The 72,089-nt window shown below is 37.6% G+C and overlaps 1 long non-coding RNA gene across 1 annotated transcript; it reads right to left on the bottom strand.

Annotated features, from left to right (window-relative positions):
- Positions 1 to 59,631: 59,631 nt before the first annotated feature.
- On the bottom strand, positions 59,632 to 62,699 carry LOC148240216 (uncharacterized). Its single transcript, XR_015816258.1, has 3 exons — positions 62,144 to 62,699; positions 61,888 to 62,015; positions 59,632 to 61,669 (listed from the first exon to the last, which is right to left on the bottom strand). It is a non-coding gene; the product is annotated as an uncharacterized LOC148240216 (long non-coding RNA).
- Between the last annotated feature and the right edge of the window lie 9,390 nt (positions 62,700 to 72,089).

Below are 72,089 nucleotides of genomic sequence, written 5' to 3'. Positions count from 1 at the left end.
ACTTGCTATCTATGTTGAGGCTTTAACGAATGCTCAATTGGCCGAAGAATTTTGTGCTACTATACTAGTATATCCACCATGCTAGGGTGTATAATCAATAGAAGAGAAAGCAACTTGATCGATGTCATGCTAACAAATGATCTAGAGTGGCCTCTATTGTAGTAGCTTTTCTGCCTCCACCTCCACCTCTGCCCCAAGGTAATACTTCTAATCCTACTTAGGCATATTAACACTGCGACAGAAATCATAGCAACCACCCTTGTTACAAGTGGAACAATACTTGCTATAGGTGCAGAGGTACACAATATTTTGTGAAGAACTACCATCAGGAGCCAAAGGACATTGCCAGACCTGTAGCTAAAGGAAGATCTTTTCATCTCGATATGCTCAATGCCATATTGACACCAGCCATCATTGAGGGTATGCTTTCTTTATATGATTCTATGGTTCGTGCTTTAATTGAAACTGGTGCTACTCATTTCTTTGTATCATGTAAGATTTTTTGATATTTGTTAGCAAAACCTGACACCTTAGAGCAATCCTTAATTGTAGAAACTCCTTCCAAATCCATCCTAGAAGCTCATGCTGTATACAAGTCGTGCAAGTTTGATATTTCAAGATTAAAGTTAGCCATAGATCTCATATTTTTAGACTTTTAGGGCTTTGACGTGATATTAGACATGAATAATAAGTTGGAAGCCCATTGTGCTATCATAGACTGCTATGACAAAATGGTGACTCTTCACCTCCTTAAGAGGAAACTCTTTCATGAACATGTTGTATGAACCTTTATTTTGTAATTAAAATAGGTATTTTGAATAATACTTACTTTTTATTCTATAGAATATGTATTAAAATCTTAAATAAAATAATTATTTTCTACTGTCTATTGTGCATATAGGACATCGTAGATTTTCAAAATGCCATACAATTGATTCTAATTACTTGTGACTATCGGGATGTTTTTTCGGAGGAGCTTCTAGGTATGCCATCTAGGCAGGAGATTAAGTTATCCATTGACCTACTTCAAGGCTCCTTACCATATGGGTCATGCAAAACTCGGGGAACTGAACCGTCAATTGAGAGCACTGTGACTTAAGAATTTGATTAAACGTAGTAGTTTCCCTTGGGGTGCCCATGTGTTTTTTATCAAGAAGGATGAGACCCTTAGGATGTACATTGACTACCGAGAGTTAAACCAGGTGATTATAAAGAACAAATTTCCTCTACCTTGTATTGTGACCTATTTGAGAAGCTCGAGCACTTAATTGTCTTTTCCAAGATTAATCTCCAATCTACTTATCATTAGTTAAGGGTTAGAGCTAAAGACATTTCTAAGATGGCATTCCAATGAAGGTATGGCCATTATGAGTTCCATGTTATGTCTATTGGACTCACTAATGCTCCTACAGTCTTTATGAATCTTATAAAAAGAATCTTCAAGATTGTATTTCTGGTGATGGTATTTCTGTGGATCCCTCTAAGGTTGAAGCTATAATAAATTAGAGTTGACCAAATGATGCTTTTGAAGTGCGTATCTTCTTAGGTTTAGCTCGATATACTGTCAATTTGTTGAAAGTTTCTCGAACATCGCTGCCCCACTAACCAAACTCACCAGGAAAGGTGCTAAGTTTCTTTGGAACCCAAAGTGTGAAGAATGTTTCCTTGAACTCAAGCCCCCTTTGATCTCTACTGTGGTGGTAGTTGCTCCTGACAATACCAGTGGATTTCAAGTTTACTATGATACATCGCACCTTGGTTTGAGATATGTGTTTATGTAACATGGTAGAGCGGTAGCCTATGGTTCAAGGCAGTTAAAACCCTAGTAAGAGAAAAAGAGAAAGAAAGGAGAATGGTGAGGGAGAAAAATCGAGCTTTCAATAAGGAATCTACTATTTCTTTTGACATCTTAAGTAGTATTTTTAGATAAGCTAATTTAATATGATTGTGATTTTGTCTGTTTTGTATGCCTCTATATTAAGATGAGTCAAATTGTTCTTGTTTTCAAGTATGCTATGTAAATTGCAGACACTTGATGAATTTGCATGTAATAAATATGATATTTAATCAGTAAAAGTAAAAAGTATAAAAGAAAAGAAAAAGAGAAAATTGGAATGAAGCTTGTATGGGCCGAAGTGTATCTGTATTGAAATGCATATTGCATCAAGTGTCTCGTTAGCCTTTTTATCTCTTAAAGGTATCTGTTCCCCTTACCCTTTAGGGTGTTTTTTTTCCCCTCCCTTATCTTATCCTGAAAGACATAAGAGGACCACTCCTAGGGGATGACAGCGTGCCCTCTAACAAGAGTGGTGTCACACTATCTGTAGGAGTCATTTGTGACTAAGTAATATCTTAACTATAGATATCTGTTAGGGTCACTATGGCTAGTACGACCATGGTCGTACTATGGTTTGGCCAGTTTAAAATGGGCCTGATCAAATTACCGCATCTGTATCTGATATGGTCATTCCAATTGGGTAGTTGAAAATCTGCCCTCAGAGGTAGAAGTTGTAACGACTTCATGAAGCATGACAAGAAAATCTGAGCATTTCATGATTTATTTGATTTTCTCTATTACCTAGCATGATGTATGTTAGATTGTCTATATTAACGTATCATTTTTTTAACAAATAAATTGTTTTCCATAATGTGAGATAGATAAGCGAGGAAGTTAAATGGTAAGATAACATAACTAATTTTTGAAATCTCAAAATGTTAATTTAATATTATTTTTCTTACTGAGTATATGGAACTCACGCTTTCCATGCCACCCCCAGATGAGGAAGAAAATGAGGAACCGCCGGCTGACCAACCCTTGGACTATGAGGATCCTGTGGATCCATAAGTCTGAGTGCATGACTATTCTCGCACTCTAATGAGTCAAATAACATAGTGAAAGAAGTAGCCATTATATTTATTTTGTATTTTGCAACCACAGCTGGCCTTAGTATATTGATTTATTGGAACTCATATGAATTTGTAAGAGATTTGTAATGATTTTATTCCGCAGCATAAATTTTATCATGCACTTGTTATTTTAAATCTGTATCTGACACCTATTTGCCTTAAATAGCACTTAGGATGTCACAACAAAACTCATAGGTTTTGGGATCGTTTATAAGTACCTGATGACCCCAAATTCAAATTGGATATTCTGAAGGAAGCTCATGCCTCCAAGTTGGCCATCCACCTTTGTAGTACTAAAATGTATCGAGATTTGAGGCTTTATTTTCGGTGGCCAGGTATGAAACATGACATTAATGATTTTTTTTCCAGGTGCCTTATTTGTCAACAGGGTTACTATTGGTCTTCTACAGTGCCTTCCCGCCCAGGAATGGCAATGGGAGCATGTGATTATGGGTTTTGCCATGGGGTTACTAGGGATTAGATCTGTGCACAATGCAATTTGAGTCATAGTTGACAGACTGACCAAGTCGGGCCATTTCCTATAGTAAAGACCACTGGTTCTATCAGCAAATTGTTTGGGTTGTATGTATGGAATTGTCACACTCCATGATATCCTAGCTTTTGTGCTGTCAAACAGAGATCCTTGTTTCACCTCTCAATTTTGGACAAGCTTCCAGGAAGCCCTTGGTACTAGTGTTTCTTTTAACACTGCTTATTATCCCCAAACCAATAACCAATCTGAAACAACTATCCAGACGTTTGGGGATATGCTAAGGGCTTGTGTATTAGACTTTGGTAGTAGTTGGGAAAGGTGTTTACCACTAGTGTAATTTGCATGCAACAATAGTTATCATTCTAGTATTGGGATGACCCCCTACTGTGAAATCCCAAATACTAATTAAGGCATAAAGGTGCCAGATAGAGAAATAGATTATAAGTGCATAGTAGTTAAATGTATGTAGCGGAGCAATTTATTACAAATCCCTTACAAAATATACGAGTTCCCAATTACATATATATCTGAGGCAAGAAGAAGCAACCAAGTACAAAAAATCAAAATATAAAAAGGGCTACTTCTATCATTATGCAAAAGGACTCATCATAGTGCGGGACAAGTCATGCACAAATAAAAGTTTTTGGATCCATGGGATCCTCAAAGACTTCAAGGGGTAGGTCAGCAATCAATTCCTCACTATCTTTCTCATCTAGAAGGGGGCATGGAAAGGGGTAAGTTCCTTATACTCAGTAAGGAAAACAATATTTAAATAAGATCATAAGATTTTAAGGGTAATTAAATGTATTATCATTACTTACCATCAAGAGTCATGTAAGGGTCCTTGATTAAATTATAGAAATAATTTATTTTATTAAAAAAATCATTGAACCCATCATATCATAATCATATCATATCAATCAAATATATCATGCTGAAAATAGAAAAAATCAAAGAAATCATGGTATGCATTCTTTTTCATGTTATTCTTCACGAAGTCATTATGCCATCCATCTACTAAGGGCAATACAGATTTCTGACTACCAATGTGGAATGACCAATTCATTTCGTTTTTAACAGTAGTTTGCAACTTGCTAAACTAACAACACATTTACGCCTTGTGACACCATGACACGATCTATGACCATGGCCGTGCCAACCACAGTGGTCCTACATGTTAACTATGGTCATGGCCATACTTCACCAAAGGTTTAACACCCTGCCTGTTGTTGTGCTTAATTAATTTAGAAAACCCTATTAGGCCGCATTGAACTTATTTAATTTACTCCACATATTATTTATCGTAAAACATGAATCTTGCTGATTTTTAATTATTTTCATTTAATTTTAATTTAATTGTATTTATATTTTTTATTTTATTTTAGTAAAGAATTTGAAAATTTGAAAAAAAAATCGGTGAAATGGGAAAAAATTCCTGCGGGGAAGGAAAGCTACCTGCGAGGATGCTTGTGCATTGTGCGCGTGCACACGCATGAATAGCATACGCGAGATGTGCACACAATGTGCACGTCCACTCGCATGCGCAGCGGGGGGTCAGACCTTGTGCACGTCCTGTCGCGCATAGGTGGGCATCTGTGTGTCACCTCGCACACACGAATCCAGTGGTTCCAAATTTTTATAAATAGGTCTTCTCTTCCCATTCTTCTCCACACTTCCATTCTTCCATTTTTCAAGACTTAGTGAGAGAAATAGAGAGAGAGTGGTTTAGAGAGAGAAGGAGGGAAAGAAAAAAAGAATGGTGAGGAGGAAATATCAAGGTTTTGGTGAGGAATGTAGTATTTCTTTCGACGGCTTAAGGAGTATTTTTTAGAAAAAAAATTATTAAAATATGATAATTATGACTTTGCATGTTTTGCATGCTTGTAAGTTTGTAGGTCTTATAAGTTGAATTGTTCCTATTTTCAAGCATGCTATGTGATTTATAAACACTTGATGTTTTGCATGTAATAAAACTAATATAAATTTGGTATTTTTATTTGGAAAGATCAAAGAAACAAAAAAAAAAAGAAAAAGTGGAATGAAGCATGAATGGTCCAAAGTATGCATCTGCACTGGTATGCATAATGCAATAAGTGTCTCGTTAGCCTTTTTATCTCTGAGGGTTATTTGTTCCCCTAGCCCCATATGGTGTATCTATTTTTTTCTCTCCCATCTGGTCTGAAAAGATATAAGAGGACCGCTCCTTGTGGATGGCGGCGTACCCTTTGATGAGAGTGGTGACGCAAATATTTGTTAGGGGTCACCATTGGCTAAGTAGTGTCGTGATTGTAGATATCTGATAGGACCACTATGGTTGGTACGACCGTGGTCGTAGATTGTACCATGGTTTAGCTAGCCAAAATTATTCCTGAGCAAATTGCCATTATTTGTATCTGATTTGGTTAGTTCACATAGGTAGTTGAAAATTTATATCTTCCTTCAAAGATGGAAGTTGTAACGACTTCATGAAGCATGATACAAAAATTTGAGCATTTCATGATTTATTTAATTCTCTCTATTATCTGGTTTGATGTGTGTCTGTTTTGATTATGTTAACATACTATTTTCTTAATAAATAAATTATTTTCATAATGTAAGATAGGTCTACAAAGTAGCTAAATGGTAAGTATTTTTGTTAAAATAATTTACCTTTGAAACCTCATAATGCTACTTAAATACTATATTTTTTACTGAGTATATAGAACTCACTCCTTCTATGTGCCCCCTCAGATGAGGAAGAAAATGAGGAACTACAGGCTGACCTAACCTTAAAAGTCTATGATGATCCCGTCGATCCATAAACCTTGAGTGCATGATTGTTCCTTCACTCTGATTAGTCTAATAGCATAGTGAAAGAAGTGGCCTTCTTTTGTGTTTTGATTTTATAATTGTAGCCACTTCTGGCCTCAGTTATATGTATGTAATTAGAACTCACATATATTTGTAAGGGATTTGTATTAATTGGTTCCCCTACATAGACTTTTATCATGCACTTGTTTTTTTGTTTCTCTATCTGACACCCATTTACCTTGATTAACACTTGGAATATCACAGATTATATCAAAGTAGAATTACGGAGAGCAAATTCCATTAGAAGTACATAAGAAGAATAAGTTCTCTTATCAAAAAAAAAATTTAGACCACCAACTTATGTCTTCCTTTCTTTTACAGGAATGATGCGAGGAAGACCAGCCGTAGAGCATACTGAGTGACTTGAAGTTCTGGATCACCGAACCAAGACCGAATTTATCGAACCATTATGAGCCATCCAAGGATTGACTGCAGTCGTAGGATAAAATCAAACCAACCCATGTCCACCACCTGCCCCCGACAACCGAACAGCTGAGGGGTCCATTTCCCACAATATAATAGAGTTTAGGAAGCTTAACCTATGACATCCCAGGTGCACATTAAGGCAAATGAGTATCAGATATAGATTCAGAATAACAAGTGCGCAATATGATTTATACAGCGGAATCAAACCTTAACAAATTCCTTACAAATATAGATATATAATGTTCCAAATACATACATCATTGAGCCCAGGAGTGGCTACAAAATATAAAATATAAGGGCCACTTCTTTCACTACGCTATTTGAATTCATCAGAGTGCGGAAACAGACATGCACTCAGACTTTTAGATCCACGGGATCCTCATAGACTTCCAAGGGTTGGTCTGCCTATGGTTCCTCATTTTCTTCCCCATCTGGGGAGGAATGGAAAGAGTGAGTTCCATATGCTCAGTAACGAAAATAATATTAAATTAACATTGTAAGATTTCAAAAGTTTATTATTTTATCTCACAATTTAGCTTCCTTTTTCACCTAACTCATCATTAGGAAAAACCATTTATTTGCATATCAAAATAGTACGTTACCATAGAAAACTAATTGTACATATATCATGTCAAATAATAGAGAAAATCAAATAAATCATGAAATGCACATATTTTTTGTGTCATACTTTGCGAAGTCAATACAAACTTCCATCTTTGAGGGCAAATACATATACAAATTTTCAACTGCCCAAGTGGAATGACCAGATTAGATACAAAGATGACAATTTGGTCATGCCCACTTTCGACTGGCCAAACCATGGTACGATCTATGACCGCGGTCGTACCAACTATAGTGGTTCTAATAGATAGTCTATAGTCACGACATTACTTAGTCACGGGTGACCCCTACAGATAGTGCAATATCACTTTCATAATAGAGCATGCTATCATCCACTGGGAGCAGTCCTCTTACGTCTTTTCAGATAAGATAGGTGAGGGGAAACAGGTACCTTGAAGGGTAAGGGGAACATATACTCCTCAGAGATAAAAATCCTAACGAGACACTTAATGCAATATGCATGTCAATACAGATACACTTCGGACCATACAGGCTTCATTCAACTTTTCTATTTTTCTTTTTCTTTTATTTTACTTTTATTATCAGGGACTACATATTACATTTATTATATACAAATTCATCAAGTGTTAGTAAATCACACAACAATCTTGAAAATCAGAACAATTCGACTCATTTGAATACATAGACCTGTAAAATAGGCAAAATAACTATCATATTAAATTTGCTTATCTAAAAATACTCCTTAAGACGTCGAAAGTAATACTAGATTCCTTACCGAAAATTTAATGTCTCTTTCTTCACCATTTTTTCTTTCTTTCTCTTCTTCTCTCACTATTTACTATCTCTCTCTCTCTCCCCCTCTAAACCTTTGCAAAATAGAAGAAATGGAAGTGTGGAGAGGAAGGGAAGGGGGTGGGCAATTTATAGAATTTCAGAACTATTGGATTCGTGTCAAGTGGCAAAATCTAGTGAAGAGAGAGGAGAAAAAGATTTTTAGCACAAAAAACGAGGGAGAAAAATTTCCTCCAGCAGCGGCGATGTGCCGCCCAAGGCAGTGGTGGAGCACTTCACGAAGTGGCAGAGCCTAATCGGTGCGTTGCAGGCCAAGTAGGCTTTCTCCCATTTTGCCATTTTTTTATTTTTTTCTAAATTTTTCTTTTGAAATAAAATAAAATAATTTAAAATAAATTAATAATAAAACTAATAAAATAAATAAGGAAAATTAAAAATAAAAATAGATAAAATCATGGATCTCGAGAACATCATAAATTAATTTAAATTTAAGATGGCCAAAAATCCGAGTAAATAGAGTTTCCAAAGCATTTTGGCATAGTGATATTCAAGGTGTTACATAACCCGCCATATTTTGAAGGTAGCCATGACCCTTTAGTAGCCGAAGCCTGGATCCTATAGATAGAGAAGCTTTTCCTTGTCCTAGATCTGACTGAGGAATAGAAAGTTCCCCTAGTAGTTTTTATGCTAAATCGGTGAAGCCGAACACTAGTGGCGACTCAAGAAGGAGGTCCTGCCTATCTCTACCACTTGGGAAGTTTTCATGGATGCATTCTTTGATAACTTCATCCCTTCCTATGTCCGAGAAAAGAAGGAGGAGGAATTTTAGGACTTTCGCTAAGAAAATCTAACGGTTGCCTAGTATGTAGCCCGTTTTGTCTAACTATCTAGATTTGCCCATCTAATGGTCACTCCTAAAAGCCAAAAAGGCAGGAAGTTTCTAAAAAGCCTTCGTGCCGACATCTATGACCGGGTCGCAATGCTAAAACCTAGCTTGTATGCAGAGATGCTAAACCATGCCCAGTTAGCTGAAGACATCATCTCGGTCAAGCACCAATGCATTACCCGAGTCTGTACCCAACAACAACCCTAATAGCTTAAGAGGAGATTGCCTAATCCAGTAATTAGCCACCTCGATAAATGAATTAGAATTACTCTTCCCCCTGCCTTTCCTCCACCTACAGTTCAACCTATCAAACCTAACCAACTTTGTTAGCATTGTGATCGCTCGTATGGGGACCTTCCCTATCAGCGTATCAATCACGCATGCTATCAGTGCAGAAGCACCCAATATCTTATAAAAGACTGCCCCGAGTGACCAAAAGATGTGGCTAGGCCTGTACCACTGGGTTGCATGTACCACCTAGATGAAACCAATGCTATCCCCACTCCTGTTCTGATCGAAGGTATGTTTTCTCTCCATGATACTTCTACCAAGGCTTTGATTGATATAGGTGCTACTCACTCTTTTATTTTCGAAGTATTTGTTGGTAATCTTAATTTTAGGCCAAAACCTTTAACTAAAGCATTAACGGTAGAAACTCTTTATAAGGGATTATTAGAAGCTCATTGTGTATAAAAAGATTGTAAAATAAAAACTTCAAGGATAGAAGTATTTATGAATCTAATGTTGTTAGACTTTGCGAGATTTAATGTGATATTAGGAATGGACTAGTTAGAGAAGTACACAGTAATAATTGATTATGAAAGTAAAATTATAACTTTATAGTCCCCAAAAAAGGAATAACATTATTGTTATTATTTTTTCTAACAATTGAATGAACAAGAATATGGGTGCTGATCCTACTATGTGTTCCATACCAATTGTTTACAACTATCTAGATGTCTTTCCCATCGAACTTCTTTGTCTGCCTCGCCCACAAGAAGTAGAGTTCTTAATTAAGTTGCTACCCAAAACCCAACCAATTTCAAAGCCCGCCTATCGTATGAGTCGAGCTGAGCTAACAGAGCTGGAATATTAGCTTTCTAAACTTATTACCCAGAACTTTATCTGCCCTAGCCATTCTCCTTGGGGTGCTCCAGTGTTGTTCATGAAAAAGAAAGATGATTCTCTCAGACTCTATATGGATTACTGGGAACTCAATCGAGTGACAGTTAAAAGTAAATACCCCTTACCTAGGATCGATGACCTCTTTGATCAACTACAAGGAGCCACGGTCTTCTCTAAGATTGACCTCAGGACGGGATACCACCAACTGAGAGTCAAAGAAGAAGATATTCTGAAGATTATTTTTTGATGTAGGTATGGTTTGTATGAGTTGAGGGTAATACCATTCCGATAATGCTCCTATAGCCTTCATGGACCTCATGAATAGAATTTTTCGGCATCCACTAGACCACTATGTCATCCTATTTATTGATGACATCTTAGTGTACTCCAAGAGTCTAGAGGAATATGCAGTGCACTCGACTAAAATGTTAGAGACCCTTCATTAGAACCAACTGTATGCTAAACTTAGCAAATGCTCCTTCTGGTTGGATCGAGTTTCCTTTCTCAGTCATGTAATTTCAACTGAAGGAGTTTCCATGGATTCTTCCAAGGTTAAAACAGTAATCAATTAGAATCTGCCCACCAATGTGGCCGAGGTACCTAGTTTCCTTCATTTGGTAGGATACTACTGATGATTTATCGACGAATTTACTAAGATTGCTGCTCCATTGACTCGACTCACCTAGAAGGGCGTACCATTTGTTTGAAACTATGAATGAAATGAGAGCTTCATAGAATTGAAGCGTCGTCTTACCTCTACTTCAGTGTTGATCCTCCCTAACAATATAGAAAGGTTTTAGGTCTATTGCGACGCATCTCATATATGCTTGGCATGTTTCTTGATACAGCATGGTAGAGTAGTCGCTTATAGGTATCGACAGCTAAAGCCTCATGAGTGGAACTACCTTATCCATGACCTGGAGTTGGTAGCCATTATTGTTTCCCTGAAAACATGGCATCACTACCTATTTGGGAAGACTTTTGAGATTTACACCTTATCACAAAAGTTTGAAGTATATCTTCTCACTGAGGGAGCTAAATATGAGATAAAGACATTGGATGGATCTCCTAAAGAATTATAACTACAAGATCGTCTATCACCCTAGTAGAGAAAATGTAGTATCTGAGGCACTAAATTGAAAAGAGTCCATAATGCTGGCTCAAACCATGCCCTCTAATTGGAAATTTATGGATGCTATGCAATCTATCTGCCTTAGCACCTATCTTACTCAGATCCGAGCCCTACCAGATCTCTTCATGAAAATCTAGGAAGCTAAGTCCACGGACCCAGAACTCACCAAGAATCTAGATAAGTTCACTTATGACAAATCTACTAATTTTAAGATTTTAGATAATGGATTGTTTAGATTTTAGAACCGACTTTAGGTCCCTGTCACTGTTAGGGCGGATGTTCTCAAGACCGCCTATACTTCCAAGCTATTTGTCTATCCTGGGAGTACTAAGATGTACCAGGACTTGAAGTGTCAATACTAATAACTAGGAATGAAGAAGGATATAGTCGACTACATCTCCCAATATCTTACTTGTTAGAGGGTTAAGGTAGAAAATTAGAGACTTGGTGGTTTGTTACAAGGTCTTCTGATTCTTGAATGGAAATTGGAGCAAGTAGCTATGGATTTTGGCATAGGATTGCCCAAAACCTATTTTGGTCAAAATGCTATCTGGGTCATCATTGACAAGGTCAGTCCACTCACTTTTTGCCTATTAAAACCACTTATTCCACTAGTAAATTAGCCCACCTATATGTTGATGAGATTGTTCGACTTCATCATGTTCCCTCATCTATTGTGTTCGCCTGTGATCCCTTATTTACCTCCCACTTTTCAGAAAACTTTCAAGAAGCTCTGAGGTCTTCATTGTATTTCAGTACTGCTTATCATCCTCAAACGGATGCTTAGTTAAAATGCACGATCCAGACATTGGAAGACATGTTGCATGCTTGCATCCTTAACTTTGGCGATAACTTACATGAGTACCTTCCCCTATGTGAATTTGCCTACAATAATCCTCGAGGACTTGGCCACTACCTAGAGCTGCTAGAAAAGCTATGCCGATAATAGCAGGTAACCCTTGAATTTGTCGTGGGAGACAAGGTTTTCCTCAAGGTTTTCCCCTACAAGGGAAAAATGCAGTTTGGGAAAGGAGGAGCGTTAAGCCCTTGATACGTGGGACCTTTTTGGATCATCAAGCGTGTTGGACCCATGGCGTATAGCCTTGCTCTATCCCAAGAGTTTATGGGTCTAGATAATGTCTTTTATATCTCAATGCTAAAGAGGTATCACCCTGACCCTTCTCATACTATTCCTCACGATGAGGTGCAGGTACAAGGCCACATGACTTATAAAGAGGTTCCTGTGGAGATTCTTGGGTGGACCAGCAAGATCTTACGCAATAAGACGATTCCCATGGTGAAGGTGCGATGGCAACATCATACCTCAGAAGAAACAACATGGGAGTTGGAAAGCGAGATGAGGGAGAAGTATCCAGACCTATTCGAAAAAAATTTAGGGACTAAATGTTTTATGGTGGGGGGGATGTAAGACCCCATTTGTCACTGTTCTTAATTAATTTGGAAAACCCTATTTATTCATGACTTTAGGCCACATTAAACTCATTTAATTTACTTTGCATATTGTTTATCATAGAACGTGAATCTTGCTAATTTGTAATTATTTTGATTTTATTTAATATTATTTTATTTTAATTATTTTCATTTAATTTTAATTTAATTGCATTTAAATTTTTTTTTTATTTTAGTAAAAACTTGGCAAATTAAAAAAAATGGCAAAACAGGAATAAATTCCCAAGGGGAAAGAAAGCTGCTTACGTGGGATGACTGTGCACTTTGCGCGTATGCACGCACGCACAACAAATGTGGGATGTACTCACAGCACAAACGTCCCATCCACGCTCGCGACGCAAGGTCAGACCCTACACGCATCCTGTCATGCAGTGGTAGGCCATCTATGTGTCTCCTCGCGCATGGACAGGCACCGCACAATGTACACGCGCCGTCCGCACAGCAAGCCTGCGGGAAAAGCCCCTGTGCACCTGGGGCTTGCGCGCAGTAGGCCTACTTGTGCAGTGCCGAGCGTGACTAGGCCCTGTTCACGTGGCATGTGGCCTTTGCACTTGCAAGCTAGTTTGCACCACGCTGGGCGGGCCACTGTCACCTCAAGCAATGCCATCGTTTCCTTAGACGGTGCACTGCCGCTGTTGGCAGAGGAGGCCTTCCTCCCTCGATTTTCATGTTGAAAATCTCTTTTCCTCTCTCTCTTCAGTTTATTTCACCACTTTGCGCGAATCCAATGGTTCTAAATTTTTATAAATAGGTCTTCCCTTCCCATTCTTCTCAACACTTCCATTATTCCATTTTTAAAGACTTAAAAGAGAGAAAGAGATAGAGTGATTTAGAGAGAGAAAGAGAGAAAGAAAAGAAGAATGGTGAAGGAGGAAATATCAAGGTTTCGGTAACAAATTTAGTATTTTTTTTTATGTCCTAAGGATTATTTTTAGATAAAGAAAATTACTAAATTATGATAATTATGACTTTGCCTATTTTGCATGCTTGTGTGTTTATAGGTCTTATAAGTTAAACTATTATTATTTTCAAGCATGCTATGTGATTTATAAACACTTGATGTTTTGTATATAATAAAATTAATATGAACTCTGTATTCTTATCTAGAAAGATAAAAGAAACAAAAAAAAGCAGAATGACGCATGAATGGTCCGAAGTATATATCAGTACTGACATGCATAATGATCAAATGTCTCATTAGACTTTTTATCTCTGAGGAGTAGATAGTTCCCTTAACCCCATCTGGTGTATCTATTTCTCCCTCCCCCATTTAGTTTGAAAAGACATAAGAGGACAGCTATCTGTCGATGACGGCGTACCCTCTGACGAGAGTAGTAACACAAATATTTGTTAGGGGTCACTTTTGGCTAAATATTGTCGTGACTGTAGATATTTGATAGGACAACTATGGTTGGTACGGCCATGGTCATAGATCGTACCGTGGTTTGGCCAGCCAGAATTGTGCCTGAGCAAATTGCCGTATCTGTATCTGATCTGGTCATTCCACTTAGGTAGCTGTAAAACTGTATCTGCCCTTAGAGATGAAAGTTGTAACGATTTCGCGAAGCATGACATGAAAGTCTGAGAATTTCATGATTTATTTGATTTTCTCCATTATCTAGCATGATGTATTTTTGGTTGTCTATATTAACGTACCATTTTCTTAACAAATAAATGATTTTTCATAATGTTACATAGGTAGATGAGTAGGTTAAATGGTACTCTTTTAAGTCAAAATAATTAATTTTTGAAATCTTACGATGTTAATTCAATACTATTTTCTTTACTGAGCATATGAAACTCACTCTTTCCATGCCCCCACCAAGATGAGGAAGAAAGTAAAGAACTGCAGGTTGACCTACAATTGGAACTTTATGAGGATCCTATGGATCTACAAGTCTGAGTGCATGACTGTTCCCGCACTCTGATGAGTCCAATAAAATAGTGCAAGAAGTGGCCTTTATGTTTTGTTTAATATGTTGTAGCCACTTCTGGCCTCAGTGTATATACGTATTGGAACTCATATGTATTTGTAAGGGATTTGTAATAATTTTGTTTCGCTACATAAATTTTATCATGCACTCATTATTCTAAATCTATATTTGATACCCATTTGCCTTAATTAGCTCTTGTGATGTCACAGTCCCTAAACATTAAACCCTAAACCATAAATCTTAAATGAAAAACCCTAAGTAACACTAAGCTCTAAAACACAATCCCAAAACCCTAAACCTTGAACCCTAAATTGGGCCTAAATGCCTAAGCTCTAAAACCTATGTGTTAATCTATAACATTATTCCCAAAAACTTAAGGCCTTAATTCTAAATCCTGAACCCTAAACTCTAAACTTTAAATCCTACATCCTAAACCTCATAAGCTCTAAGCCTTAAACCAACATGCCAAACCTTAAACCATAAACCTTAAATACTAAATTCCTGAACCCTAAACCTTAAACCCTAAATAACATTAAATTGTAAATGATAAGCCTTAAACACTAAACCCTAAACCTTAAACCCTTAAATCTAAACCCTCAACCCTAATCTCTAAGCCCAAAGCCTAAGACCTACACCCTAAACCCTAATCCCCAAACTAGGGCCTTAAGCCCTAAACCATAGGACATAAGCCCTAAGACCTAAATCGTAAACCCCAAGTCGTAAATATTAAACCCTAAACCCCTAAAACCCATGGTAACTAAACCCATAAAATAACCCTAAACCCTAAACTTTGAAACCTAAACCCTAAAACTAAAATCCTAAACCCTAAACCCCAAACCCCAAATAACTTAAGCCCCGATCCTATATCGTAATCCCTAAGTTCTAAGGCTAAATCCTTAAGTCCTAAGCCCTAAACCCTGAACCATAAAACCAAAATAACTAATCTTTTAAACCTTAAACCCATAAAAACTTAGTCCTGACCCTAAATTGTAAGCATTAAGCCTTAAGGCAAAATCCCTAAACCATAAAACCAAAATAACTAATCCTCTAAAACAGTAAACAAAAAATAACTAATCCTTTAAAACCCTAACTTGTAAAACCCCGCCCATCAATTTGCTTAATTAATTTGAAAAATCCTATTTATTCGGTCCTTTAGGCCGCATTGAACTCGTTTAATTTACTCTATATGTTATTTATCGTAAATCATGAATCTTTTCAATTTTTAATTATTTTAATTTTATTTAAATTCAAAAAAATGGCAAAACAAGAAAAATCTCGCAGGAAAAATCTTGCGGGGAAGGATGGTAGCCCGTCTAGGATGTCTGCGCACTCTGCGCGCACACACATGCGCACAATAAACACAAGACATACGCATAGCACGAACGTCCCATCCGCACGCGCAGCCTGAGGTTAGACCCTACAAACAACTTGTCATGTGCAGGAGGGCTATTTGTGCGTCACCTCACCTGCAGACAAGCACCGCACACTGTTTGCGAGCCATCCTCACAGCAGGTCTGCGTGGATAGGCCCCTGTGCACCTGGGGCTTGACTGCAGTAGGATTGCACACGCGGCTCCTAGAGCGTAAAAGCCCTGCGCGCGTGCAAGCTTACCATTGCTCGCGCAGTTGGAGGCCTGTGTGCCTACAGGTTAGCCTGTAGCACGTTGGGCGGGCCACTCCCACCTCAAGCAGTGAGCGATAGTCACCTCAGGCGGCGCGCCACTGCCACTAATGGGGGAGGCCTTTCTCCCTCTTTTTTAGTGTCGAGAATCTTTTCTTTGTCTCTCTTCACTAGATTTTTCCACTTTGTGCGAATTTAGTAGTTTCAAGTTTTTATAAACAGGTATTCCCTTCCCACTCTTGCCCACACTTCCATTCTTTCATTTTTCAAGACTTAGAGAGAGAGAAAAAAATAGAGAGTGATTTAGAGAGAGGAGGGAAATAAAAGAAGAACGGTAAAGGAGAAAATATCAAAGTTTTAATAAGGAATTTAGTATTTCTTTCAACGTTTTAAGGAGTATTTTTAGAAAAATTATTAAATTATGATAATTATGACTTTGTCCGTTTTGCATGCTTGTGTGTTTGTAGGTCTTATAAGTTGAAGTGTCCTTGTTTTCATGCATTTTATGTGATTTATAGACGCTTAATGTTTAAATGTAATAAAAATTAATATGAACTCGGTATTTTTATTTGGAAAGCTAAAAGAAACAAAAAAAGAGAAAAAGTGGAATGAAGAATGAATTGTCTAAAGTATGTATTTGTATTGACATGCACAATACATTAAATGTCTCGTAAGGCTTTTTATCTCTAAAGGGTATATGTTTCCCTAGCTCCATTTGGGGTATCTTTGTCCCCCTCCACCATCTGATCTGGAAAGACATAACAAGACCGATCCTTGTGGATGAGGACGTACCCTCTGACGAGAGTGGTGACGTGAATATCTACTAGGGATCACCTTTGGGTAAATACTGTTGTGACTATTGAATATCTGATAGGACCACTATTGTCAATACCACCATTGTCATAGATCGTACCATGATTTTTTAACATTTCATGATTTATTTGATTTTCTTTATTATCTGACATGATATATGTTTGTTTGATTATATTAACATACTATTTTTCTAATGAATAAATTATTTTTATAATGTAAAATAGGTCTATGAAATAGCTAAATGGTAAGTATTTATGCTAGAAAAATTCACTTTTAAAACCTTACGATGTTATTTAAATATTATTTTTCTTACCGAGTATATGGAACTCACTCTTTCCATACTCCTCTAGATGAGGAAGAAAATGTGGAACCGTAGGCTGACCTACCCTTGGAAGTCTATGAGGATCCCATGGATCCACAAAACTTGAGTGCATGATTGTTCCCATACTCTGATGAATCCAATAGCATAGTGAAAGAAGTGGCCTTATTTTATGTTTTGATTTTGTAATTGTAGCCACTTCTGGCCTTAGTATATGTATATAATTAGAACTCATATATATTTATAAGGAATTTGTATTAATTGGTTCTGCTAGATAAACTTTTATCATGCACTCATTCTTTTGTTTCTGTATCTGATACCCATTTGCCTTGAATAGCACTTGGGATGTCACAGATGGTATCAGAGCAGGTTTACGCTAAACAAATCCCTTACACTTATGCTTAAGTAAAAAGACCCTTAAAAGTACCTAGGAAGAATAAGTTCTCTTATAAAAAAATTTAGACCACTAACTAATGTCTTCCTTTCTTTTGTAGGAATGACATGAGGAAGACCATCCGTAGAGCATACTAAGCGATCTAAAGCCTGGGATCGCCCGACCAGGGCTGAATTTTCAGAGCTATTATGAGCCATCCAATGATTGACTATAGCCGTAGAACAAAATCAAGCCAATCCTTGTCCACCTCCTACCCCCAAATATCGAACAACTGAGAGGTCCATTTTCCACAACATAGCATAGTTTAAGAAACACAACCCACCATATTTTGAAGGTGGCCCTGACCCCTTAGTAGCTGAAGCCTGGATCCTACAAATGGAGAAGCTTTTCTCTATCCTAGATATGACTTAAGGAATAAAAAGTTCCCCTAGCAGCTTTTATGCTAAACAGTAAAGTTGAACATTGGTGATGACTCAAAAAGGAGATCTTACCTACCCCTACCATCTAGAAAGTTTACATGGATGCATTATTTGATAACTTATTCCCTGCCTATGTTCGAGAAAAGAAGGAGGAGGAATTTTAGGACCTCTACCAAGAAAATCTAACGGTTTCCTAGTATGCAACCTATTTTGTCCAACTATCTAGGTTTGCCCCACTAATGGTCATTCCTAAAAGCTGAAAAAATTAGGAAGTTTGTAAAAGACCTTCGTGTCGACATCTATGATCGAGTTACGACGCTGAGACCCAGCTCATATGCGAAGGTACTAGAACATGCCCAGTTGGCTAAAGACCTCATCTTAGCCAAGCACCAACACATTGCCCGAGTTCGTACCCCACAACAACCATAACAACTTAGGAGGAGATTGTTTTATCTAGTAAGTAGCCACCACAATAAATGAACTAGAGTTGCCTTTCCCCCTACCTTGCCTCTACCTACAGTTTAACCTGCTTGACCTAACCAACCCTGTCAATATTGTGGTCACTCGCATGGTGACATTCCCTATCGACGTATCAATCATGCTTACTATCAGTGTGGAAGCACCAAATTTCTTATAAAAGAATGCCCCCAGCGACCGAAAGACATGGCTAGGCCTCTATCTCAGGGTCGTATGTACCACCTAGATGAACCCAGTGTTCTCCCCTCCTGTTCTCATCAAGGGTATGCTTTTTATCTATGATACTTATGCCAAGGCTTCGATCGATATAGGTGTTACTCACTCTTTTATTTCCTCTGCGTTCGCTAGTAATTTTGATTTTAGGCCAGAACCTTTAGTAAAAAAAATTGACGTTAGAAACTCCCTTTAGGGCATTATTAGAAGCTCACTGTGTATATAAAGATTGTAAAATAAAAGCTGTAGGAATAAAAGTATTTGTGAATGTAATGCAATTAGATTTTGTGGGATTTGATGTGATATTAGGAATGGACTGGTTAGAGAAGTACAAAGCAATAATCAATTGTGAAAGTAAAATTATAACTTTACGATCCCCAAAAAAGGAATAAAATTATTGTTATTATTTTTCCTAATAATTGAATAAACATGAATATGGGTGTTGATCCTATTGTGTGTTCCACACCAATTTTAAAGCCTGCCTATCGTATGAGTCGAGCTGAGCTAAGAGTGTTGTTTGTGAAAAAGAAAGATGGTTCTCTTAGACTCTGTGTGGATTACTAAGAACTCAACTGAATAACAATTAAAAGAAAGTACCCCTTACCTCAGAATAAAAACCTCTTTGATCAATTACAAAGAGGCACGGTCTTCTCTAAGATTGACCTCAGGACGGGATACCTCCAATTAAGAGTCAAAAAAGAAAATATTCTGAAGACTGCTTTCTGATGGAGGTATGGTTTGTATGAGTTTATGGTAATGCCATTCAAGTTAACCAATGCTCTTACAGCCTTCATGGACCTCATGAACAGAGTGTTCCAGTACGCACTAGATCAGTATGTCATCATATTTATTGATGACATGTTAGTGTAGTCCAAGAGCCAAGGGGAACATGCAGTGCACTTGACTAAAATGTTGGAGACCCATTATTGGGGCCAATTGTATGCTAAACTTAATAAATGCTCCTTCTGGTTAGATCAATTTTCCTTTCTCGGTCATGTAATTTCGAGTGAAGAAGTTTCTATGGATCTGTCCAAGGTTGAAACAATAGTCAACTGGAATCCGCCCACCAATGTGGTCAAGGTACGTAGTTTTTTTGGCTTGGCAGGAAACTACCGATGATTCATTGATGGATTTGTTAAGATTGCTGCTCCATTGACCTGACTCACTTGGAAAGGCATACCATTTGTCTGGAACTATGAATGTAGTGAGAGCTTTATGGAATTGAAGCGTCATCTTGCCTCTACTCCTGTGTTGATCCTCTCTAACATTCTAAGAAGGTTTCAAGTCTACTAAGATGCATCTCATATTGGCTTGGGGTGTGTCTTGATGTAGGATGGTAGAGTAGTCACTTATGGATCTCGATAGCTAAAGCCTCATGAGTGGAACTATGCTACCAACGACTTGGAGTTGGCGACCATTATCTTTGCTTTAAAAATATGGCGTCACTACCTGTTTGGGTAGACTTTTGAGATTTACACTGATCATAAGAGTTTGCAGTATATCTTCTCACAGAGGGAGCTAAGTATGAGATAGAGACACTGGATGGATCTTCTGAAGGACTATGACTACAAGATCATCTATCGCCCAGATAGAGGAAATTAAGTCACTGATGCACTAAGCCGAAAGAAGTCTACAATGTTGGCTCAAACCATTGCCTCCAGTTGGAAATTGATGGATTTTATACAGTCTCTTCGCCTTAGCTACTATTGCATAGGCACCTATTCTTGCTCATATCCAAGCCCTGTCAGATCTCTTTATAAAAATATGAGAAGCTCAGTCCACGAACCCAGAACTCACCAAGAATCTAGGTAAGATCACTTCTGACGAATCTACTAATTTTAGGATTTTAGATGATGGACTATTCATATTTTGAAACTTAATTTGGGTCCCCATCATTGTTAGGGCATATGTTCTTAAGACCGCCCATACTTCCAAACTATCCATCCAACTCTAGAGTACCAAGATGTACCAAGACTTGAAGCGTTTGTACTAGTGGCCAGGAATGAAGAAAGATATAGTCAACTATGTCTCTCGATGCCTTACTTATCAAAGGGTTAAGGTAGGGTATTAGAGACCCAGTGGTTTGTTACAAGATCTTTTGATTCCTAAATGAAAACGAGAGCATGTACTATGGATTCGTTCACAAGATTGCCCAGCACCTGTTCCGGTCGAAATGCTATTTAGGTCATCGTTGACAAACTGACCAAGATCGCCCACTTTCTGCCTATCATAATGACTGATTCCACCAACAAATTAGTCTGCCTATATGTTGATGAGATTGTTCGACTTCATGGTGTTCCCTCATCCATTGTGTCCGACCGTGATCCTCGATTCACCTCCCACTTCTAGGATAACTTTCTAGAAGCTCTGAGATCTGGATTGTATTCAGTTATGTTTATCATCCCTAAAAGGATGATCAGTCGTAATACACAATCCAGAAATTGGAATACATGTTGCGTGCTTATATTTTTTACTTTAGCGATAATTGGTATGAGTACCTTCCCCTATGTGAATTTGCTTGCAATAACAATTATCATTCCAGCATCGACATGGCTCTGTATGAAGCACTCTATGGAAGGCCTTGTAATTCTCCCACGTGTTGGAGTGAAGTCAAGAACCAACACCCTTTGGGACCAAACTTCATTCAGGAAATAATTGAGAAGGTCGCAACCATCTGTAAGAGCTATATTGATAATCGTAGGTGACCTTTGGAATTTACTGTGGGAGACCAGGTTTTCCTCAAGGTTTTCCGTTACAAGGGAAATATGTAGTTTGGGAAAAGTGGGAAGTTAAGCCCTCAATACGTGGGACCTTTTCGGATCATCTAGCACATTGGAACTGTGGCACATTTCCTTGCTCTATCTCGAGAGTTTGCAGGTCTACATAATATCTTTCACATCTCTATGCTAAAGAGGTACTGCCCTGACTCTTCTCACATTATTCCTTGTAATAAGGTGTAGGTACAAGCCGACATGACTTATGAGGAGGTTCCCATAGAGATTTGGTGAACCGATAAAGTCTCACGCAACAAGACGATTCCCATGGTGAAGGTGATAGGGCAGCATCATACCTCAGAAGAAGCAACGTGGGAGTTGAAAAGCGAGATGAGGGAGAAGTATCCAAACCTGTTCAAGACAAATTTAGGGACCAAAGTTTTTTAAGGTGGGGAGGAGTAACACTTCGCCCATCATTGTGCTTAATTAATTTGGAAAATCCTATTTATTTGGGCCTTTTGGCCGCATGTTATTTATCATAAATCGTGAATTTTCTCGATTTTTAATTATTTTAATTTTATTTAATTTTATTTATTTTTTAATTATTTTTGTTTAGCTAAAATTTAATTTCATTTAAATTATTTATTTATTAAAAAAATTAAAAATTTAGAAAACAGCAAAATAGGAAAAATCCTGCCAGAAAAATCTCGTGGGGAAGGATAGCAGCCCTTGTGGGATGCCTACGCATTGTGCGCTCGCGCAAACACAGTAGATGTGGGATGTGCGCACAGTGCACAAGTCCCATCCGTGTGCGTAGTAGGGCTGTAGGGATCGGTGTTTGTGTGCCTAGGGTCTGCGCGCCTGATAGGTGGCTTGTGCACCTGTAAGCTAGCCTACAGTGTGTTGGGCGGGCCATTGCCAACTAGGGCAATGCGTCGCCACTGCCTTGGGCGGTGCACTGGCAGCGACAGCGGGGGAGGTCTTCCTCCCACATTTTTTGTGCCAAAAATCTTTTTCTTCTCTCTCTTCACTGGATTTTGCCACTTAGTGCGAATCCAATAGTTCTAAATTTCTATAAATATCTATTCCTTTTTCACTCTTTCCTACACTTCTATTCTTTCATTTTCCAAGACTTAGAGAAAGAGAAAAAGAGAGAGTGATTTAGAAAGGGAAGGAGAGAAAGAAAAGAAGAATGGTGAAGGACAAAATATTAAGGTTTCGGTAAGGAATTTAGTATTTCTTTCGACGTCTTAAAGAGTACTTGTAGAAAGTTTATTAAATTATGATAATTATGACTTTGCTTGTTTTGCATGCTTGTGTGTTTATAGGTCTTATAAGTTGAACTGTTATTTTTTTAAGCATGCTATGTGATTTATAGACACTTGATGTTTTGCATGAAATAAAAATTAATAGGAACTCGGTATTATTATCTGGAAAGATAAAAGAAATAAAAAAAAAAGAGAATAAGCGGAATGAAGTGTGAATGGTCCGAAGTATGTATCTATACTGACATGCATAGTGCATCAAGTGTCTCATTAGGCTTTCTATCTCTGAGGGGTGTTTATTTCCCTAGCCTCATTCAGGGTATCTGTGTGCCCCTCAACCATTTAGTCTAGAAAGACATAAGAGGATCATTCCTCGTGGATGATGGCGTACCCTCTTACAAGAGTCGTAAAACGAATATCGGTTAGGGGTCACCTTTGGAAAAGTACTGTCGTGACTATAGATATTTGATAAGACCATTATGGTTGGTACGGCCGTGGTCATAGATCATACCATGGTTTGGCCAGCCGAAATTGTGCTTGAGTAAATTGCCATTATCTCTATTTAATATGGTCATTCCATATAGGTAGTTGGACATTTATATTTGCCTTCAGAGATGGAAGTTGTAACAACTTCGCGAAGCATGACACGAAAATCTGAGCATTTCATGATTCACTTGAATTTTTTTATTATCTGGCATGATATATGTTTATTTAGTTAGATTAATGTACTATTTTTCTAATGAATAAATTGTTTTCATAATATAAGATAGGCCTACGAAGTAGCCAAGTTATAAGTATTTATGGTAGAATAATTCACCTTTAAAACCTTCGTGTTATTTAAATATTATTTTTCTTACTGAGTATATGGAACTCACTTTTTCTATGCCCCCCCAGATGAGGAAAAAAATGAAGAATCACAGGCTGACCAACCCCTAGAAGTTTGCATGACTATTCTTGTGCTCTGATTAGTCTAATAGCATAGTGAAAGAAGTGGCCTTCTTTTGTATTTTGATTTTATAATTGTAGCCACTTCTGGCTTCAGTATATGTATTTAATTTGAACTCATATATATTTGTAAGGGATTTGTATTAATTGGTTCTGCTGTATAAACTTTTATCATGCACTCGTTCTTCTATTTCTGTATCTGACACCCATTTGCTTTGAATAGCACTTGGGATGTCACATAAACCCTCAACTGTAAACCCTAAACTCTAAACTCCTAAAAATAGAAGCCTTGGCCCCAATTCCTAAAACCTAAGCCATAAGGCCAAATCACTAAGCCCTAAATCCTAAGCCCTAAACCTTAATCCCTAAGCCCTAAGCCCTAAGCCTTAAGTCCTAAGTCCTAAGTCCTATGCCCTAAGCCCTAAACCCTAAACCATAAACCATATTCCTAAAGCCCTATAACCCTAGAACCCTAAACCACTAAAGGGCTAAAACAATAAAACCCTAAACACTTAACCATAAACTCTAAACATTAATTCCTTAAACCCCTATAATGCTAGACTCCTAAACCCTAAGCCTAAGCACTGTGCATTAAACAATACACCTTAAACCCTAAACCCTGAACCCTAAACCCTGAACCCTAAACCCTAAAACCTTAAATTCTAAACCCTAATCCCTAAACCCTAAGCGTGAAGACCTAAGCCCTAAACCTTAATCCTCTAACCAAGGCCCTAAGCCATAAGCCTTAACTTTTAAGCCTTAAGCTCTAAGCCCTAAGCCCTAAACCCTAGGACATAAGCTTTAAGACCTAAGTCATAAACCCCAAATACTAAACTCTTAAACCCTAAAACCTAATCTCTAAACCCTAAGACCTAAGCCCTAAGCCCTAAACCCTAAACCCTAAACCCTAAACCTTAAACCCTAAAACACTAAAACCCTAAACCCTAAACCCTAAGCTTAAAACCTTAAACACTAAACCTAAAACTCTAATCCCTAAACTCTAAGCCCTAAGACCTAAGCCCTAAGACCTAAGCCCTAAGCCCTAATCCTCTAACCAATGCCCTATGCCATAAGCCTTAAGCTCCAAGCCCTAAGCCCTAATCCTCTAACCAGTGCCCTATGCCATAAGCCTTAAGCTCCAAGCTCTAAGCCCTAAACCCTATGACATAAGCCCTAAAACCTAAATCATGAACTCCAAACCCTAAATACTAAACTCCTAAACCTTAAAACCAAAACAACTAAACACCTAAAACCCTAAACCCTAAACCCTAAACCCTAAAAGCTAAACCCTAAACCCTAAAAGCTAAACCCTAAAACTAAAAGCCTAAATCCTAAAACCAAAACCCTAAACCCCTAAAAACCTAAGCCCTTATGATGTCCTAGTGCCACCAAGGAGCACCAACATCCAACTGAGTTGCTAAACAAATAAATATAATATAATTAAGTGCAAAATTATCACATTCCCATTCATATATACAAAGCAGTATTCGGAGGCACTATTGATAATTACATTTTCTCTACATAAATTTTTTTTAAAAGAAACAAAATACGAAATAAAATTAACCTAAGGCCCCTCCAAAAGAATCTCCAATAGTCATTTCTTCTAGTTCTCATAGAAGGAGTCTAGAATAAGCTCATTTGGGATCTCTTCATCTAGCTCATCTAGGGAAATGGATTGGGGTGAGTTCCATAAAACTCAGTAAGAAGTAAAGTATTGAAACTATGCAAATACATTTCAAAATAATTATTAATGCAATTTAATAAATAAATAAATCCCCATATATGTGCATACTTCTCATTATATCTAGTCAATAATACCATCGTTTTCTTATCAAAGTGCCAAGATACTCTTCTCAAAATATCACACTTACTCACTAGTTTTAACACGCGCCCTCCACCTTGTTATTATGACTCAATTATAGTTTTATACATTACAGACTTATTATCTAATAGTTAGTTAGAGGGATTACACACCTACACATATAGCCGCTACCCCTATTTCCAAGGAGGGCAACAAAGGACACCGCCATCTATGAAGTGGGTAAATATATTACATCCATCAATAACAATTACATACATCATGTTAATATAAATAAATACCTTAAAAGGTAATTCATCACTCTGGTCTACACATACTAGGTCACTTAAGTTGCCATAGTGCCAACTGTCTCAAATAGTACTGGCAACAACCATCCCAAATGACTTTGTTCCACACGTTGGGTGGGAATTATCTTGGATAGCCATGGCTGTGTTCTTTCTTGAATAGATTATGCCCCAACCATTGAAACATACCCCCAAGACATATGCCTAGTGGCTCTGAAATGTTACTACAACTACCACTACTCTAAAAAAAAAATTAGGGAACCAGATTTACACTCAACTATGTGATTACATTTTATCTTTCCATTTATTAGCCTTTAAGTCAAGGTCCTCTAATCTATCCATTTACATATATCAATTTATATGTTTATTATTTAAATTCACTAATTCCATATTTCTTTAAAATTCCCAAATTAAGTGATATTCACAAATTTCTCAAGTTACCTTAATTTTCTTTGATTAATTCCAAAATTGAACGTTTTTCCATTTTTCCTTCTTTATCAATTTTATCCATTTTCATTCATTAAATTAATTTCAAGTTTAATGAATTTTACAATTTTTAAAATTGCACCTCGTGGGGGATTTTCCACTAAACCTTGCCTCAAGTTAAAAGCTTGACCATGTATTAGCCTGTACAGGCCCTCGATACATCTACACTTGTCGGCTCATACAGCACAGGGACTGTCGTACAATAGCATGTCCTTGAGGCATAAGCCTTAGGCATGGCTCGGTGCCAAGGCTAGTGCCTCTACACGCGTTGTAAACATAGCACACATGATGCCTACAATAAAACATTTTCAACACAGTAGGGGTGTCTAATAGTGTTCTTCCTCTCGTGCGCAGCGTGCTACATATACGCATTATGCTATGATGGAAGAATTAGAGTTCTAGACAGCAAATGACATGGAAAATTATGTGTAACACCTCGCCCATCACTGTGCTAAAATGATTTAGAAACCTTATTTATTCGGGCCTTTCACCGCATTAAACTTAATTAATTTATATTGCTTAATATTTATCGTAATTCATAATTTTGGTTGATTTTTATTTATTTAATTTTATTTTATTTTATTTTAAATCTTATTCATTTAAATTAAATATGAAAATTGAGAAAAAAATAAAAAAATGGCGAATCAGGAAGAGAATCCCGCAAGAAAAAATCTCGCGGTGAGTCAGGTTGCCTGCCTAAGTGCTGGGCATTATTTGTGCGTGCATGCACGCACAGTGGTTGCGAGAGGTTTGCACAGTGCACACGTCCCCTCTGCACGCACACACGGGATATGCCCATAGCATGCCCATCCCTTCCGCACACAAACGCACAAGATGTGTACACATTGCGCATGTCCCCTCTGCACGCACGCACACATAGGACATGCCCAGGACGCGCACGTCCCGTCCGCACACGTCCCGTCCGCACACGTTCCTCCATGCACAAATTGTGCATTTCCCCACTATGCGCACGGTGTGGGGTCAGGACCTGCGCGCACAGCACCCAGCGTGCTAAGGCCTTGTGCATGCGGTAGGGAGCCTGTGTGTCTACAGGCTAGCCTATTGCATGCCGGCCAGGGTTCTGCCACCTCGGGCAATCTGTCACCACTACCTTATACGGCGTGCCACCTTCGTTGGTGGAGGAAGCCCTTATCCCTCATTTTTCATGCCAAGCATCTTTCTCTCCTCTTTCTTCATTGGATTTGGCCACTTGGCACGAATCCAACAGTTTTAAAACTCTATAAATTGCCCTCCCCTTTACCTTCCTCTCCACACTTCCATCTTTCTATTTTTAAAAGTTTAGAGAGAGAGAGATAGAGAGATAGCAATCTAGTGAGAGAAGAAGAGAAAGAAATAAGAATGGTGGAGGAGCAAACATCAAGGTTTTCGTAAGGAATCTAGTATTTTTTTTTAATGTCTTAAGGAGTATTTTTAGATAAATGAATTTAATATGATTGTTATTTGCCTATTTTGTATGCCTCTATATTTAGATGAGCCGAATTATTCTTATTTTCAAGCATGCTATCTGAATTGCAGACACTTGATGAATTTGTATGTAATAAATATACTATGTAATTGGTAGTAGCAAAGGTATAAAAGAAAAGAAAAAGGGAAAAATGGAATAAAGCTTGTATAGTCCAACGTATATCTGTATTGACATGCATATTGCATCAAGTGTCTCGTTATACTTTTTATCTCTGAGGGATATCTGTTCCCCTTGTCCTTCGGAGTATCTATTTTTTCCTCCCCTATCTGGTCTAGAAAGACATAAGAGGACCGCTCCTAGTAGATGACAGCGTACCCTTTGACGAGAGTAGTGTCACACTATCTGTGGGTCACTTGTGGCTAAGTAATATCATGACTGTAGATATCTGTTAGGGCCATTATGGATAGTACAGTCGTGGTCATAGATCATACCATGATTTAGCAAGTTAAAAATGGGCCTGAGAAAATTATCATATCTATATCTGATTTGGTCATTCCACTAGTGTATTCCTAAAGCCTTGAGGAACATGTTGTGCATTTAGTTGAAGTTTCAGAGACTCTCTATAAAAACACACTATATGCAAAAATAAGCAAAGTGCTCCTTTTTGTTAGATCGAGTTTCTTTTCTTGATCAAGTAATCTCAAGTGAAGGAGTTTTTGTAGGCCTGTCCAAGGTGGAATCAGTGATCAGCTGGAGTCTACCCACCAACGTGGTTGAGGTACGTAGTTTCTTTAGCTTAGATGGCTACTACAATTGATTCATTGATAGATTCACCAAGATTGCTACCCCTATGACCTGACTCACACAAAAGGGAGTACCCTTCGTCTGAAATTATGACTGCAACGAAAGATTCATGGAACTGAAATGTCGTCTCACCTCTGCTTCTGTGTTAATCCTCCTTGACAATGTTGGGAGATTCCAAGTTTACTACGACGCATCTTATATTAGTTTGGAGTGTGTCTTGATGCAGTATGGCAGAGTAGTTGCCTCTAGGTCCCGACAGCTCAAAGTTCAAGAGCAGAACTACCTTACCCATGACCTGGAGTTGGCAACCATTATCTTTGCCCTAAAGATATGACTTCATTACTTGTGTGGTCAGACTTTTGAAATCAACACTGACCATAAGAGTCTCAAGTACATTTTCTCCCAGTGAGAGTTAAACATGAGGTAGAGGTGCTGGATGGATCTTCTAAAGGATTATGATTGCTAAATCATTTATCACCCCAGGAGAGGGAATGTTGTCATCGATGCATTAAGTTGAAAGGAGTTTGTCGTGTTGGCCTAACTCGTGGCCTCTAGTTTGAAGATGTTAGACACTGTACAATCACTCTGCCTTAGCTACAATGGCAAGGGACCTATTTCATCTAGATCTGAGCCATACTAGATCTCTTCATGAAGATCTTGGAAGCAAAGGCCACGAACCCAGAACTCACCAAGAATCTAGGTAAGTTCACTTCTGACAAATCTCCTAATTTTAGGATCTCTGTTAATAGACTGTTCAAATTCCAAAAATAAATTTGGCTCCCCATTGTTGTACACACTAGTGTACTCAAGATTGCCCATTCTTCTAAGTTATCCATTCATCCTGGGAGTACGAAAATGTTAGTGGCCAGGAATGAAGAAAGATATAGTTGAGTACGTCTTTCAATGCCTCACTTATCAACGGATAAAGGCAGAACATAAAAGACCTAGTGGCTTTCTATAGGGTCTTTCAATTCCCAAATTGAAATGGGAGCCTGTGGATATGAATTTTATCACTTGATTGCCCAGGACTTGTTCTAGTCAAAATGCCATCTGGGTCATCTAGATAGGCTGACTAAGATTGCCAATTTCCTACCTATTCGAACCACGGACTCCACCAGTAAGTTAGCCCACCAATATCTTGATGAGATTATTTGACTTTATAGAGTTCCCTCATCCATTGTGTCCGACTGCGATCCTTAGTTCACTTCTCACTTTTGGGATGGATTCCAATAAGCTTTGGGGTCTAGGTTGTACTTCAACACCGCTTATCATCCCCTCACGGATGGTCAGTCAGAATGTACGATCTAGATATTGAAACACATATTGCATGTTTGCGTTCTCAACTTTGAAAATAACTGGTATGAGTATCTTCCTATTTGTGATTACACTTATAATAATAGTTTTCATTCTAACATCGGCATGGTCCCGTATGAAGCTTTGAATGGAAGCCCATGTCGTTCCCTTACTTGATGGAGTGAAGTCGGGAACCATCGCCACTTAGGACCATACTTCATTCAGGAGACCATTGAGAAGGTCGCAATCATCTGCAAGAATTTGGCAACTACCCAAAGCCGCCAAAAGACTTACACCGACAATCCTAGGCGACCCTCAGAGTTTGCGATGGTTGATCAATTTTTTCTAAAAGTTTACCCCTACAAAGGCAAGATGCAGTTAGGGAAGAGAGGGAATTGAGCCCTCGTTATATGAGATCTTTTTCGATCATCGAGAAAGTTGGACCTGTGGCATACTACCTTGCTCTACCTCGAGAGTTTGCTAGTCTATATGATGTCTTTTACGTCTCGATGCTCAAGAGGTACCACTCTAATCGTTCTCATATTATTCCTCATAATGAGGTATAGGTACAGGCTGACATGACTTATGAGGAGGTTCCTGTAGAGATTCTTAGGAGGACCGATAAGGTCTTGCACGACAAGACAATTTCTATGGTGAAGGTATGATGGTAGCATCATACCCTGAAAGAAGCAACATGGTAATTGGAGGACAAAATGAGGAAAAGATATCCGAACTTATTCGAGACAAATTTGGAGACCAAATTTTTTTAAGGTGGGGTAGATGTAATACCCTGTCCATCACTTTCCTTAAATGATTTGGAAATCCTATTTATTTCGGTCTTTGGCGACATTAAAATTAATTTACTCTACTCATAAATCTAGTAAATTTTTATTTAATTTCCTTTTATTTAAACTTATTTTATTTTATTCTATTTTAAATTTTATTATTTAATTTTTATTTTGCTTATTTAAATTGATTATAAAAAAATTGAGCAAAATCAAAAATCCTGTGGGGAGACAGGTTGCTCGTGCAGGTGCTGGACACTGTGTGCACACGCATGCGTGCAGAGTAGCCATAGGACGTGCATACAGTGCACACATCCCCTCCACATGCACGAAAGCACGCACGTCCTGTCTACACGCACAGCGCGGGGTCAAGACCTGTGCGCACAACATGGTGTTAGGACCTGCGAACATCCTGTCACGTGCAGGTAGGCCATCCACGCGTCACCTTGCACTCGGATAGGCGCAACACACTGTGCGCGCGTTGTCCGCACAGTAGGCCTTCACGGATAAGCCTTGTGCGCCTGAGGCCTGCCACCCAGGGCAGTGCGCTACCACTGCCTCGACCAGCATGCCATTGCCACCAATGGAGGTGGCCCTCCTCCCCTTTGTTTCTGCCGAACATCTTTTTTTCCTCTCTCTTCACTGAATTTTGCCACTTGGTGTAAATTCAACAATTCTAAAACTCTATAAATTTTCATTCGCCTTCCCTGTCTCTCCACACTTCCATTCTTCTATTTTTCAAAGATTTAAATAGAGAAATAATAGTCTAGTGAGAGAAAAAGAGAAAGAAAGGAGAACAGTGAAGGAGAAAACATCAAGGTTTTGCTAAAAAATCTAGTATTTCTTTCGATATATTAAGAAATATTTTTAGATAAACTAATTTAATATGATTGTGATTTTGTCTGTTTTGTATGCCCCTATGTTCAGATGAGTCGAATTGTTCTTATTTTTAAGTAATGCTATCTAAACTGTAGACACGTGATGAATTTCCATGTAATAAATATAATATGTAATTGGTAAAAGTAACAAGTATAAAAGAAAAGAAAACGAGAAAAGTGGGATGAAGCCTGTATGGTCTGAAGTGTATATGTATTAACATGCATATTGCATCAAGTGTCTCGTTTGTTTTTTTATCTCTGAGGGGTATCTATTTTTCCCTCCCCTATCTCGTCTAGAAAGATGTAAGATGACCGCTCCCAATGGATAACGACATACCCTCTAATGAGAATGGTTCGCAAAAATCTGTAGGGGTCACCCGTTTCTAAGTAATATCATGACTATAGATATCTGTTAGGGCCACTATGGCTAGTACGACCATGGTCATAGATTGTACCATGGTTTGGCTAGTCAAAAATTGATCTGAGCAAATTGCCGTATCTGTATATGATATGGTCATTCCACTTGGTAGTTGAAAATCTGTATTTGCCCTCAAAGATGGATGTTGTAATGATTTCGCAAAGCATGACATGAAAATCTTAGGGTTTTATGATTTATTTTATTTTCTGTATTAACGTATTGTTTTCTTAACAAATAAATACTTTTTCATAATGTGAGATAGATAAACGAGAAAGTTAAATAATAAGATAAAATAATTAGCTTTTGAAATCTTATGATGTTAATTTAATATTATTTTTCTTACTGAGCATAGAAAACTCACTCTTTCCATGCCCTCCTCAGATGAGGAAGAAAGTGAGAAACTGCAAGCTGACCTACCCTTGGAAGTCTATAAAGAAGATCCCATAGATCCACAAGTCTGAGTGTCTGATTATTCTCGCACTCTAATGAGTCTAATAGTATAGTGAACAAAGTGGCCCTTATGTTTTGTTCTATATTTTATAGCCACTTTTGGTCTCAGTATATGTATGTATTGGAAATCATATGTATTTATAAGGGATTTGTAATGATTTTGTTTTACTGCATAAATTTTATCATGAACTCATTATTTTTTATCTGTATTTGACACCCATTTATCTTAATTAGCACTTGGGATGTCACAGTAGGCCCATGCAAGTCTTTAAAAAACAACAACAACAATAACTTTAAAAACAAAAAGAACCCTAACTCTTCTTTTCAATTTTATCCCTTGTAGCCGACAACCACAAAGTGCCCCCAACTCATGAAAAGGCACACCTTGCATCACTACTGTCACCACCAGCACCTTACAACGATTTTTAGGAGAGTATTCTTTGTTATTATGCCTCAATCATTATTAGCTGCTTTGATTATTCTTCTTAGCATTGAGGACAACGCTTATTTTAAAAGTGTGGGGTGGGGTAATTGAAAATTTTGTGAATTCATTCATATTTAGCATTTTACTTGTCAAGCTTGAACTTGTTGTTGAATTATTGAACTATAATGTTCGAGAATTTTGATGTGATAGTTAAAATCCTTTATTTTAATCTTGTCGGTCTAATACATTTCATGGATTTCATTTTTATTCCAAGTGACTTAGATTTTTTGGAAGCTTTTGAATTTTTTGTATTATATTGATATAGTGATTAACCTTATGAATGCCATAAGTTTTATTAGTTATGATTTTTTCTAACTTTTTGTGTTTCTTATACATTCTTAGTTGTCCCTATTTTATTTTTTAAAAAAAGGTACCATAACAACTTACTCCATTGATCACTCAATTTTACACCACCAAGTGGCATAGCTTAGCTGTTTGGCATTACGCTAACTTAACTAGAGGTCTCAAGTTTGAGCTTAGGGAATGCAGCTGCCTTTGATAGGGAGAGCTTATTACTTAGTGGACTGATTTACCTTGGAAAATAAAATGGTGGTTATGAATAGAACGAGTAGTGAAAGAAAAACAACTTATTCTACTGATCATTTAATTTTACACTACCAAGTGGTGTAACTTAGTAGTTCAGCGTTACACTAGCTTAACTAGAGGTCTTAAGTTTGAGCCCTGAGAACGTAGCTACCTTTGGTAGGGAGAGCTTACTCCTTAGTGAATTGATTTGCCTCAAAAAATAAAATAGTAGTTATGAGTAGAGCTAGTAGCAATCTAGAGTTGTGACTAATTGAGTAACCGAGTGCTGGCATCACCAATGTATGCCCTCGTATTAAAAGGTTAGATGACATTATAGGCAAGCCAATAAAGTGATAAAAAAAAAATTACATTAAAATAAGGAAAAGTGTCAATTTTGGAGGTCAGAGGGCATGATTGTTAATGATTTGTAGTCCTTATATGCTTATGGATGAATGAGGCTTTTCGTTCTCTAGCTTTCATTCAATTGAGTTTTTATGGGATTTTGTTGATTGAAGTTGAGTATGGGACCTATGTTATTGAATTTAGGAGTTTAATTGTTGTGTTAAGATGATTCTTCGCTTTGGTTTATTTTTGACTTTACTTGAGGATGAGTAAAAAGCTAAGTCGGGGGTGTTTGATAATTATGTATTTTATACACAATCAGGATTGTTTTTGCCTTAGTTTTGTTAGTTTTGAGTAATTTTCATTAGTTTTTTATTTAATTTTAATTTATTTAGTCACTTAAGTTTATTTTATGAATTTTAAGTGATTTTGGGAGAATTTAGAAAGTTTTGGATCAAGGTACAAAAAGGGCAGAAACCCGCATTGGCAGATACATGATCATGCAAGTGGTGATGCACATCAATCCTGGAGTCTCTCTCTGCACAGAATTTTGAAGAAAGAAGTAGGCATGGGCTGGTGCATGGTCATGCAAATGATCATGTGGGAAAGGCAAAATTTTTAGGTTTCTTAAATGGCTTATGATGCTTTATTCTCTTTCCTCTTTCAGCTAGGATTTGTATTAAGAAATTTTGTTATTTACCTTAGTAAATAAAAGACATATTATTAGTATTCAAGAGAACAATTTTATTTCAGAGATTGTTCTACGTTAGGGTTTTTCTTCTTCTTCCTGAAAGACTCAAAACTCCATTGGATAGGAGATCAAGCTCAAGACAAAGATGCAATAGCGAGTTTCATTTTATTTTACTATGTTTTCTTTAAATTTCAGTTTTTGTTGTCTTGAGTTAATTATGGACTAGATTGTTTTTGTTAGGAAAAACATGAACCCTAAACTATGATGGGTATTGATTTTTATTAATAATATATGAGTTAGTTTTATGCAAAATCATTGAGTTGAATGCTTGTATTGATATTTTATTGATTGAATTCCTTAATGATATGTTGAACAGAGAAGTTAGGATTCTTAATTAATGGGATTTTAGTAAATGATTATTAAGGTTTTGTGTAATATGTTTAATTATAGATTTGTTTTAATAGCTAATCTAAAATTGACCTGTGGCTTGAATTCGTGTCCCTGAATAAGGTCGAATAATTGGGTTGATTATATAAAGATTTCTATGGAATTGTCTCAAAGAGTTTCATTTAAATCTGAAAGGTTGTGTCCTTAAATATGATTAACCAGGCTTTAGGATTAACCTGCCCATCTTAACTAAGAATTCATTATCAAAATTGATATCTAGGCATGTTTAGGGGGATTGTGGACCCTAACATTGTTTTACTGATTGATTTATCTTTGATTTACTAAGGTTATTTATGTTTCTACAAGTTTATTTAGTTTGATATTTTACTTTAATCTACTTTAATTCAATTATCACTTCTCAAATAATAGTTTTCAGTATAATAATTGATTCTCATATATGTTTTATTGATACGAGTTGTGCACTTGTTATTGTTTTCTAGGATGCATCAGAATAAATTTTAAGAAATTTAGAGAAAATAATGGTTTAACGAGTAAATCACTATACTCTTAGGTGGATTTAATAAATTAGGGAATTCGATTTGTTAGACTAAAAACTAATTAAACTTAATCACCAAGAGTTAGTAAAAATTCGTTTACCTTTTATCACGAATGAGTTACCATTTAAATATGTTATCGACTATTGGTGAACCTCTCCTTATAAGCGGGCATTATATTAGCCTACCCTCTAACGAGAGTGGATTGCGATTAATTGTTAGGGACCACATTGGTGAAATACTGTTGTTATAATAGAATTTTACCGATATACTCTATTTTGATTGAAGTTCCCTATTCATACGGGAATCCCCTCTGCCCTCTGTTGATATAGGCCTCAACGGCTTCACGCGAAGGTCTGTAAACAATGAAACTTAATAGAGTCTAGTAATAATTTGAATAAATTAAACTATTAAAGAATATTTGTGATGATTGATATATTTTGATTGATACTAAAACGATGTATGTGATCTAATCTGAATTGGGAAACTTTATTGTATCGACTTCAACTATAAAGCATATTATGAAATTTTCGAAAGCCTTAGACAACAGTAAGTATTTTTCACTAATTGATTTCAATACTTTTGAAATGCTAATTATATGAATTAAATACTACTTTTCTTTTTGAGTTTCATGGAATTCACCTCGATCCATTCTCCTTAAATGATATAGATGAGGCTAACGTACCCCTTGAGGCTTACCTTGACCCGTTCTTGGATGACTAAATTACGAGTAGTGAAGAGTGCTTCTATTTTGTGAGACTGTTATTTTGTAAGTCATAGGATTAGCCGAATGGTTTTAATATAACTTAAAGTGGATAATCATTATGCCTTATCATACTCTGATGTATTTTATAAGGAGTGAGTACAACTTATGTGTTTGTTTATTTAAATGCACTCTTATTCTGCTTTGTTATTAGACACTACTACCCACTAAATTATTTTGAGTATCAAGGGTTTGACTGCCATAGCTATGCCCACAACGATGACTATCCTTGTCTTGCTAAGGACCAGCCAATTCCCACTCGTGCCATTTCAAGTAATAATTCAGAATTTCAGAGATTGAACCCTCTCATGTTTGATGGTGGGCCCGACCCGATGGTAGCAAAAGACTTGATTATACAAATTGAGAAGATTTTTTCTATTCTTGAACTCACTGAGGAATAAAAAATGCCCCTAGGTGCCTTTATGTTTATTTGTGAAGCTGAGCATTGGTGGTTTCTCAAAAAGGAGACCATACCAAACCTTATTACATGGGAACAATTCCTTGATGCTTTACATAAGAACTTTCCAGTGTATGTCCATGAGAATAAGGAAGAAGAATTTTGAGACCTCCACTAGGGGAGTATGCTGGTGAGTCATTATGCTTTGATTGATAATGGCACCACTCATTCATTAGTATCTTATAAATTTGCTGGAAATTTATTAATAAAACCCTTAGAGCACACCTTGATTGTAAAAACACTATCCAAAGAAACCTTATAGGCTTATGTAGTATACAAGTCTTGTAAGGTGAATGCCTCCGGTAAGGAATTTTATGTAGATCTCATACTCATAGATATTCAAGATTTTGATGTAATTCTAGGTATGGACTTGCTCGAGGCCTATCATGTCATCTTAGATTGTTATAATAAGACCACGTGTAACAACCCTAATTTTGTAACTTTACTCTCAAAACATTTAAATTAACATTGCATTACATTTAAATAGTCTTATTTTAGTTGCATGAAAGAATTTAAAATTATAAAGTAAAAAAAATCACTTGGATGCCTACAGGGTAAAATATCTCAGTAACCCATAGGAATACTCAAGGGATTCCCAACTTGTAAACTTGATGACACAAGCTTGATTGCTACAACCTATGCCTGCATGAATTGCCCACAAGATGTACGACTACAAGAATTGATATGCGAGCTCACAGACATTTCCTCTGCATGCAGGTATTACCTGTAGGAGACCTTGTGTAGAAAACTCCCCTACCCACACTACACTCCATGCACACATACACGAACATGGGACATGCATTGATTGCCAACCACCCGCCTTCTTCAAACCATCACCACACCATAGCAACTTTGCAACATGTGGCACCAGGCGATCAGGACTGACAAACACATGCATGCGCAGGACTGATCTCGTAAGCTAGAAGTGTCAAGACAACCCTGTGACATTCACAGCATGCGTGCTCACGTGTCATTATGCTAGCACTGCGCATCAAGAGAATGTGCACGATAGCACACTGTGTTGCATGAGAGCGAGCACGCGATGTTGTGTTGTGCAATGCGAGCATGTGACGGCATGTTGTGCCATGTGAGTAAGGTGCTAGAGGACATGCTGGGACCTGTCCTAACATGCATGAAGTACTAGGAAAGCCTTCTTGGGGCGTCTTGCTGCACACAGCTCGCCCATGTGCTAAGCAGCTCTATCAAACGCATATATACATCGAGAGTGCCATGCGGCTGGCCTCTGCCTTGCCCAGTTGGCGAATACTAGGGAGTTCTCTCAATGGGCCTTGCGATGAGATTGGAATGCTTTAATCAATGGACCAATTCGATTAGTGGGCTGGTTCAGTTTGTGGGTCGGTTTGGCTATTGGGCCTTAATGGGCATAGTTTTCAGTTAACGGACCTTAGTGGGCTGAATGAAAAAATTAATACATTTATTGGTCAAGAAAATATTTATTGGAACATGGACAGGTAATGAACTTTGAGGATAAGTTCTTAGGGTAGATTTAAGGTTGAATTTATTATATCTGTCTTAAAATTGAACTAGCAATAAGTCCTTAAATTTCTTTACCTTTCATCATGGACAGGTTATTGGTTGTATCTTTTTATTGAGAGTTGGTGAATCACTTCATATGAATGGGTACTGTACATTGGCGAAGCATTGCCGTGGTTACAGAACTTTTAGTGTATTATGATTTAAAATTTTCCCATTCATATTGTAGTTAGGAATCCCCTCTACCCTCCATCAATATCAGTCAAAATGGCTTCGTGAAGGTCTATAAACAGTGGAAACATAATTAAGTAAAAATAATTGGAATAATTGTTGTTGTTAAAAATGTCTAAGCTTTTTTGGTACTGATCGATAGTTATTGCTCTAAATTGATTTGATCATCATTATACTAGATAGTACTATTGTGAATGGAATCGAAATTGTTATTTTAAATAAATTCGAGTTCAATTATGCTATGAAATTTTCAGCGGTCCTTGAGAGGCGAACTATTGTTTTGAAACGACAATTGTGTAATTTTCACTAAAAACATTAATAACTTTTGAAACGTTAATAGTATGAATTTAGTACTACTTTCCTTATTGAGTTTCTTAGAACTCACCCCAATCCATCTCTCCTCAGATGACGTAGATGAAGATGATCTATCCCTCGAGGCTTGTTTGGATCCATTCCCAGACTAGTGATTGAAGAGTGCATTAAGTGCGTTGTACTCTATGAGGCTATTATTTTGCATGTTGTAGGATTAGCTTGAACAATGTTTTTGTAATATGTAATAGTTAATTGTAATGCTTCAATCATACATTCTTATTGTGACATCACAAATGCTAATTAAAGCATAAAGGTGCCAGATATAGAAAAAGATACGCGTGCATATAAGATAAATGTATGCAACGAAATAAATAATTTCAATCCCTTACAAATTAATAATAGAGTTCCATTCATATAATACTGAGGCAGAAACAAAATTAATTAGAAGCTTCTACAAAAGATGAGCTCATTAGAGTGCGGGACAAAATATGCACTCATAACATTTCACAGATACATAGGATCCTCGAAAGCTTGGGTTGGCTAATGATTGTTTCCTCACTATCGTCCTAATATGAGGAGGCATGAAAAAATATGAGTTCTACATACTTAGTAAGGAAAGTAGTATTTAAATAACATCACCAAGATTTTAAAAGTAATTTAAAATGAAATAAATTATCATAATTTTTTACCATCGTGAATTGTGCCAGGGGTCTATTAATTAATCATGAAAATAATTTACTTTATTAAAGAAAACATCAAAATGTCATAGGCATATCATGTCAATCAAATTAATCATGTTAAGAATAAAGAAAATCAAACAAATCATGACATGCTCTTTATTTCATTTTATTCTTCGCGCGAAGTCGTTCCGACTTCCATCTACTGAGGACAATATGGATTCCTGACTACCCAAATGAAATGACCAAATTCATTCAATATTATATCAGCAATTTGCAACTTGGCAAACCAACAACACATTAACGGCTTGCAAAACCATGACACGATCTATGACTACGACTGTGCCAACTATAGTGGTCCTATATGTAAACTATGGTCACGATCATACTTCACTAGAGGTGACCCCTACAATTATATCGCCTCAGTACTCTTGTTACAGGGTACGCTGTCATCCACTAGGAGCGGTCTTCTCATGTCTTTTCAGACTATATAGGGGATAAACAGAAACCCCTTAGAGATGAAAAGCTTAAAGAAATATTTTATGAATCATGCATGCCAATACCGATACATATTTCTCATGCTTTGAAATATAACATCATGCTTGTTACTTTATCATTGTATAATATATCATGCATCAACATTTATCACGTGCAAATTAATTATTTTAGTTAAACATGCAAATATCGATTTATTTATGTTCATATAACCATGCATTAACATGTAATAATTTTATTTAAGCAATTAAAAATTAAGCAGGTAACCAATCAATTAAAATTTCATTAATTAAATCTAGAAATACTCCTTAATATGTCAAAAATAAATACTAAATTCCTTACTGAAATCTTGGAGTTTTCCTACGTCTTTCCTTCTTATACTTCTTCCTCTTCTCTCTGGAGCTCCCTCTCTCTCTCTAAAACTCTTTGGTGAATGGAAGAATGAAGTTGGATTGGTGAAGATATGGTGAAGAGGGGTCCCAATTTATAAAAAATGGGGACCATTAGATTTGTGCCAAGTGGCAAAATCTTGTGAAGAAAGAAGAAAGTAAAAGTGACTTGATGCGATGTGATGATAGCAATGTGATTGCAATGCAAAAATCGGAGGCATGCCACCCAAACAACAATGGCACATTGCCCAAATGGTAGCGGCACGTTGCCCAAATGATAGTGCATGCTGCCTAAATGGCAGTGGCATGCCACCCAACCGATAATGCTCGCCGCCCAAGGGGGTGGCAGACCATGCCCGTGGCAGTGCACGCTACCCCGGCTTGCCATGTGGGTACACATTCGAGCACCGCACAGAGCTCGCGCAGGCAGGGATCTTTCTTGCAGGCATTTCCCACAGGATTTTTCTATTGTTTTCTCCTCCGGTTTTCCCTGAAACCTTTTTAAGTTAATTTTAAAAATAAATTTAATAAATCAATATTCAAAATAATTTTAAAAATTATTTAAACTAAATAACCAATAAATACAAAAACTCAAAAAATCAAATTTCATCCAAAAACTAAAGAATGAAATTTTAAAGAGTTCAAATGGCCTCAGTGCCCGAATAATTAGGGGTTTACAATATAATTAAGAAAAAAGGTTTTCAAGGTGTTACACTTATATTTTGATCAAGGATAAATATTTCCATGTTTATTTTAATTAAATGTACTCGTATTTGCTATATATTTTGGACACCATCACCCTCTAGGTTGGACGTCATAGGTGGAATTAGAGCAAAATTGCCTAGGACATCCCTTACACTAAGGCTTAGGTTCTAAGATAAAACAATTAGGAAAATTTCCTGTGGGAGAAAGATATACTAGAATCCCTAAGTAGTTTCTTCTACTAACATCATGTCTCCCTTTCATAGTTAACCATAACTTGAGGAAAAACATCAATTAAAAGGCCTGAGGCCTCTGACACTCATACCAAGGTAGAATTTATCGAGTTTTTCTGAGCCATTCAGGGTTTAAATACCACTGTAGGCCATAACCATACTCACAACAGTGATCATCCTTGTCTTGTTAAGGACCAACCTAACCTTGGTCGTGCCATGTCAAGTAATATTTATGAATTTCGAAGACTTAACCCTCGCTTCTTTGATGGTGAACTAGATCTAATGATAGCCGAGGATTGAATCTTATAGACTGAGAAGATCTTCACTATCCTTAAACTCATTAGGGAACAAAAGGTCCCTTAAGCTACTACCATGTTCACTAGTGAGGCTAAACACTAGTGGCATCTCAAGAAGGAGACTCTGCCTATTCCTACTATGTGAGATCAATTCCTGGATGCATTCTATATGAACTTCTTTCTAGTGTACCTCCATGAGAAGAAGGAATAAGAATTTTAGGACCTCCATCAAGGAAGCATGACTGCGAGCCACTATGCTTCAAGATTCATCTAGTTGTCCCGCATTACTGTCGACTTGATTGCCACTGAAGGTGAGAAGGCTAGGAAGTTCTAAAAGGTCATGAGGGTCGACATCTATGATAGGATAGCTATGATGAGGCCTGCTACCTATACTAAGGCCCTTAAGAATGCTTAGCTGGCTAAAGAGCTCTTTGTTGCCATATATCGATAGATTATTCAAGTTAGGACCCAAAATCAATAGAAGAGGAAGCAACTTGTCTAGGGTGTTGCTAACAGGAGACCTAAGATGACCCCCACTGTGACTACTCTCCCACCTCCTCCCCCAAGTAAAACCTCTATCCCTGTGCAAGTGTGTCAGCATTACAGAAAGAACCATGCAACTACCCACGCTACAAATTGAATAAAGCTTGTTATAAGTACAAGAGTACCCAACACTTTATGAAGGATTGCCCCGAAAAGCAAAGGTGTAATACCCAAAACCTTCACACTTAATTATGTTTTGTAAAACCTCTATTTATTCAGGCCTTAAGGATGTTAACCATCAAAATTCTATTTTTAATTTCTGTATAATTTTGAGTTCATATAAAATTACTTTTATTTATATAATATTTTTATTTTATTCAGTATTCTTTAAAATGAAATGATATGGTAAGAAATTACATGTTGTGATTTTTATTCAAGAAGCATGATATTATTTGATAAACATGTAAAATGAACATCGAATATGTATGCATTGCATTTAAATTAATTTGATCCATTAGGCTTCTTATCTTTGAGGGGTTCTGTTTCTCCCTATTTGGTCTTAAAAGACGTGAGAGGACCACTCCCTATGAATGATAATATACCCTATAACTAGAGTGGTTGCACAATATGATTGTAGGGGTCATTGTGGTGACATACGTTTGTGACTATAGTTTACATGTAGACCACAGCGGTTGGCATGACTGTGGTCACAGAATGTTTCAGGTTTGGCAAGCCTTAAATGTGTTGTAGTTTAGTAAGCCGTAAATGTGCTGAAAATGAAATGAACCTCGTCATTCCATAGTAGTAGCTAGAAATTCATATTGCCCTCAGTAGGTATAAGTCAGAACAGCTTCGCACAAAGAATAGGTAAAAGGTGAAAAGAAGTCATAACATGATTTGTTTGATTTTTTCTATTTTATGCATGATGTGATTATAACTATGATGTGATTGTCTTGATGTTGACATCTTTTAAATAATATAAAAATTATTTTCTTATTATTGAATGAACTCATGATATGAACTTCCGATATTAAGGAATTAACGGTACATTTTTAATTTAATGAATCTTTAAAACGTTAGTAATGTTTGTTAAATACTATTTTTCTAATTGAGTTTATAGAACTCACCCCTTCCATGCCCTCTAGATGAGTACGATAATGAGGAACCTCAAATTGACTTGCCTATTGAAGCCTTTGAGGATCCCATGGATCCATGAACCGTTACGAGTGCATGTTTTTTCTCGCACTCTGATGAGTTTGCTTCTAGAGAGGCTCGTATTTATTTTTATGTTGCCTCAGTATTGTAAGATTTAGAACACAAACTTATTTTGTAAGGCATTGTAATATATTTATTCTATTGCATATAATTTATCTTGATGTACTCATAATCTGTTTTTGTATCTGGCTCCCTTATACTATATTTTAGAACTGATAATGTCACAAGGGATGCTACTAAAACCATTGCTAGGAGAAGGGTCTTCCACGTTAGTGAACCAGATATTATGGTGACACCAACTGTCATTCATGGTACGCTTTCTATACATGATTCTATGGCTCATGCTATGACAACTTTCATTCTGTAATCCTAACTCTCGAAGTATTTTCAATTTATTTTATTTTAGAAGTTATTTATTTATATTTTCATAATATTTAAAATGTATGAATACATGAAGATCCCTCAAAAAAATTTTCCAAAAAGGCTTATGGGATTTCAAAATCCCCCGACCATAGGATAAAATCTTCTGGCATGCCTCACGGCTAGTACATAAAAAATATTTCTCGTTCATAGGCACTAGCCGCACAGACATGCGGACTGGACCTGTGGAACAATTTTTTTGCACATGCAGGCATTGCCCGTGGAAGGCCAACCAGCAAGGTGCACATCATGTGGACAAACCCATAGGGCAAGCAAGCGTTTTCTCTCAGCCCATGCGATAGACATTGCATGCACCCATGAACATAGGTAGGCTCTACCCAAGCTTCATTTACTAGTAAACTACTCACAGTAGGCTATCACCTCCCCATAGCTCTTTTTTGCACTATAGTGTGTGATTTGCGATCTGCTTTGATTGGCCACTCAGTCGATCGATGGTTCTCTCTTTTTGCATGTGATCCAACAATACTGGATACACCTTCTTCTTCTATTTAAAGAGCCTTCCACTTCCTCACCTCTCTTCATTTCTTCAAAGAAAGAAAACCCGATAGATAGTTGAGACCATTCTAGTGAGAAATTTTGAGTGATTTTTGAGAGAAGGCTATGAGGTTACTACTATAACATTCTCTTCTGCTGCTGCACCTAGTGCAAGCTTGCTACCACGTTTATCCTTTCTTCCCTGAGAGCTAAGCACATTTCATTCGTCCCATTCCTTTTACAATGCATGCAAAACTCTTCTTGTAAAATAATTGTATGCAATTTTCTCAGAAGAATGGCGGTCTTGTACACTATTTTTTGAAGCCTGATTGTTCTCTGCTGCAACTCCTTCCTCCTCTAATCTCAAAAGCTTTTCACTTCCTTTTAAGAATCTGAAGTACAGTCAATTTTAGGTAAGCAATGGAGTATTACTTCGATGTTTTCAACAAATTTTTAGATTACTTTCAGATTACTAAAATATTTGAATTGCATACATGAGCGTCTACAACATGTGCATGTGTTGAGATGATTTTGATCAGTTACTTGGTTGATATTATGCTATTAGGTCAATTTGAAATGTGTTTAAATATTGATTCTTTACTTTAAATCAGTTTTAAAATGGGTAGGATACAGAAAAGAGTTAGGAGATCGACGGAAAAGGCAATCTACCTTGGCCCGATACTGTAAGGCACTAATGTGCCTAGATAAGCGGTAGCCCATAGATATGTTGTGTGTTGGATGTGTGATGAACACTATTTGTACATGCTTAAGTGTCGGGCCAGTGCCCCGCCAGCATGTTGTGTGCGCACAATAGCTGTGCACACTCGTACAGACTCTACCAGGCACGCATGTGTGCAATAGAGCCCAAGATGGAATGTGCATGCATGAGTGGGACTGGTCGGACATGCCCAAAGTGCAGAGGTAGCCCCGTTGACACGTAAAGCAAGCTCGCACATGTGACAATCTGTCAAACACTATGCACTGAGAGGGTGTGCTCGATGGCACCTTTGTGTCACACGAATGCATGCTGGCATGTTATGCCGAGAAAGTGCGTACTGACATGTTGTGCCATGGGTACGTTCGATGTCATATAATGCCAAGTGAAGCAGATATGTGCACCCGTGCATGAGGGCTTGTCCTGACACACCCAAGTGCGAGACAACTAACCTTAAGTGCTCTGTAACGCACAGTGAACATGTGTTATGCGATCATGTCAGGCACACTCGTGTCTCGAGAGGGTCATGCAGCTGGCCTCTACCTTGCCTGATTAGTGAGTGTAGGAAAGATTTCCCTTTTTGGGCTCTCAGTCTTGAAATGGGCCCTATTCAGCTGTGTTTATTTAATGGGCTTCAACGAGCCTAGAAGGCATTAATAAGCCTCGACTGTGCCCAAGTTTGTTAGTAGGCTTTACGAAGCCAGAATTTTATACTAGGCCTTGATTTGGTTCGGATTTGGCTTAGTGGGCCTCAGTGGGCCATAATCGGTGTATGGGCCCTTGTGGGCCAAGAGTTGGTGAATGAGCCTTGTTGGGCCTAGTTTGCTTAATGGGCCTACTTGGCTTAAGGGTGTTTGAAAAGTGCTTGGCCGAGCCCAATGGGCTGGACAGTAAGATTTATATGTTTATCTATAAACTGATGACAAATCTCGATAGTAACCTTAGAAACAAAATGTTGTTATGATGTAAACCTAAATCAATAAAGAAAGTCCTAAATCCATTTAATCGTTATCATGGAGGGGTTATCGTTATCTATCTAATTAATAATCATTTGTGAATGGATACTTTATTGGCCTTCCCTCTGATGAGAATTGATCGCAATTGATTGTTAGGGGTCACAGTGGTGAAGTATTGTTGTGATCATAGAATCTTACTGATTTACTGCATTGCGAGTCAAACTTTTTACCATTCACAGTGGTTGTTGGGGATCCACTCTGCTCTCTATTGATATAGGCCTAAACAATTTCACGCGAAGGTTAGTAAACAATGGAAACCTAATTGAGTAAAAATAATTAGAATAGGCAAGATCGTGAAACTATGTTAAATTTTCAGGTTATTGATTGATTACGATTGTTTGAATAGCTTGATTGTTATTGCACTAGACATTACGGTTAAGAATGGCTTTTAAAACACTATTTTATACGAATTGAAGTTAAAATTTTACTAAATTTTCAGCAGTCTCTATTATGAAACATAGGTTTTAAGATGTTAAATAGGTATTTTACTTACTACATTAATGACCTTTAAAAATGTTAATAGTGCTGATTTAATACTACTTTCCTTACTGAGTTTCATGGAACTCCCCAATTTATCTCTCCCAGATGATGTAGAAGAAGATGATCTACCCCTTTAATTTCCCCTTGATGTTTGCTTAACTCCATTCGATGATCTGTAGAAGATGAGAGCAATTAGAGTGCAATACTCTATGAGGCAACTATTTTGTATTTTGTAGGAGTTAGCTTAGATAGTATTTGTAATTATGTAATAACTAATTTTGATGCCTTAAAAATACACTCTATAATTGTAAGGGACGAATGTAACTTTTGTATTAATTTTTAAATTAATTGCACTTCTTTCTACTCTATATTAGACATTGTTGCCCACTGGGTAGCAAGATGTCACAGGTGATATTAAAGTGAAAAAACTCCTAGGATGCCCCTTATGCTGAAGCTTAAGTTTAGGGTAAGAAGGTTCGAAGAGTCTCTTTAGGAAAATAGTCATAAAAAAATCCTACATAAATTCACTTTACTAAATCATTGTCTCCCTTTTGTAGGCAACCATGACTCGAGAGAGATCATCCATGGAAATATCCGAGGCCTATAATTCCCCAACTAGTGTAGAATTCATCGAGCTATTTGGGGCACAAAGGGTTTGACAGCTACCGTGGGCCATAATCATGCTCACAATAACAATCTTGATGTGAGCCCAAGCACAAAAAATACTCAAATAGATTAAGATAACACACCGTCTCATAAAGGGAAGGATAGTAGTGTCCGTGATGAGGTAAGACCAATGGGAAAACAACTTTAATTGCTCTTAAGTCCAATTACATGAAGCCAACCAAAGAAATTCAAAGATATTTTCAACCTTTTGGTGTACAAATGGGCAAGTGACGTGATCACCATTGAAGCCCAACAAAAGACCCAAAAGATACCTTCTAGCATAAGGAGCCAATGGATATTACATGTGACTTGCCTTCGGCACGTGTTTAACACCTCCTATGTGCAAAAGAGCTAACCTGTATATGTTTGGCCACCGCTCGCTCAATACAGCATGCCAAGTGTGCAGACAGAAAACTTTACATGACCCACGACCACGCAAGCACATGCATGACCCAGCAAGCCAGGCATCCAGCCCATGCCCCATGCCAAGTAGACACATGAAGCAACACAAGCTACATAGATGCATGCCCAACACACAGCAAGCCAGGCGCACATCTAGCGCACAGCACACACATAAGCAAATCCCACACTGTCAGCATATCTGAATGACCAGAGCGGCCTTCACGTGCAACCCACTTGTCTGTTCAGGCCAACCTATGTAGTGCCCCAGTTTTCTTAGCAAGAGTGACCTATGCATCCAACTGGCGAGAACTGCATGCCCATCCAGGCCATCCCGTGCACCCATCCAAGCCAACCCATGTGCCCATCATAGGTTGACTCATGCGTCTGCTTTGTCCTACACATGTGGTGGCAACTAGAGTCCTTTTTTTTGGAATTTTTTTGTGTTCTAAAACCTTATGTGTTTTATCCACATACACATGGGATAATTTTCAGCATTTTTAATATTATTTTTATATTATTTTAATGTAAAATCTATCTCATAGAATTATTTAATTAATTGTTTCATTTTTAGATTGGGATAAATTAATACTTCACTATCATTCTAGGATTAAATTTTATTAGTTAATTATTTTCTTTAATTTTTCATTATTTGAGATTATTTAGAACTACCGAAGGAAAGGGTTACATAAAGGCCTTTGCCCATAGCTTGTAAACATACATGGAGAAGAATAAAAATTGAACCTTTCACTTTCTTCAAGAATTACCTTTGCTAATTTCTTTAGCATCTTCAAGTTCTTCTAAAGTTAGGGAGCTTTTTAAAAGTCTTGTTGAGCTGAGGAGCTACGATCGACTTATCAGGTAACTTTGTGGCATGCTTCTTTTCATCATTTTAATTTTCTTTTTCTTTGTTTATGCATGCCATTTAGGTGGGTGTATTCTTAATTAGAGGGAGTTAATTAGGCAGTTAAGTTTCTATATTGCATGCATTGGTGAAGGTTATAGGAGTTGATTCGATCTTCCTTATACCCTCTTGCATCAAACTGTCCTCGTTTTGCTGAGGGCCAACGTAACACTGCTTGTACCATTTTGAGGAACATGTTTAAATTCTAAAGATTAAACCTTCCCTCTTCTGATGGTGGGCTAAACCCCATGGTAGCTAAGGCTTGGATCATGTAAATCAAAAAGATCTTCACTCTTTGAACTCATTAAGGAATAAAAAGTCCTTTTAGTCTTTATGATCACTGGTAAAGCTAGACACTAGTGGCATCTCAAGAAGGAGACCCCACCCACTTCTACTACCTAGGTCAATTCTTAGATGCATTCAATATGAAATTCTTGCCAGTGTATATTTGTGAGAAAAATGAGGAATTTCAAGACCTTTATTAGGGAAGCATGTTAGTATGCTTCAAAGTTTATTTAGCTATCCCATTTATCTCCACAACTGATCGCCAATGAGCGTGAGAAGGCTAAAAAATTTCTAAAGGGCCTTAGGGCTGATATCCATGATATGGTAGTAATGATGAAGGTTGTTACCTATGCCGAGGCTTTGAAAACTACTCAGCTAGCCGAGGACTCCTTGCCACCCGATACTAATAAATCAACCATGCTAAGGCTTAGAACCAGTAGAAACGAAAGCAACTCGACAAGGGTCATGCTGATAAGTGACCTAGAATGGCCCTTACAATAGTTGTTTGGCCCCCTCCACTCTTCTCCTAAGTAATACTTCTGATCCTCCCTAGATGTGTCGACACTATAGTAGGAACCATGGAAATCACCCTTACTACAAGTTAAACAATGCTTGCTATAAATGTGGGAGTACCCAAAACTTTGTGATGGATTGCCCCCAGAAGTTGAAGGATGCTGAAATAAGAGGAATGGTCTTTTACCTCAACGAACTAGATGCTGTAGCAACACCAGCTGTCATTCAGGGTATGCATGCTAAACATGACTCTATAGCTCAACTTTGATTGATACCAATGCCATTCATTCTTTTACGTCTTGTAAGTTTGTTAGAAATTTGTTCGCAAAACCATAACCCTTAAAGCAAATTTTAATTATAGAAAGCCCTTCCAAGTCAACCTTAGAAGCTTGTATATAAGTCTTACAAGATAAACATCTCAGGTAAAGAATTAGCCATAGATCTCATACGTCTAGACTTTCAAGGCTTCGACAAGTATGGATTGGCAGGAAACCTATCGTGCTGTCCTAGATTGCTACGACAAAACTGTGATTCTTGGCCTTCCTAAGAGACAACTATTTCACTTATCTGTTGTATGAAACTTTGTTAGTAATTAAAACATGTATTTTGAATTATATTTTTTCTAAATTTTATTCTATACATGTGTAGTAAACTTTAAATAAAACTATTGTCCTTCCCTGATGTCTTTTTTTGCATATAAAAAGTCATGGATTTAGAAAACGCTATACAATTGATATTGATTATTCGTGACTATCCGGATGATTTTCCTAAGGAACTTTCAGATATGTTACCCAAGCGAGAAATCAAGTTCTCCATTATTGTGTTACTAGAGATGATCCTGATTTCTAAAGCTCCCAACTATATAGGCTATATGAAACTTAGGAAACTAATTGTTAGTTATCGACACTACAAACTAATAGGCTACTTAGGCCTAGTTGTTTCCCATGGGGTGCCCTGATGTTGTTTGTTAAGAAAAAGAATGGGGCCCTTTGGTTGTGCATCATCTATAGGGAACTAAATAAGGTAACTATAAAGAACAAGTATCCCTTACTCCATATTAATGACTTATTCGACCAGCTTTAGGGCACAACTATCTTTTCCAATATTGATCTTCGGTCTGGTTATCATTAGTTATGGGTTAGAGATGAGGAAATTTCCAAGATGACATTCTGAACAAGGTATGGCCATTATGAATTCGGGGTTATGCCTTCCGGACTAACTAATGCTCCTATAGGTTTTATGGATCTTATGAATAAAATTTTCAGGCCCATACTAAATAAGTATGTTATCATCTTATCAATGATATATTTGTGTATTCCAAGAATCCCACAAAACATGCTACTCATTTAGTACATATTCTGAAGACCCTCTGATATCATAGATTATATGCTAAGCTTAGTAAGTGCATATTCAGGTTATATCAAATTTCCTTTCTTACTCATTATTTTTGGCGATAGTGTTTTTGTGGATCCCTCTAAAGTTGAGGCTGTAACAAATTGGAGTCAACCGAACAACACTTCTAAAGTCTCCAGCTTCTTGGGTTTGGCTAGGTATTTCCATCGATTTGTTGAAGGCTTCTCTAACATCGCTGCCCCACTGACTTGACTCATAAGCAAGGGAGCTAAATTTCATTGAGAATGCGAAGAAAGTTTTCTTGAGATCTAGCATCGTTTAACTTCTACTCTAGTATTGATCATTCCTGATAATACCGATGGATTTTAAATTTACAGTGATGCATTGCACCTTGGTCTAGGATGTCTACTTATGCAACATGGTAGGGTGGTAGCTTATGGTTTGAGGTAATTAAAGCCCCATGCGCAGAACTATCTTGTAAATGATCTCGAGTTAGCAGCTATTGTGTTTGCTCTCAAAATCTAACGATATTATTTGTTAGGTGAAATATTTTTAAATCTTTACCGATCACAAAAACATTGAAGTACCGTTCATCTCGAAGGAATTCAACATGAGGTAGATACACTAGATGGATCTTTTAAAGGATTATGACTGCAAGATCCTATATCATCCTGAAAAGGGTGATGTTGTTATTGATGCTCTTCGTAGAAAGACCTCGTCCCTGTTAGCACAAATGATGATTTCAAGATAGAAGATACTTGAAGTGGTTAAGAATGATGGAATCATCATGGCAATGGTGTCCATCTTGCCCAACTTTGGATCCAATCCACTCTTATTTAGAGATTAGGGAAGCCCAAAACATGGATCCTAGTGTGGAAAGGTAGAAAAATAAAATGAAATAGAGAGATCAGTAAGATTCTAGAATGTCTGATGATGAAACTCGTAGGATTTGTAACACCCCGCCAATGACCATGCTAAAATGATTTAAAAACTCTATTTATTCGACTATTTGACTGCCTTAAAAATAATTTACACCATTCTCGAGATCCATGATTTTAATCTATTTTTATTTTTATATTTATTTTTATTTTAATTTATTTCACATTATTTTGTTATATTTTAAAAAGAAAAACTAAGAAAAAAATCAAAAAATAGCGAAACAGGAGAAAACTGGCTGATAGAGAAAAATTCCACGGGAAAACAGTTTTGCCCACACGGATGCTGGGCACTGTGAGCCCACGCATGCACGCACAGTGGCCGCAGGGTGGGAGCACAGCGCGCATTTCCCACATGCATGCACAGGATATGTGCACAGCGCGCACGGTGCGGGGTCAGGACCTATAGGCGTGTCCTGTTGCGCATAGGTGGGTCGTCAGCACGTCACTTCGTGTACATATTGGCACTGCCTACTGTGCGCGCAAGTCCACACTTCAAGCCTACGCGCAACAGGCCTACATGCGCGGGGCCCAGTACGCCTAGGCCCTATGTGCGTGGTAGCAGGCCTGGGTGCCTATAGGCTAGCTTGCAGCGCGCTGGTCGAGCTCTACTACCTCGGGGAAAGCTCTACCATTATCTTGGGTGGCGCATCGCCGCTACCAGTGGAGGAAACATTCCCCCCTCATTTTTCACGTCAAGAATCTTTTCCTCCTCTCTCTTCATCGAATTTTTCCTCTTGGTAGGAATTTATGATTTTGAAATTCTATAAATTTCCTTCCCCTTCCCTTCATCTCCACACTTCAATTTCTTCTATTTTTCAAAGATTTAGAGAGAGAGAGATAGTAAAATAATGAGAGAAGAAAAAAAGAAAGGAAAATGGTGAAGGAGAAAGCATCGGAGTTTTGTAAGGAATCTTGTATTACTTTCGACATCCTAGCAAGTATTTTTAGATGAGAAAATTTAGTATGATAGTTATTTTGTTTGTTTTGTATGCCTCTATATTTAAATAAGTCAAATTTTTCTGATTTTCAAGCATATTGTGTGATTTATTGACACTCGATGAATTTGCATGTGATAAATGTAATATGTAGCATGTGATAACATAAAAATAAAAAAAAAAGAAAAAGAAAAAGAGATAAATTGAATGAAGCCTGTATGGTCCAAAGTGTATATGTATTGACATGGATATTGCATCAAGTGTCTCGCTAGGCTTTTTATCTCTGAGGGGGATCTTTTCTCCTTGCCCTTCGGGATATCTATTTTCCTCTCCTCTATCTGGTTTGGAAAGACGTAAGAGAATTGCTCCTAGTAGATGACAGTATGCCCTCTAGCGAGAGTGGTATAGCATTATCTATAGGGGTTACCCATGGCTAAGTAATGTCGTGACTATAAATTATCTGTTAAGATCACTATGGTTGGTACGGTCGTGGTTATAGATCATACCATGGTTTGGCCAGTCGGAAGTGGGCCTGAGCAAATTGTCATATCCGTATCTGATTTTGTCATTCCACTTTGGTAGTTGGAAATCTGTATCTTCCTTCAAAGATGGAAGTTTGTAACGACTTCGCAAAGTATGACTTGAAAAATCTGAGCATTTCATGATTTATTTGATGTTATTTATTATTTACCATGATATATGTTTATTTGATTTTCTGCACTAATGTACTATTTTGATATTCAAATAAATTATTTCTCCTAATGGTGAGTTAGGTAAACGAGGAAACTAATCGGTAAGATAAAATAATAAACTTTTAAAATCTTACAATGTTAATTTAATACTATTTTTCTTACTGAGCATATGAAACTCACTCTTTCCATTCTCCCCCTCCCCCCCTCTAGATGACGAAGAAAATGAGGAACCATAGGTAGACCTACTCTTGAAAGTCTATAAGGATCTTGTGAATCCACAAGTTTGAGCGCATGTATGTTCCCCCACTCTGATGAATTCCATTAGCATAGTGGAAGAAGTGGCCCTTATGTTTTGTATTTTATAACTACTTCTAGCCTCAGTGATGTATGTATTTGGAACAGTATATATGTATCTGTAAGGGATTTATTAAGGTCTTGATTCCACAGCATAAATATTATCATGCACTCGTTATTCGAAATCTGTAACTAGCACCTATTTGCCTTAATTTGTACCTAGGATGTAACAGGTGGTATCAGAGCAGAATATTACAGAATAAATCCCTTACACTTAGGTCTAGGATAGATAAACCGTTTAGAGTACCTAAGAAAGATAAATGTCATCTTTTCAAAGATTAAATCTCCAACTCTTGTCTTCCTTTTTTTGTAGGAATATCGTGAGGAAGACCATCTGTAAAGAGTACTGAACAACCTGAAGCCCCTAATCATTCGACTAGGGCTGAATTTGCAAAACTTTTTTGAGCCGTTCAAGGATTAACTTCAGCCGTAGGACAAAAAAAAGGCCAACCCTTGTCCACCCCGTGGCCCTGAATTCTAAAACCTAGATCGGTCTATCTCCCATAATATAGCAGAGTTTAGGAAACTTAACCCCCCTACACTTTGAAGGTGGTCCTGATCCTTTAGTAACCGAAGCCTAAATCCTACAAATAGAAAAGCTCTTCTCTGTATTAGACCTAACTAAAGAAAAAAAGGTCTCTCTTTCAACCTTTATGTTAAATGGTGAAGCCGAACACTGGTGGTGACTTAAGAAAGAAGTCTTGCCTACCCCTACTACCTGGAAAATTTTCATTGATGCTTTCTTTGATAACATCTTCCCTACTTATGTTCAGGGAAATAAAGAGGAGGAATTCTAGGACCTCTGCCAAGGAAACTTGTCTGTAGCCCAATATGCAGCCTGATTTGTTCAATTGTATAGGTTTGTCCCTTTGATGGTCACCCCAAAAAGTCGGAAGGCTAGAAAGTTTCTCAGGAGCCTTCATGCCGACATTTATCACCAGGTCACAATGCTGAGACCAAAGATCTTATCTCGGCTAAGCACCAATACTTTGCTCGAGTTTGAGCCCAACAACTGCCCTAACAGCTTAGAAAGAGATTGCTTGACCCAGTAAGTAACCCCCCAAACAAACGAACCAGAATTGCCCCTCCTCTTGCCTTGCCCCCACCTACAACCCCACCTTCCCGAAGTAATCCATCTAATCAACATTTTCATCGCTCTAATGGTGACCTACCATGTCAGCGTATCAATCACGCCTGTTATTGGTGCGGAAACATCCAGCACCTTATAAAAGACTACCCTCAACGACTAAAGAATATGGCCAAACCCATAGCATAAGGTCGAGTGTACCATTTAGATGAAACTGAAATCCTTCCTGCTCCTGTTCTCATCCAGGGTATATTTTATATTCATAATACTCTTTCCAAGGCTTTAATCGATACTGGTGCAACTCACTCTTTTATTTCCTGTGCACTTGCTGGTAACCTAGAATTAAAATTAGAAGCTTTAGAAAAAATGCTAATAGTGAAAACTCCCTCTAAGGGACTACTAGAGGCTCATTGTGTATATAAGGACTGTAAGATAAAGACTTCAGGGATAGAAGTATGTGTAAACTTGATATTATTAAATTTTATAAAATTTGATGTAATATTAGGTGTGGATTGGTTAAAAAAGTATAGAGCTATAATAGACTACAAAAATAAAATTGTAACTTTACAATCCCCAAAATAAAAATTATTATCATTTTTCTAACAATTGAATAGGAATATGGACGCTGATCCTATTATGTGTTCCATACCTATTGTTTGCAATTTTCCTGATGTCTTTCCCTTTGAACTCCCTAGTCTACCTCCCCCACGTGAGGTAGAGTTCTTGATTGAATTATTGCCCAAAACCCAACAAATCTCAAAGCCCGCATATCGTATGAGTCGCATTGAACTAACCAAACTAAACATCAACTTTCTAACACTATCACTTGTAAATTAATTCACTTTAGCCATTTTCCTTGGGGCACTCCAGCGTTATTCGTAAAGAAAAAGGATTATACCCTTCAACTCTGCGTGGACTATAGGGAACTCAATCGAGTGACCGTCAAAAGCAAATACCCCTTACCCCGAATCGACGATTTCTTTGATCAACTGCAAGGAGCCATGGTCTTCTTTAAGATCGATCTCAGAACCGGGTGCCACCAGTTGAGAGTGAAGGAAAACGATATTCTAAAAATTTCTTTTTGGTGTAGATATGGATTGTATGAGTTCAAGGTGATGCCATTCGAATTGACCAATGCTCCAGCAGGTTTCATGGACCTAATGAACTGAGTTTTCTGGCACGCACTGGATCGATATGTCATCATCTTTATTGATGACATTTTGGTGTATTCCAAAAGCCATGGGGAATATATTGTACATTTAGCTGAAGTGTTGGAGACCTCTGCCAAAACCAACTGTATCCGAAACTAAGCAAGTGTTCCTTTTGGTTGGATCGAGTTTCTTTTCTCGGTCATGTAATCTCAAGTAAAGGAATTTTTTTAGACCTGTCTAAGGTGGAATCAGTGACCAGCTGGAGCCCACCCACCAATGTGGCTGAGGTACGTAGTTTCCTTAGCTTGGCAAGTTACTACCGATGATTCATTGACGAATTTGCCAGGATTGTTGCCCCATGACTTGACTCATCAGAAAGGGTGTACCCTTAATTTAGAATTATGCATGCAGGTAAAGTTTTATAGAGCTTAAACACCATCTCACCTCTGCCTCTATATTGATCCTCCCGGATAATGGGGGGAGATTCCAAGTTTAATGTGATGTTTCTCATATTAGTTTGGGATGTGTCCTAATGCAGCATGGCATAGTAGTCGGCTTTGGATCCTGACTGCTCAAAGTCCATGAGCAAAACTACCCTATACACGACCTGGAGCTAGCAACCATTATCCTCGCCCTGAAGCTATGGTGGCATTACCTGTATGGCCAAACTTTCGAAATCTATACTAACTATAAGTGTCTCAAATATATCTTTTTGCAATGGGAGTTAAACATGAGACAGAGATGTTGAATGGATCTTTTGAAGGATTATGATTGTCAAATCGTTTATCACCCCAAGAGAGAGAATATAATCGTCGATGCCCTAAGTCGACGAGAGCTTGCTGTGCGAGCCCAAACCATGGCCTCCAGTTGGAAGATGTGGACACCATGCAATCGCTCTGCCTTAGCTATTATAACAAGGGCACCTACCTCACCCAAATCTAAGCCCTACTGGATCTTTTTATGAAAATCTGGGAAGCATATGCCACAGACCAAGAACTTATCAAGAGCTTGGGTAAGTTGACTCCGGACGAATCTCTTGATTCTAGGATCTTTGATGATGGATTGTTTAGATTCTAAAACTGAATTTGGGTCCTCGATGCAGTATGCACAAATGTACTCAAGACCACCCATGCTTCTAAGTTATCCATAGATTTTAGGAGTACCAAGATGTATCGGGACTTAAAGCAATAATATTGATGGCCAGGAATGAAGAATAATATAATCGACTATGTCTCTCGATGCCTTACTTGTTAATGGATAAAGGAAGAACATTAGAGACCCAGTGGATTGCTACAAGATCTTTCAATTCCCAAATGAAAATGAGAGCTCGTGACTTTGGATTTTGTCATCAGATTGCCCAGAACCTATTCTGGTCAAAGTGCCATTTGGGTCATTGTGGATAGGCTGACCAAGACTGCACATTTCCTGCTTATTCGAATCACGAACTCCACCAGTAGGTTAGCCCGCCTATATGTGGATGAGATTGTTCAACTCTATGGAGTTCCCTCATCCATTGTATTCGACTACAAACCCTGGTTCACCTCTCACTTTTGGGACAGCTTCTAAGAAGCCTTGGGGTCTGGGTTGTACTTCAGTACCGCTTATCATCCCCAAACAGATGGTTAGTCTGAGCATACAATCCAGACATTGGAAGATATGTTATGTGCTTGCGTTCGCAACTTTGGTGATAACTAGTATGAACATCTTCCTCTTTGTAAATTTGCTTATAATAACAATTACCATTCCAGCATTGGTATAGCCCCGTATAAAGCTTTGTATTTTTGACCTTGTTGTTCCCTTACTTGCTGGATTGAAGTCAGGAACCAGCGCTATTTAGGACCAGACTTCATTCAAGAAACCACTGAAAAAGTTTCAATCATTCGCAAGAATTTGGCAACTACCCAGAGCTACCAAAAGAGCTACACCAATAATCATAGGCGACCCTTGGAGTTTGCTGTAGGAGATCAAGTCTTCCTAAAAGTCTATCCCTACAAAGGCTAGATGTAGCTTGAAAAGAGAGGAAAGTTGAGCCCTCGATATGTGGGACCTTTTCTTATCATAAAGTGCATTGGACCCATGGCTTACCACCTCACTCTATCTCAAGAGTTCGTGGATTTACATGATGTCTTTCATATCTCGATGCTCAAGAAGTACCACCCTGATCCTTCTTATGTTATTCCTCATGAAGAAGTACAGGTACATGCTGATATGTCCTATAAGGAGGTTCCTGTAGAAATTCTTGGGTAGATTGATAAGGTCATACATAACAAGACGATTCCTATGGTGAAGGTACGACAGTAGCATCACACCCCAGAGGAAGTGACGTGGGAGTTAGAGGAAGAAATGCGGAACAAGTATCCAGACTTATTCAAGACAAATTTGGGGACAAAATTTTTTTAGGTGGGAGGGATGTAACACCTCGTCAATCACTATGCTAAAATAATTTGAAAACACTATTTATTTGGGACTTTGGCCGCCTTAAATTTAAATTAATTTACTCCATTCTTGAGATCCGTAATTTTAATATTTTTTTATTTTTCATTTATTTTTATTTATTTAATTTATTTTACATTATTTTTTTATTTCAAAAAGAAAAAATTAGAAAAATATTGGAAAATGGTGAAACGGGAGAAATCGGCTCAAAGGAAAAAATCCCGCGAAAAAAAAGTTCTACTCGCGCGGGTGCTGGGCACTGTGGGCGTGCCCATGCACACACAATGGTCGCGGGGCGTGCGCACATTGCGCATGGCCCCTCTGCACGAACTCATGGATGGGACGTGTGTACATCATGCACGGACGAGTCGTGCTCACATAGTGCACGCCCTTTCAGCGTGCACGGCCCAAGCTTAGGACCTACGTGCGCGTCTTATCACGTGCATGTGGGTCGTTTGCACGTCACTTCAAACACAGACTAGTGCCTCAAAATGTGCGCACATTGTCCGCGATGTAGGGCTATGCGAACAGGCCCTATTCTTAGGGCTTGTGCGTAGTAGGCCTGCGTGCGCAGCACTAAGTACGCCTAGGCGCTGCGCGTGCGATAGTTGGCCTTCCAGCTGCAGGCTAGCCTGCAGCGCGCAAGCCAGGCTCTACCACCTTGGGCAGAGCTCGACCATTGCCTTTGGCAGCACGACGCCGCCGTAGGGGGAGGATATTTTCCTCCCTTGTTTTTCGTACCAAGAATCTTTTCCTCTTCTCTTTTTATTGGATTTTACAACTTGGCACGAATCAAATGGTTCAAAAATTCTATAAATTGACCTTCCCCTTCCCTTTCTCTCCACACTTCCATTTCTTCCATTTTTTTAAAATTTAGAGAGAGAGAAAAAGAAAAAGAAAGAAAAACAGTGAAGGAGAAAGCATAGAGGTTTTGATAAGGAATCTAGTATTACTTTCAACATCCTAAGGAGTATTTTTAGATAAGCAAATTTAATATGATAGTTATTTTTTCTGTTTTGCATGCCTCTGTATTCAAATGAGTCAAATTGTTCTTATTTTCGAGTATGCTCTGTGATTTACTGACACTTGATGAATTTGCATGTGATAAATGTAATATGTAGCCTGTGATAATAAAAAATAAAAAAAATAAAAAAAAGAGAAAAGTGGAATGAAGCCTATATGGTCTGAAGTGTATTTGTATTGACATGCATATTGCATCAAGTGTCTCATTAGACTTTTTATCTCTAAGGGGTATCTGTTCCCCTTGTCCTTTGTGGTATCTGTTTTTTTTTTCCTTTTTCCAACCTCCTCAAGACTACAAGAAGCTACCATAACTCTATCTAATTTATCCCATGTTATAAATATGATTAATTTGAAGAAAGAAGTACCTTTAAAGTGAGAGTTCAAGGGAGATCAAGCTCTTAAAGACTTGGATAAGTAAAATAATTATTTTTAATATTTTTTTATTAATATTTTAATATAAACCTTATTAATAAGATTATTTAAGTAATTAAATTAGGATAAGGATAAGGAGTTTATTATTTAATTAATTATGTATTTATTTTGTAATTAGATTAATACTCGGAGTTTGTATAGGAATCTTAAGTCCTATTTCAACTAGAAGTTGTAATCAAGAGTCTATATAAAGACCCTATCTCAAACATTGTAACACATATCTTGAGAATTAATAAACGTTAAGCTTTGAGCTTTTATTAGCCTTGTGCTAATTATTCTCTTCAAGTCCTTCCAAAGTAGGTGAGCTTCCTGAAGTCTTGATTTAGCCAAGGAGTTGGGATCGACTTATTGGGTAAACTGTGATGTCTTTCATTTCCTTATTTTTGGTTCCCTAGTTTTAGTTATTACTTGCCTAATTTTAGGATTGTAATTTCAATTAAAGGGAGTGGTTTTAGCTAGGTTGTTTGAGTTTTAATATTACATGCGATTGGGTTAGGGTTCCAGGAGTCAAAATTATTTTCTCCATACTCTCCTGCATCAAATTTGCATACCATTTAGTAATCCATTGATTTCCTTTCACTTTAGTATATTACCACAGCATACACGTCATAATGACTGGCACGCATATCATATCATATCATATCATAGTTCCATTTCCATTGTGCTCAATACTGTATTTTATCACCCAACACACACACACACAACTGGACTGAGACTCTGAATCTTCTTTGTAATTTTATGGTCAATTATTATCTTAATCATGTTTTAATGTTTACCTACCTTCATGTGAAACTGATTATACTTATTCCAAAAAAGGGCACAAAGGATACCAACTATCACTATGAATGGGTAGCATCAATCATAATCAACCATAATTACATCATAGAGGTGGAATGACATTTATGTTACCTCAATCACTTAGAGTAAGAACACACACAAGGTCATTTGGGTTGCCATAGGTCCAATTTCCCATAGGAGAACTTACCATCCTAGTTCCAATAAAAGTGAAACACACAGAACCCATTCATAAGGTAGTGCTTCAAGACATCACATATATCACCCCTCTAAGAAAACCGTTAAAAAGGATTTAACTTGAAAATTGTGTTATTTAAATTTTATTAGACTCTTCAAATTATTTCTTTTTAATTTGTTTTTCTATCCTGAACCTGGACCAAGGCCAAGCCCTTCATTCCCCTATCTCTTTATTATTTCACTTCTCTTAATTATCCATCCAATTTTTTTATTAATTCATTTTAACTAATTAGCGTATTTCGAATTTTCTTAATTTCTAAATTTTTTCCTTTATAATTATTTTTCTTTCCTTTTCCATTACCTCATTTATTCTATTTTATTTCCATTTTATTTTTCTTAATTTTTTTATTTTATTTTCTTAATTTCCTTTATTTTTACTAAGTATCTATTCAATTTTATACCTTTATTTTCATCGTATTTTTAATTCAAATTTAATCAAGTTGTATGTCACAATTATTCTTAATTTCTAGATTTTATATTTTTCTCTTTTCGTTAACCCTTTACTTTATCCCTTTTCACGTAGTCAGTTAAATCCAGTTACATTTTTTTAACTCTTTTTTATCTATTTTCCAAATAACTTTCCCACTCTTTTTAATTACTCATTTGAAGCCTATTAATAGTTTCTTATTAAATTTCATTTTGAAACCAATCATTTTATCAATTTTACCAAAATTTCACTTCATCGATCTTTTTTTTTTCCTTAATTTCTCAAGTAACTAAAAATTAGCGTATGGATGGGGGATTTCACCTCGCGCCCGCACTCGTGGCACAAGGTGCGAGAACCCAGGAAGACATCTCGATGTGTATATTCCTTACAGGTTCACATAGCTTTCAGGCCTGCTCATTGTAGTAGCATCCCAAAGGGGCATGTGCCTCAACATAGTCAGAAGCCCAAACACGTGACCTTGCGTACATGTGTATGCACCTCGCACGACATATAGTGCCGGCACGCAGACCCTCTTGGTACAACAGGTGTGCCTTGTAGGACCTTATGCTCGTGCGTAGCATACTATGAATGCAACATGCCAGGGCACATATCTCAAAGCTTTTGGGCACCTAGATAGTGTCCCATGGGTACCCCTGGCACAACCAAGCTGTGTCTACCTTTTTTATTTGAACTTTGGTTCCTGAACAACAACGAACAGAGGTAGATGGACTTTTCTATGGTTTTGTGTCATCTCTCCTTCATTTTTGTTTCTATAATTCATCAAAGACATTATTCCAAGCATCATTAACATCATCAATCAACAGTCATGCATAGAAAACACTAATTATTTAGTGACAAAGGCATGAACACACTCGCTCTCCACTTTTAACTTAAAACAATAACTCAGTGATGATTTTATAAGATTTTTACTGTCAAATGTATATATAAATCTCATTAGTTGTATCAGTTACATTACTATCATTCTTACCTCACAATGACTCAATTTTAAGCCCAAACGCCCAAGAAAAGCACCTCTCACACAAAGAAAACTTGATTACAGCTCGCCTATAGAGTTGTTGCAGAGTTAAGTATGGTTTTGGATGAATCCATAGAATTCTGGAGTAATTCCACCATAGGGATTCAATTTCTAAGATTATTAAGACATTAACTAATTTATCTACATCCTAATAATGGAAAGAAATAAAAAAGAGACAGCTACAAACAAAAGGGAAAAGTCAGGTTACCTTTGCAGCTTCCTCGGGTCAATTTGTAGTTGAGTAGAGCTTCTCTTTAAGCTTGCTATGATGTTTTGGTTAGTTAAGCTATAAAGAAAGAGATAAGATACTAAATGAAGGATTAATCTACACACAACACTAGGGAGAAGCTTACCTCTCAATAAAAGAGAGCAAAATCCCTTCTATACGATTGCACACACTCACCTAGACTAGAATTTCCTTTTTTATTTTCTTCTTTCAGTTTCCCTCTCACTAACTCTCTGTATATCTCTCTCTGTTTGGCTCTTAATATAGTTCTCTCTCTCTCTTTGAATGACAAAGATGAAGGTAGAATAATTAATATCTTTATCTGGATTTTTCTCTACAAATGCTAGCCATCGGATCACATGCAAGTGATACGGGTTCTAGGTGTATCATGGTGGCTGACAACATGGAAAAAAGCTTGAGAATCTGACAGTTGGTTGGAAAATTTTGCCAGCACAATTTCCCTCAAGGACACCTTGCACTGTGGTGTTTAGTGTTTATTAAATCATGGGTAATGCTTAAAGCCATTATTAGGCTTGCCCACCGTTTCGTCCACGAGACTATTTGTGGGCGAGACATGTAAGTCCTAAAACTACTGGCATGATATAGCTTGCATGTCAATAGGTTAGAAGTGAGCTGCAAAGGCTATGAGCCAGTTGGGAAAATCTCTAGCCCACACTTTTGGGAAATTAATTTTCCTAGTTGAGGCTAAAAGGCTTGAGTGGGTTACTCGCGGTTTTCAAAAGCATTTTTTTGTGAAATTTCAAATGCAAACTAAGGCATAAGGGTGCCCGATATAGAAGCAGATTATGAGTGCATGATAAAATTTTATGCAACGGAGGAAATTATTACAAACTCCTTACCAAAATATATAAGTTCCAATTACACATATATATAACAGAGGCCAGAAGTGGCTAAATACCAAATATTAAAATACTAAAAATATAGAAGGGTCACTTCTATCATTATGCGATTGAACTCATCAAAATGCGGGACAAGTTATGCACTCAAGGGTTGTGGATCCATCAGATCCTCATAGACTTCAAGGATAGGTCAGCAGTCAGTTCTTCACTATCTTCCTAATCTGGGGTGTATGGAAAGGGTAAGTTCCATATATGCAATAAGAAAAATAGTATTTAAATGACATCATAAGATTTTAAAGGTGAATAATTATATTACAAATACTTGCCATTAGGTCACATCAGGGTCCTATTTTACTTAATGAAAATAATTTTATTTATTAAAGGAAACACATGTCATAATCACAACAATCAAAATCAAACATCATACTTGTTTTCATGAAATGCTTAGTTTTCATGTCAGCTTCACGAAATCATTCTGATTTCCATCTCTAAGGGCAAATATGGATTTCTGACTACCCATGTAGAATGACCAGATCAAATACAGATAACAGTAATTTGCTCAGACACATTTCTGGCTTGCCAAACTATGGTATGATCTATGATCACAACTGTACCAACCTTGTGATCCTATCAGATATTCTATAGGCCCGACAATACTTAGCCAAAGTTGACCCTTAATTGATATTCACGTCACCGCTCTTGTCAGAGGGTACGCCTTCATCCACAGGGACTGGTCTCTCACATCTTTCCAAACTAGATGGGGGATGGGGGAAATAGATAGTCCTCAAAGATAAAAAGTCTAACGAGATACTTGGTGCATTATGCATGTCAATAAAGATACATATATTTCTCAGACCATTCAGGCTCACTCCCCTTGTATTTCTTTCTTTTCCTCCTTTTTAAAATATTTTTTAGGCAAATATCACAATATTCAAATCATTTAATTTACATACAAATCATCAAGTGCCAATAAAATCACATAGCATACTTGAAATCAAGAACAATTCACTTTATTAGAACTACTAAGCATGGAACATGCAAAACACAGACTTCATAATAAATTTTTCTAGAAATACTCTTTAGGATGTTTAAAGAAATACTAAATTCCTTAATGAAACCTCGAAGTTTTCCTACTTTGTTCTTCTTTTTTTCTCCTTCTCTCTCTAGATCACTACCTCTCTCTCTAAACCCTTAGAAGATGGAAAAATGGAATGAAAGTGATGAGGAAATTAAAGAAAGGCTCCCTCTATATAGAAAATGGGGACTGTCAAATTTATGCTATTGGGCAAAATTTGGTGAAGAGGGAGAGAGTTGAGTGGAAGATGATCAATTTGACATGACATGATGGTGGTATGAAAAATGGAGGAATAATTCCTCCATTGATGGCAGCACACTGCCCAAGGCGGTGAACGACCCACAGGGGGTGATGACGCACTGCCTGAGGTGGCAGTGCACCTCACAAGGTCATCCTCCCACTACAGTCCTAGCCTATAGGAGCTGGTCTACACTACTGAGCACAAAAGCTAGCCTACGTGCACACAAGCCTACTACACGAATGATGTGCGCACAGTGCATAGCACCAGGCCCTGTCCGCGCGCGATATAACGTGCGCGGACTGGTTTGCCTGTGCATAACAAGACGTGTGTGCAGGACTGACCCCGTGCCCCACACTGATGGGTGTGCACGTCTTGTGCCTAGTCATGCACGCACGCACACACACGCATAGTACGTGGTGCTTGCGCGGGTGAATCTCTCCTGCGGGTGTTTTCCCACAAGATTTTTCCCCCTTTTTTTCTCCTTAATAAAAAAAGTATGAAATAAATCAAAATAAAATAAAAATAATTATAACAGATAAAATTAAATAAAAATCAAAATAAAAATAAAATAACGAAATCAACATAAAATTAAAATTACAAATTTAAATCACAAATTACAATGTAAAGTTGTGAAATAAATTTAAATGAGTTCAGGTGGTCTTAAGGCTCAAATAAATAGGGGTTTTCCAAATACAAATTTAGCACAGTGGTGAGTGGGTTGGTACATACCCAAGACCTTAACAATTCGGTCCCGCAAATTTATTTCGAATTGGTCTAGGAACTTCTCTCTCATCTTGCTTTCCACCTCCGATGTAGCCTCTTTCGGAGTATGGTGCTGCCACTACACCTTCACCATGGGGATCGTCTTGTTGCGTAAAACATTTTTGGTCCAATCAAGAATTTTTACGAGGAGTTCCTCATAAGTCATATCAGCTTGTACCTGCGTCTCATCGTGAGGAATGATATGAGAAGGGTCAAGGTGGTACCTTTTGAGAATGGAAACGTGGAAAACATCATGCAAACCCGCAAACTCTCAAGGTAGAGTAAGGCGGTACGCTACGGGTCCAATATGGTCCACTATCCAAAAAGATCCCACATAACGGGGGGCTCACTTTCCTCTTTTCCTGAACTATATTTTTCCCTTGTAGGGAAAAATCTTAAGGAAGACTTGGTCTCCAATGGCGAATTCCAAGGGTTCTGCGATTATCACCGTAACTGTTCTGGCAACTCTAAGAGATAGTCAAGTTTTTACAGATGATTGCAACCTTCTTAATAATATCCTGGATGAAGTCTTGTCCCCAATAATGTTGGTTTTTGGCTTTGCTCTAGCAAGTGGGAGAACGATAAGGCCTACCATACAGGGGTTCATACGGAGCCATGCCGATAATGGAATGATAACTGCTAGTATATGCAAATTCACACAGGAAAAAATACACATACCAGTTATCACCAAAGTCGAGGACGTAAGCGCACAACATGTCTTCCAATGTCTAGATAATGCATTTAGATTGATAATTAGTTTGGAGATGATAAGCAGTATTTTAGTATAATCTAGACCCAAGTGCTTCTCAAAGATTGTCCAAAAAGTGGGAGGTGAATCGAGGGTCTTGATTGGATATAATGGATGAGGGAACTCCATAGAGTCAAACAATCTCATCGACGTAGAGGCAGGCTAATTTTTTGGTGGAGTCAGTGGTCCTAATGGGAAAAAAATGGGTAGTCTTAGTTAATATATCAACGATGACCCAAATAGCATAACGATCATAACAGGTCCTGGGTAGTTCGGTGATGAAATCCATGGTTACATGTTCCCACTTTCATTCCAGAACCGGGAAGCCCTATAACAAGCCACTAGGTCTCTAGTGTTTTACCTTGACTCGCTTGCAAGTAGGGCATCAATAGACATAGTCAACAATGTCCTCCTTTATTCTCGGCCACCAGTATTGATGCTTCAGGTGCTCGTACATCTTGGTACTCCTAGGATAGATGGATAGTTTGGAGGAATGGGCAGCCTTGAGAATATTCATCTTGATAGCGACAGGGACCCAAGTCTGATCTTAAAATCTACTCAACCCATCATCTGAAAGTCTGAAATTAGGAAACTCCTCTGAAGAGAACTTACTTAAAATTTTGATGATTTCTTTATCTGTGGACTGAGCTTCCCAAATCTTCATGAAAAGATCAGATAAAGATCAAATATGTGTGAGATAGGTACCATTGCTATAGTGGCTGAGGTGGAGTTTCTGCATAGTATCTAATAACTTCCAACTAGAGGCCATGGTTTGGGGCAACACTCCAGGTTCCTTTCAGCTGAGTGCATCAGCAACTAGATTCCCTCTACCAGGATGGTAGATGATCTTGCAGTCGTAGTCCTTTAAGAGGTCCATCAAGCATCTCTGTTTCATGTTCAACTCCCTCTGGAAAAAGATGTACTTTAAAATTTTGTGGTTAGTGTAAATTTCAAATGTTTGACCAAACATGTAATGATGCCATATCTTCAAGGCAAAGATGATGGCCACCAACTCCAGGTCGTGAGAGGGTAGTTCTGCTCATGGGGTTTCAGTTATCTGGATCCATAAGTGACCATTCTATATTGCTGCATCAAATACATCCCAAGCCAATATGAGATGCATCGTAGTAGACCTGAAGTCTTCTAGTGTTGTCAGAGATGATCAATACCGAAGTAGAGGTAAGATAATGCTTTAATTCCACAAATCTTTCACCACATTCATAATTTCATATAAAAGGTATGCCCTTTCGAGTGAGTCGAGTCAACGGAGCAGTAATCTTAGAAAATTTATTGATGAATCACAGATAGTAACCTATCAAGCGAAGGAAACTATGTACCTCTGCTACATTGATGGGCGGGTTCCAATTGATCATCATTTCAACCTTGGCTGGATCTATAGAAACTCTTTCATTTGAAATCACATGACCACAAAATAAAACTTTATCCAACCAGAAGGAGCATTTGCTAAGTTTAGCAAATAGCTAGTTTCGATGGAGTGTTCCTAACACTTCAGACAGGTGGACTGCATGTTCTTCTAGGCTCTTGGACTACACTAAGATGTCATCATTGAATATGATGATGAAGTGACCAGTACATGCTGAAAAATCCTATTTATGAGATCCATTAAGATAGGGGCATTAATTAACCCAAACAGCATTGCCTTGAACTCATATAGGTTGTATCTACACTAGAAAGTTGTCTTTGAAATATCTTCTTTTTTAACTCTCAGTTGGTAGTATCCTAATATGAGGTCAATCTTAGAAAAGACTGTTGCTCCTTGCAATTAGTCAAAAAGGTCGTCGACTTAAGGTAGAGGATACTTGCTCTTTATTGTTACTTGGTTGAGTTCTCGATAGTCTATGCATAGCCTAAGGGAGCCATCCTTCTTTTTTACAAATAACACTGGAGAACCCTAAACAGAGTGACTAGGGTGAATAAACTTTTGGCCAAGAACCTCATAAAGTTAGTTATCCAGTTTTACGAGCTCAGCATAACTCATACGATAGGCAGGTTTTAAAATTTGTTGGATTCCAAGAATTAGTTCGACAGAAAATTTTATCTCTCGCGGGGAAGTTAGGCCAGGTAATTCAATAGGAAAAATTTCTAGAAAGTTGCAAATAATATGAATGGAGTACACACCAGGATCGACATCCATATTCCTGTTTATTCAATTATTAGAGAGAAAAAATAGGTCTTTATTTTTTTTTCAGAGTTCGTAAGGTTACAACTTTACTTTCAAAATCAATAATTGCCCTATATTTTCCTAATCAATCCATTCCTAGAATAGCATCAAATCTTAAGAAATAAAAGAGTATTAAATCCACAAATACATCTATTTCTGAAGCTTTTATCTTATAATCTTTATACACACAGTGAGCTTCTAATAATCCCCTAGAGGGAGTCTCTATAGTTAATATTTCTTTTAAAGGTTCAAGTCTAATATCAATTTTACAAGCAAGTGCACAAGAGGTAAAAGAGTGGCTAACACATATTTCGATCAAAGCCTTGGCAAAAGTATCATGAATAGAAAGCATACCCTGGATAAGGATAGGAGTGGGGAGGGCACTGGGCTATAGTTCTGGCCACATCCTTCGACTACTGAGGGCAGTCCTTTATAAGATCTTGGGTGCTTCTACACCAATAGCAGGCATGATTAATACACCGACAAGGTAATTCACCATGCAAGCGACGACAATGCTGATATCGTTAGAAAGGTTGGGCAGGTTGTCAAGTAAGTGGAGGCAGAGCAAGGGAAGGGCAACTCTGGTTTGTTTATTGGGATGGCTACTTACTGGGTTGGGCAATCTTCTTTTGGGTTATTGGGGTTATTGTTGTTGAGTACAGGCTAGGGAAATGTGTTAGTGCTTAGCTGAGATGAAGTCTTTGGTCAACTGGGCATGTTCTAGCACCTAAGCATAGGAGCTGGGTTTGAGCATCGCAACCTAATGATAGATATTGACACCAAGGCCTTTTAGAAACTTCCTAACTTTATGACTTTTGGGGGTGATCATTAGAGGAATAAACCTAGATTATTGGACAAATGGGGTTGTATATTGAGAAACCATTAGATTCCCTTGGTGAAGGTCCTGAAATACCTCCTCATTCTTCTCTCGAACATAGGCTAGGAAAAATTTATCAAAGAATGCATTCATAAAAACTTTCCAGGTGGTAGGGGTAGGTAGGACTTCCTTCTTAAGTCACCACCAGTGTTCTACTTCACCATTCAGCATAAATGTTGTTAGGGGAACATTCTATTCCTTAGGTAGGTCTAGGATAGAGAAAAGCTTTTCTATCTCTGGGATCCAGGCTTCGGCTATTAAGGGGTCAGGGCCACCTTCAAAGTGTGGTGGTTTAAGTTTCCTAAACTTTGTTATGTTGTGAGAGATAGACCTCTGAGCTGTTCCATATTCTGGGGCAGGGTGTTGACAAGGGTAACTTTGTTTTGTCTTACAACTGCGATCAATATTTGGATAGCTCAGAAGAGTTTAATAAACTCGACCCTGGTTGGATGGTCTTGGGCCTTTATTCTTTCAGTATATTCTATGGAAGGTCTCTCTCGTTTCATTCCGATAAAAGAAAGGAAACACATGTCATAATCACAACAATCAAATCAAATATCATACTTGGCAATAGAGAAAATAAAATAAATCATGAAATGCTTAGATTTTTATGTCATGCTTCGCGAAGTCGTTCTGACTTCCATCTCTGAGGGCAAATACGAATTTTTGACTACCCATGTGGAATGACCAGATCAAATATAGATAACGACAATTTGTTTAGGCATATTTTCAGCTTGCCAAATAATTTTACGATCTATGACTACGGCTGTACCAACCATTGCGATCCTATTAGATATTCTATATTCACGGCAGTACTTAGTCAAAGGTGATCCCTGCTCAAATTTTCATGTCATGCATCACAAAATCCTTCTGACTTCCATTTTTGAGGGCGGAGATGGATTTTTGACTACCCATGTGGAATGGCTAGATTAGATACAGATAACGACGATTTACTCAAGTATATTTTTGGCTTGTCAAACCATGGTATAATCTATGATCACGGTCGTACCAACAACTGTCCTCCTATAAGATATTCTACAGTCATGATAGTACTTACCCAAAAGTGAACCCTAACAGATATTTAGGTCATCACTCTCATCAGAGGGTACGCCACATCCACAGGGAGCAGTTCTCCCACATTTTTATAGACCTGATAGGGGAGGGAAAAAAAGATACTCCTCAAGGATAAAAAGGCTAACGAGACACTTGATCCATTATGCATGTTAATATAGATACATATATTTCTCAAACTATTCAGGCTCATTCCCCTCCTCTTCATTTCTTTTTCTCATTTTCTTTTTTAATTTTTCAAGCAAATATCACCAGATTCATATTATTTAATTACATGCAAATCATCAAGTGTCAATAAAATCACATAGCATGCTTGAAATCAAGAACAATTCACTTTGTTAGAACTAGTAAGCATGGAAGATGCAAAACACAAAACACAGACTTCATAATAAATTTTTCTAGAAATACTTCTTAAGATACTTAAAGAAATACTAAATTTCTTACCAAAACCTTAAAGTTTTCCTACACCATTCTTCTTCTTTCTTTTTCTTTATCTCTCTAGATCACCTCTTATCTCTCTAAACTCTTTGAAGATGTAATAATGGAATGGAAATGACAAGAAAATGTGGATTTTTAGATTTGTGCCAAGTGGAAAAATCTAGTGAAAAGAGAGAGAGTTGAGTGGAAGATGATCGATTTGATACATTACGATGGTAACGTAAAAAATAGAGGAACAATTCCTCCAGTGGTAGGAGCACAGTACCCAAGGTAGCGCACGATGCCCAAGGGGGTGGTGGCGCATTGCCCGTCGCAGCAGTGCGCATCACAAGGTCCCTCACACGCTGCATGCCTAACCTGCAAGCGTTGGGCTAACCTGCTGCTCGAAAGAGCTAACCTGCATGCACGCAGGGCCTACAGTGCACAGGCCTACTGCACAGGCCTACTGCACAGTCTGGCCCTATTTGTGCGGGATGTGATGCGCATGATTTGGCCTTGTCCGCACACGATGTGCTGCACTCGAACTGGCCTGCCAGTGTGCAACAAGATGCTCACATAGAACTGACCCTGCGCCCTGTGTGGATGGGACGTGCGCACAATGTGCACGCCTTGCGCCAGGTTGCGCGCGCACGCTTGTGCATAACGCGTTGCCTCGCGCGGGTAAACCTCTCCTGCGAGTGTTTTTTTGTGGGATTTTTCCCCCTTTTTTGTTTTCCCTAAAAAATTATTTTTAATAAAAAAAATAACGTATAAAATAAATCAAAAAAATAATAAAACAAAAATAATTATAACAGATAAAATTAAATAAAATAAAAATAAAAATAAAATAATGAAATATGCATAAAATTGGAATTAAAAATTTAAATCATGAATTACAATGTAAAGCTGCAAAATAAATTTAAATGAGTTCAAGTGGCCTTAAGGCCCAAATAAATAGCATTTTTTCAAAAATAAATTTAGCGCGGTGGTGAGCAAGGTGTTACATTTATCCTTTGGTGGCTTAAGCTATTCTAAAATAGGGTGAGTCTGCAAGTTGGGGAATTCAATCAAAATCTCGAGGGTTGTAAGAGTGTTCTCTTGGAGGTTTCTCAAATTCAACTTAATTTCAAAATGAATTGCATGAACATTTAAATAAGTTTGGAAATTAAAATATGAAAAAGGCATCTAAATTTTTATGAAGGAGGAATACAATTTCAAACTATTTGTAATATTATATTATAGTTTTTGGTTTAGGGTTTAACATTTAGGGTTTAGGGCTTAGGCCTTTGGGCGTAGGGCTCAGGCCTTAAGGGTTAAAGGTTAGGTCTTAGTGTGCTAGTTTAGTGTTTAGGGTTTAGGGTTTAGGATTTATGGCTTAGGGCTTAGGGCTTTGGGCTTAGTGCTAATGGCTTAAGTCTTTAAGGCTTAGAGTTTAGGGCTTTAGTGTTTAAAGTTTAGCGTTTAGGATTTAGCATTAAGGTTTTAAGATTTATGGTTTAGGGCTCGGGGGATTTAGGCTGAAATATGTTTTAAACTCCCACCGGGTTATGATTTCATGATTATCTATAAATCTAAATCAGTAAAGAAAGAGGAAAAAAGGAAAATCTATTTGACTGTTATCACTTGGGGTTTATGCTTCTGTATCTAAATCTATATTTGAATTTGTTAGTGAATCACTCCGTGTGAATGGTACTG

This window comes from Carica papaya, chromosome 9 (genome assembly GCF_054855325.1).
Source record: "Carica papaya isolate Zhongbai chromosome 9, ASM5485532v1, whole genome shotgun sequence".
Lineage (NCBI taxonomy): Eukaryota > Viridiplantae > Streptophyta > Magnoliopsida > Brassicales > Caricaceae > Carica > Carica papaya.
The sequence above is the reverse complement of the archived record's forward strand: the minus strand, read 5'-3'. Positions and strand labels throughout refer to the sequence as shown.